The 72,089-nt window shown below is 40.4% G+C and overlaps 1 protein-coding gene and 4 pseudogenes across 1 annotated transcript; all 5 read right to left on the reverse strand.

The window, feature by feature from the left end:
* Positions 1–14,342: 14,342 nt before the first annotated feature.
* Positions 14,343–16,187, reverse strand: LOC141409568 (testis-specific Y-encoded protein 3-like). Its single transcript, XM_074030639.1, has 5 exons — positions 15,805–16,187; positions 15,121–15,198; positions 14,881–14,992; positions 14,640–14,782; positions 14,343–14,525 (listed from the first exon to the last, which is right to left on the reverse strand). Exons 1-5 carry the CDS (start codon positions 16,156–16,158, stop codon positions 14,343–14,345), a joined length of 870 nt encoding a protein of 289 aa, XP_073886740.1. The 5' UTR covers positions 16,159–16,187.
* Positions 16,188–21,607: 5,420 nt separating this feature from the next.
* On the reverse strand, positions 21,608–26,955 carry LOC141409569 (uncharacterized; annotated as a pseudogene).
* Positions 26,956–27,001: 46 nt separating this feature from the next.
* Positions 27,002–30,682, reverse strand: LOC141409570 (uncharacterized; annotated as a pseudogene).
* A 544-nt stretch (positions 30,683–31,226) lies between these two features.
* Positions 31,227–32,536, reverse strand: LOC141409571 (uncharacterized; annotated as a pseudogene).
* A 693-nt stretch (positions 32,537–33,229) lies between these two features.
* LOC141409572 (uncharacterized) lies at positions 33,230–53,578 on the reverse strand (annotated as a pseudogene).
* Positions 53,579–72,089: the final 18,511 nt, after the last annotated feature.

The following is a 72,089-nucleotide window of genomic DNA, read 5'->3' on the forward strand; positions in this document are numbered from 1 at the left end:
TTTTCAACCCATAATTTGATAGAAGGGAAATTGAATAGTTTTTAGTTAAACATGTACTTGCATTTGTTAGGTCATTGCTGCTGAAACAGATTCTTTAAAAAATAGTCATTAGCAAACAGCCCAGAAATAAATAGTTGTAGGTATACGAAAAATGACAAAATCACTGTGGCCAGACCAATTAATACTCTCTGTGTGCTCAGCTTCTATTTCCAGCACATAATTACATATATCTAGCATACTATTTCCTTCACTTTCCCCAAACCCGTCATATGATGATCTGGGAGTGTCATTAAGTGGACCACACAGGAAAAAAAAACAACAAAAAACGATGTCAAATACTTCTCCCATCACCAGGCAAGATTGGAAGAAACTACCCATCCCCAGCCACTACTGAGTCAGTGGATATTGATTATCACCCACTGTGCTGCATACTGTCCGTGAAGAAGTAGCAGAATCTATATTTTGTGTGAACTGCGTTAGGAAAATAAAGTTAAATTTTCAGATTTATCACCCTACTAAAGTCATCATTGTTAACATTTTATTTTTTCTCACGTACTGATAGAGGCCTGACAATAGCTATAATTATTAAACAAAATGAACATTTAACACACACATGCTGGTTCTAATCAATGTAACTTATAATAATACTTTATTAAAAATGAAAAAATCTAAGACAAGTGCTAAGCCAATTAGCATGGATCAACAATAGTAATAAAGTGGTAGTACAGGGAGCTAATGAGAATATTTCATCCCCTCAAAGTTAAAACTGTACACACACTGCAGTCCAGCCATTCTTTTAGTGTATTCATTAGAAACCCTCACACAAGTGTACCTAGAGGCATAGGGAAGGTTTTTCACTGTAGTATTCCAATAAAGACATCATGGAATGTGAGAATTCAGTAGACTGAGAACTATGCCATCAATAATGGCAGCTCTGAACAAGAATGTTAACAAAGAATATGTGAAATAATACAGACCTTAGAATATTCACATACACACTGAAAATTTAGAAAACACTAGTATTATTTACAAATAAATATTTTAATAAATTTAAAAAATATGAAGGTAATAGCAAGTTCATGATAATGGCACCTCCAGAAATGGAAGAAAGGAAATGAACCTGAGGGCGTATATTCCAATTACAACCAGAGGTAATGTAAATACAAAAAGGAATATATTAATAACTTATTTTTAAGTGGAGTTAGTTGGTATTTTTATATTATTTTGTATTTGTATACATTTTTAAAATTTTACTCAAAAACAAAATAATTTTATAATGAACAATATACTCTTTACATTGGAATCATCTTATGAAGTAATTGTTTTAAAACTTCCCTGTCCCCATTGCCACCTCCAAGGAACTAAAACAATTAAAAATTAAAAGGTGGTATTTTTAAAAGAAAAACATTTTACAAGTATTAAATAAAATATGTTACCAGCACATCACATTTTTTGACCGATTATCTATGTAAAATCATATAGTAGGAGAAGAGAGAAGGACATAGGCAGAATTTCACGTATGAGTAGAGGCAATAATTGTATGTTTATTTAAAATATCTTCTTAAGACATACTAGTGGCCAAGAATCATAACGAAAGTACTCAAGATCACTGATCATCAGAGAAATCCAAATCATAATCACAAGATACCGTCTCATACCCAGTCAGAATGACGATTACTATTAAAAAACCAAAATAATAATAACAATAATAATGTATGTGGGCAAGGCTTCAGGGGAAAAGGAACTCACATACTCGTGGTGAGAATGTTCAGTCACAGTAGAAAGCAGTTTGGGGATTTCTAAAATAACTAATAATAGAACTACCATTCCATCCAGCAATCCTATTACTGTGTATACGTTCAAAGGAAAATAAATCATTAAAGCTACCAAAAAGACATGCGAATTCTCACATTCATCACCATAGCGAAGACATTGAGTCAACCTAGGAGCCTGTCCATGGTGGATGGGATAAAGAAAATGTGGTATATATGAACTCTGGAATTGTACACAGTCATAAAAAGAACAAAATGATGTCCTTTGCAGAAACATGGGTGTAGCTGGAGGTCATTAATCTAAACAAATTGACAAGGAAACAGAAAATCAAATATAGAATATTCTCACTTACGAATAGGAACTAAAACTTGGGTGCACACAGAAATAAAGATAGGAACATTAGACACCGAGGACTCCAAAGTGAGGACAGAGGGAGAGGGGCATGGGCTGAAAACCTTCCTATTGGTTGCAAGGTTCCCTATCTAGGTGATGGGATCAATAGAAGACTAAACGTCGGCATCATGCAACATACCTTTGTAACAAGGCTGCACATGTACTCTCTGAATCTATAATAAAAATGAAAATAAAAATAAAATGAGATTTTTTTCTATAATGTAATGCCTTACATTATAGAATTAACATTATTGCAGTGATACATAACTGAAACATGGTAATAAAATCTATATAAGCTTTATGTAACAGTGGATAGTCTCCTGACTGTCTTTAAAATTATAAAAATGGGATGGTTACCTTTATGCAAATCAACTAGACTTCAGTTGCACTCATTAAGGGAGCAACAGCTGAGTTAATCAAGTGATCATAAACAAATTAAAATTTATGTGAAAATTCTACCTTATTATATTGCCTTCAAAATCATATCCCAAATTTTCTTCTATTTTGAGAAACATCACTCTACATGTATATAGCACAAAGATTGCTTTTGCAGATTAGCATGATTTTAATAGAGCAAATTTCATCTTCAAATTTCATAAGCACTTTCCAATACATAAAACCCTGTTAGAAAAAACTGTCGATCTGGCTAGACACACTTTCAAAGAGCCTATCAGGTTACAAATCACTTATGCCTCACTCTTATGTTACCATGATAGTGCATAGCACTTACATAGTGTTTCTTAGCTTGAAAGAGCCTAGGAACTTTAACTAATTAATCCCTTAAAGAGATCATTTAACTGTATAATTCATACTTGCTTAAATGTAATTCAGCATAAATGCCATGTTGTGTTTTCCTAGCTTTCTATTTTAGTCTTCAGATAAATATTTACGTGTGAATATATCATGCATAGGAATCTATTACAAATACAATTATGCAGACTGCACTCTGTCTGCCACTAAAAGTTAACAGATGCGTATACATCCAACACATAAAATACATGTGGTACATTCTGCTGTATTTTCTTTTCTTATTCATTTCATATCTCATTTTCAGGTATTTCAGAGTGGACTTCTCAGATTTGCATGGCTAAAACTTTTTAAATGAAGAATATACAATTCTCTCGTTAATTTTTATAATTACTTTAGTTTTCTGGAAAGTGTATTAAAACTAAATGTTTATAGTTATGCTGAATATAAAAGAATATCGTATGTGAATGTTTCACCCCAATGAAAGAATATTTATTCTATTTATTATATTCTAGTAGGATTTCCTTCTCTGCAGGTAGCTGGCTACAGAGGTCTACCAAAAGAAATCTATTTCTGCAGTAAATACCAACACTGGGTAACTCAGGAAAGCACTCCTTCAGTCTGTAAAGCACAATACATCTTTTCCCTGAGCAGAATAAATTCTTATTCAGTTTTACTCTTAAACTAAAATTCCAATAAAAGTTAATCATTTTCCTTTTTATTACAAAGAAAATCTGGTTACTTTCTAATTACTTGCCTGAAATCTATTCTCTATAACTATCTAAAATTACATAGACATAAACACATGCATACAAAAGAAACAGTACAACTGGAAGACCAACCAATGTGTACAAGTTTTCTGTTTTAAAAAACTTTCTACTGTACTATTTGCATTAAGATTATAGTTGTCATTCAATCAATGACCTATTTTAAATTAGTGCCTAGGACATCATGGAGAAAGTGTGTACAAGGCAAGAAACATTTCCCTATGTGTATACTTTATTTGTAAATACATTTATACTGTGTAGGTAAAATGGTTAACTTTGTTGCCAAAGACTGGTACTGGCTAAAGTTTTCTTAATATATTCTTCTTCAATTTTTTCCAGAATATTTTGAAATATTGTTCATAAATTTACTCTAATTTCATCTGGGAATAGATGGTCAAAGGAAAATGGAGAAAATTGTTTTTTTCCCTATAAGTTTATCATCCTCTGAGTATCAAACTTGTCATGAAAGGAGAGATGCATCCCCTGCTCTTACTTTAGGACCAGACTTTCCACCAATAGATTATAAATGTGAAAATACCAGCCTACTTAAAGCCACTGTTCTGCAGAAAATATTATTACAGTCTGAGATTGAACCCAAAGGATTGGCCTTGGGAACTTTGAGACTCTGGTCAACTAATTTCTAAGCTTATTTCCAGGGATGTTCTCTGTTGCAAGAGTTATTGACTCTTTAGTCAAACACTCTATCATGGAATATCTAACCTAGTGGGCCATTTGGTTATGAGATGGTAAAATATAATAAAAATATTCCTGGAATGCAGATAGCCAGAATTATAGGTCTTCAAGGAAAAGTACTCTCAGTAATAATGTGAAAGTTTGTCTGAATTCCCATTTCCACATTATGATAATTATGACACATTATGTAGAATTTCTGTAAATTACTTCTGGTTTGAAAATATTTACTCTTGAATGTGGATTTATCTTTAAAAATAATATTGTTTCATAGGACCATTTGCATGTATAAATTATGCAACATTTTATGGGAGCTCATACATGGACATCTCATACAAAGCAAATGATGAGACAGATGTTTGAGATGCATTAGGGTAGATGAAGAAGTACTGTTACTATTCTCTGGGTCTCTAATTTCCAATAAGACAAACCTCAAAATAATCACAAATAAGAGTCTAAAAAGAATCACTCAATCTCTTGTGTCCGATTGTTGTTTTGTATCCTGTAAACCCTTTATGCTATATCTGACTTAAAATGTATTAAAGATTAGATGTTGGTCTTTAGGACACCAAGTGGAGGCAGGGCGACACATGCAGTTGTTGCCTGGGGGATCTTATCTAAAGAAAGAAGTCAGCAACAGGCAGCTGAATGGGCAGTGGGCCAGTGCCAGGTGTTTAGCTGGGACTTGTTATAAGTTTCTCAGAAATTCTCACAAGTATTTGAGGGAAATGAAACTGGTTTACCAATGCTCTTTTAAAAAATCAGCTAAAGAACATCCTATAGTGTCCTGAGGAGAAAAACGAGCAAAGCACATAATTTGAGACAGCAAAGATACTAGGTGACTGCAGGAACATAGAAAATCTCAGGTAGCTATTTCACATGACTAGCAAAAATACACTATTAAAATGGCTGCATAAACTAGGAGTTGATAACACTGAAGAAAACCAGGGTGTGGGCAAAGGGGGCTGGGAACAACTGGACTCAACATGGTGTTGAATTCAGCTAGGTTTCACCTTGGAGAAGATAGCAAAAAAGTCACTGCTACTACCGTGTAGCAGAGCGATTGATCAAAGGCAAGCAACTGCTTAACTATGGCTGGTTCACATATGAAAAATAGAAATTCCTTACTTACTTTTTCTGTTATATGAAGTAAAAACATTCCTTACTGATACAACATTTCATTTTCTTCCTTATTCTCTACAATTTCTTTTCTTCTCACATTACTTATAGTTTGTAACTTATTTTGTCAAATATATGCAATGAGGTAACACTGCAGTATTATAGAAAGCACACTGCATGGGAAACAGACTCATTGAAATGGGAAAAGGACCCTAATCCCCTTCTCCGCTGGGCGTGCAATGAAGACCGGTTGTGGGGCTCCAATCCCAGGCAGCGTCTAAGGGTGAATATTTATAGCTCCTGAATTCCCAGCGGGCATGTGTTACATGGTCCATACGTAGGTGGCTTGTGTTAGTCAGCTCCATCAGACACTCTGCCTTACTGGAAAGAGAGGCTTTCTGGATCCCGGTATTTCTTGCCTTCGTGTACTTGAAGAATTGGCTCACACATGGGCTTGGGGAGTAAGTACAAGGTTTCATTAAGTAGAAGGTGTCAGCAAATAGATGGGGACCCAGAAGGCAGATGCAGTGGGAAGGTGGTTTTCCCTTGGAATGGGACAGGTCAGCATTCTCCTCCCACAGTCTCACGGAACTCCGTGTTCTTCTGCAGTGAATGGCCTGCCGCCTCCGTCCTTGTGCTCTCCTTCCTCTGGTGTCTTCTCAAGGTCCAGTTGCTGTTTCTATTCTGCTGATGGTTACTCTAGACATCCAGCTGCTGTGTCACTGCCTGCTAGGGCCTCGAGGTTTCTTATATCACAGGATGGAGGTGTGGCAGGCCAGGGTGGTCTTGAGAAATGCAACATTTGGGCAAGAAAACAGAAGTGCGTGTCCTCACCTAGGTCAGTAAGCACAGGCCTGACGGTGGAGCCCTTGCCAAGGACCATGCCCTGCTCTACCCAGCACTTCCCTGCCCCACTTCCACATCAGTTTTTTTTTTTTTTTTTTTTTTTTTTTTTTTTTTTTTGAGGCGGAGTCTCGCTCTGTTGCCCAGGCTGGAGTGCAGTGGCGCGATCTCGGCTCACTGCAAGCTCCGCCTCCCGGGTTCACGCCATTCTCCTGCCTCAGCCTCCCGAGTAGCTGGGACTACAGGCGCCCACCACCGCGCCCGGCTAATTTTTTGTATTTTTAGTAGAGACGGGGTTTCACCGTGGTCTCGATCTCCACATCAGTTTTTTTAATTTAAATCTCCAAAAATAGTACCCAAATCCTTTAGAGAAGACAACTGGAGAAAACGGCATTAGAAGAGCCAGTCTAGGATTAGGGTCATTACATGGAAAATGGAAACACAGACAGCATGTTCTGCTGGCCATGGAATCACTGAGGAAATATATCCCCTGCTGAGAAGGAGAGGGACACAAACTGGCTTCTCTCATCTTCTTGCTCTCTAATCTCTGCAGCATCATCCCTTGACAGAACTGAAACAGGAAGTAATTTTTATGGGAGCCTAGGAACCAGGCCTCGCAGTGACCAGGCCTCTGTATTACAGAAGAGGTGATTGATGTACCTGTTGGCATATAAACCCAGGAGCACAAACAAAGGAACATCAGAGAAAAATATAATATCAAAGGATCAAGAGAGGAGGAATCTCAGGAATGATTTATGCATGATATTTGTGAAAAAAACAAAAAAGTAAAACAGAGCTTATGAGGTAGTAAACAAAACAAGAATATAGCGAGCAACAGGCAAAATTGTAGTCAAGGGTATTTAGCTTTCCTTTATAGGATTTTGAAAATCCCTTCCAGAATCCTTTTCCAGTATCTTCTATTCATGAATTCATGCAAGAAATATTTATTGAGCTAGTATGGTCTAAGAATTGGGCAGATGGCATCATATGCACTGTAAGTAATTCTTTTCTTTTTCTTTCTTTCTTTTTTCTTTTGAGACAGAGTCTTACTCTGTTGCCCAGGCTGGAGTGCAGTGACACGATCTCAGCTCACTGCAAGCTCTACCTCCTGGGTTCATGTCATTCTCCTGCCTCAGCCTCCCAAGTAGCTGGGACTACAGGCACCTGCCATCACACCTGGCTAATTTTTGTATTTTTAGTAGAACGGGGTTTCACCACATTAGCAAGAATGGTCTTGATCTCCTGACCTTGTGATCCGCCCACCTTAGCCTCCCAAAGTACTGGGATTACAGGCATGAGACATCACAGCCCAGCCTATGCACTGTTAGTACTTCTGTTATTAATAGAAATAATGTTTCTTTTCTCCCACAATGTTTTTCCGTCAAATATTTTTTGAGGAAATTCATATTCTTACAGATCCAGTAGATTGTTCCTGCCCTAAGAAGGTTCCCAAAACCCATCTAAACCCAGTTAAGAACATCCTTCCTCTCCAACTAAGTTACTAAATTTTATATATTGTAACACTTGTCATGGTACATTGCAATTATTGTTCTTCTTTTCCTTCTCCAGTTAAGCTATGAATGTTTTGAAGGAAAACGCTATAAACACAATGGTTTGACATTTGTCAGTATTTATTTTACAAAAGATTATTAGATATTTATATATAATATTCTAACATATTTATCCTGATTTTTGGAAAACAATATAAACAATTATCTCTGTACATTCCCCATGAACTGCTCAATATTAAACAATGTCTATGCTTTTGTAGCAATTACAGAAACTCCCAGAAAACACCTCAAAGTGTTTTTCTTTTGTTTTGTTTTATTGTATTACTTTTTAGACACAAAATCTTGCCTGTGGGCCAGGGTGGAATGCAGTGTGCCATGACTGCTCACTCCAACCTTGAACTTCTGAGTAACTAGAACAACAGATGAGTGCCACCATGCCCTGTTTAATTAATTAATTACTTTTGTAGAGTTAGGTCTTGCTACCTTATCTGTGCTGGTCTCCAACTCTGGGCTTGAAGCAGTCTTCCCTTCTCAGCCTCCCAAAAAGCTGGGATTCCAGGCATGAACCACTGGACTTCAAAGAGGAAATTTTAGATTTTAGAATACTGCAATATGTTAGACTTAAATTATTTTTTGAGTTTGCAGTTGCAGTGGCATTTGAGAATAATTATTTCTTATGGTAAAAGTGTGATTTTTCATATCTCTTCATCTACTTCTGAAATCTTTATTTTGTTTACTTAAGTCTTAATAACTGGCAGCCAGCTCATCTGACAACTGAATACATGAGTGTTTTTGTGTTGAGGTTACAAAGACAAATGTAGAGAGATATTAAGGACCAAAGACATTTATTTTGTTTATAAAACACTTATCTTTGTATTATGGCCATATATTTGAAGAATTTTGATAGGTATTTCATATGAGAAGGATTATGTACTGCTTAGTACATCCCAGATGTTATCTAGGCAAATCTATGTTTCTTAAGTCATATTATCCCATATACAGTATTATGAGCTAAGTACAGTTACCTTCTCACTTTACAGATAAACTGAAAGTTATCTAAGCATTCACAGTTCACAGGAAGATTAAAACATCCGTGTGGGCAATGATGGTCTCAAAGTGACTGCAAGACCACAGTAAACACCATCAAAAATAGACAATGGGGTTATATCAAACTAAAGTGCTTTGGCACACCAAAGGAGACTAAACAGAGGGAAAGCACATCCTACAGGGTGGGAGTAGTTGTTGGATTACCATACAGATGTATGAATATTTACAGTACATACGGAACTCCAACAACTCAATAACATGAAAACAAATGGGCTAAGGAAGTGAATACTCAACTGTGAAATTAAGACATACAGTTGCCCAGAAGACACAGTAAAAAGCACTCATCATCCCTAATCCATCAGGAAAATCCAAAACAAAACCACAATGAGATTTCATCTCACTTCAGTCAGAATGCCTATTATTCAAAATATAAAAAAATAAAAACAAAAACAAAAACTCATGTCTGGTGAGGATGCAGAGAGAAGGAAATCCTTGCACACTTTTGGTGAGAATGTAATTAGTGCAGGCATTTTTGGCTTTTATTTAAGTATAAAGAGTCTTCAGAAATCTACAAGTAGGACCACCCACCATATGGTCCAGCAAATCAGTTTACTTGTGTATACACCCACAAGTAAACAAATCAGTATGTTGAAGTGGTGCATGCACTTATGCAATTATTGCTGCACTCTTCACATTTTTGCAATAGGCAAAATACAGAGGCAACTTGAGGTGTCCCTCAATTGATGAATGGATAAAAAAAATGGTGCACATATGCACAATGGAAAAATGTACTGCAATAACAAAGAAGGAAATCCTGCCAGTTATGATAATGCACGTGAATCTGGTGAATGTGTGCATGCCATTTTGTTAAGCGACATAAGCCAGGTATCAGAAAGGCAAATAGTACAAGACCTCATTCCTACATGAAATCTAATTTGCGGACCGCAGAGAGGTAGTGACTCAAATGGCTGGGGTGGTGTTTAGTGAAGAGACTGTACTGAGGAGATGTTGGATGAAGAATACATATTTCTAGTTAGAAAGATGAATAGGTTAAAAACCTTTTCTACAGTATGCTGACTATGACTAGTGATAACACATTCTTTCTTTAAAAACTTCTAAGACAATGCATGTCAAGTTTTATCACCACAAAAATGACAAGTATGTAAAGTCATGCATGTGTTGATTAGCTGGATATATCCAATGCATAATGTATATGACCTTTTGAACATCACCCCTTAAGTTATAAATATGTATCATTTCATATGACAATTTAAAAAATAAGCATGCAATTTTTAAAAAGCCTTAAGAAAATAAATGTCAATAAAGTATTTTATTATAAAAAAGTGCTTTTCTTTTCTACCTGTAACAATGTGTTTTTCATGACACAGGGAAGAATGCAATGTCATTTAGTAAGTTAAAAAATATATATATAAAAAAAATAAAAATAAATCCCAATGTAGATGATCAATTGAAAGCTAGAAATTACAGGTCCGGAGACTATAGTCTATGAATTGAAACTTTCACTGCATGTTTCAAAAGAAGATGTGAGGAGGCAGAAGAAAAAGCAAAAAACTCAAAAAGCCATTCCAGGGCCCTGGGTCACACCTGTAATCCTAGTACTTTGAGAGGCTGAGGTGGGAGGATTGCCTGCACTCAGGAGTTCCAGATCACACTGGGGCAACATGGGCCCACATCTAAAAAGTAATAAATTAGTTAATTAACACATAGGGTTGTCATGCACCTGTATTGCCAGAGTCTGAGTTGAGAGGATCACATGGGTGTGGGGTCTCCAGGCTGCAGTGGGCTGACATTGTGGTGCTGCTCTCCAACCTAGGAGACAGAGTAAGACCCATTCCCAGAAAACAAACAAACAAAAAAGGATCACATTAAGTAAATTAAAACTATGTAGTGTGAGGAGAATCAAATGAAATATCATTAGAGCCTATGCTATCCGATGAAAGAAACCAGCTTCCGCATAATAACAGCCCCAGATGGGGAGAACAATGAGAAAGGGCAGTGAGAACACTGTAAATAATAATACACCAAACTTCACAAATGAGTTAAAAGACACGAATATACAAGGAGTACTTCCTTTGTCCTCAAAGCCCTTAATAATGAGTGTCTTTTTCTGAATCCCTGACATGCATTCAGCTCGCCTGAACCTCTTGGTGAGGTTCTGAGACCATGATGTGCCCTTTCTGTATGTTCTCATTTTGTTATTTCACATCACTTACCTGTACCAGGTCATAACAAATCATGATTACTTGACATTGTTTGACACAATGAAGAACTCAGATATGAGTTCACTAAACAATAGTTTATGACATGTCCTGAAGAAATTCTGTATACGTGATGGTTGTCAAAAGGATAATACAAAATAAAAATGTAGAGAGAAGTACATTTTCTTCATTTCATCAATGAGCTCGTGTTCACACCACATGTATCTTTGAACTATATAGCTGCCTCCTACAAAATGATCTGACACAATCTCTTGAAAATTCTCATTCCATTGGAGATCATAAGTATAACACGTTTTCACTGTTCCACCTATTGGATATACTGAGTGGGGTGAGTAGGATCCATGTGACTTTTGGCTTTGCTGTAATGCCCAGTTTTTTGTTTTTGTTTTTGTTTTTTTCTTTTTCTTTTTTAACACTGTCATTGCTAGATAGGCCTGAAAGAAATGGTTCATTATGGCTCACAAAAATAACTCATCTCCTTCAGCTAAGATTCTTTATAAAATGAATTTCATCCAGACATGAAAGCAATAATCTGACGCCACTGCCAACAGATTCAGAATTACAAACTACATTCAGATAGAGGATAGGAAGATAGATGATGCAGATGAAGTTGGGGGGAAAGGAAAGGAAGGAAGAAAGGAGGGGTGTAAGGGAAGCAAAGGAAGAAAGGAAGGGAGAGAGAGTTATAGATGTTCAAAGACACAGTTACAAAGTCTAGCACCATTGTAGAGATCAGCATGTACAAATTAACACAGGCTGTGTGGAAACATATCAGACAGACAGATACATAGGTGGAGTTAGAGAAAGATACAAACCCACACAGAGAAATAAACATACACAAACACAGACACACACTTAGCAGCTTAAACATGAAAAAACACCAAGACCCTGACACTAGAAATAATAGAGGTGTTTTACAGTTACTGAGGCAGAATGTAAATCTGTCAGTGACCTTAGCATCTGTGGCCCATGTGCACAGATATTCAGTGGAAAAAATGTTAGACAGACTGTATAATTCAGCACAATCTCTGATAATACCTAAACATTTGGAGCTCATGTGAAATCACTAGACTGAATTGCATGTAGGATTTGAGGAAGAAGCCCAGGCAGCCACGTTCACTTGGTGGGGTGGCCAATATGGCTCAGCCACCAGCCAATGGCATGCCCATCCATTTTAGACAGTTTCTGGTTTGCTGCCTGCTTTGGGAAAAGCTCTTCCCCTATCACCATTTTAAAATAGGCTAGCTCCCAAACTAGCCCTGGCATCTACTTATGGTCTTTTTCTTATCTATTTACCTCCTAGAAAAATTATTGCAAGATCCTTTCCTCAACTTTCTCCTGTGCATTAACTTTGGGACAAGACCTTTTCAGATGACCTGATTACAGGCAAGTCCCCAGACATTTCCCAAACTGAGTTGCCCTGAGGGCACACACCAATCTGCTGCTCCACTCCCACTATAGGGTTACTGTACTGGACCACAGTGCCCTTTGACCAGCACACGGTAGGACAGAGGCCAGCTTGTTGGAGCCAAAGGGTTCCCACTGTTTTTGGAATAATTTACTGAGAAAACCTGTTTTGGCTTTGCATGTGTGTCATGGGGACAGTAGTCAGAGGAGGTCAAGACTCCCACTGGAGAGTCTCAGATGTCTGCATAGGAGCAGGGGTGAAACTAAGCTATAGATCTTCAAAGCTCAACTGCTGATACCGAGCAGGAGGTGTGGAATGCACATGGAAGGCAGCACAACAGATTCATAAACTTTGACTGTCAAACCCTCTCCCCTGAAACAACATAGCTCTTCTCAAGGAAGCTGTGCTGACCAGTCCATATACGACAGGAATTTTAGCACTCTATTAGTGTGTGGCTGACACGGATGCTCATGCTGGAACTGTTTTACCTGGGAACAGGGAAGAAAGTTCTGCACCCAACACTGAAATCCTCCTCCTCAATCCATGACAGAGGCAACCCCTTGTCCTGTGCACAGACACAGATGTTCCTGGGAAGCAATCAACCACTCATAAATGAACACTGTATGTTTTGTCCTCCTGTATGAGACTTGTAACATATGCTCTGCAACTACATTCTCTTTACATTTTTAACCTTATGCAAAGTACACTGAAAAGGCCACAGAAAATAGAAGAGGCCTGGGCTCTAGAAACAATGTGCAGTGCCAATCACTGGGGAGAACAGAGTCTCACTAGGGTTCATACGAGCACAAAATGCATTCATAATGCTGTTACGAGTGCTCCTCACCTAATAAGGATCTTGCAGAAAAGCTTAACCCAAATAAAGATGTAAACAGAAACAACAGTGTCCATATCCTGGGTCATCAAGTGACAGAGAGTCCATGTGTCAATCCCCCAGCAATCTTATATTCCACAAATCAAACCCTTTTCCCCTCACTTCTGCATGTTTGTGTTTTCCCTTAATCACCTATGCCAGAAAAAAAATTTGTATCCTGAACGCCTTCCCACATGCCACTGTAACATTTTGCACAGTACCACCATACCCCTTACATGCCCATTTCTTCTAATGTTGATGTGTAAGAAGACCTGAGAGGCTGATTGTCCCAGATGTCAGCTCTGATCACTCCATCATATTCAACTCAAAATCTGGGAGTCCCTAGAGAAACACAAACCCATGTCAAAATGCATTTCCTCTCAGCCATACTTTAAAATGTTTTAATGTTAGGGCCTGCCTAGAGGAGCCTACCTCTTCCCCATTTGTTATCTCTTAAACTTCTTCCTACTATGTGTTACAAACTGTTCTCCACAATACCTGCCCCATTCCCAGTGGTCTCTGTGACAGGAGTCAGCTAACAAGATGCATTGTACACTAAAAGCACACAGAAATCTGATGGTGCAATAGCTTAAGAAAACTCATTAAACTAAACAGTCTTTTGTGGTTTGTGGCAAGGATGAGAAGGAGGCACATTCAGGGAGCCCAATCTTAAGGGGTTGGTAGGATGACTCTCAGTGGGGTTGACAGCCATGGAATCAAGGGCCACAAATTGAAGTTAATGATTCAGCTTTACTTCTCAATGAGTCTGGACATGCACTATGCTTCTCTGGGCTTAAGACTCCACAGCTATAATCTGCTTTGCACTGCAGTCTGTAATGTGCCTTTTTCAGCCCAATAACCTGAATGCCCTGGATTCTGGCACTCTGTCTTCCTCTCAAGGAATTTCTATATGTATGAAAGCAGCCTCAATTTCTACATTTCTGAAATGAGCGTCCAGACTCCCTGAATAGGGAGGTATATCAACCCTCCCACAGTGGGCATCAAACAGCTCCAGTTCCTACTGAACAGCTCACCTGAAATCTCTGTTCCCTCTTCAGGCGGCTTCATCCTCATGTAGCATTGCATGGGATTGTGCCACAGGTCCTTACATAGGATCTGTCAGGGGAATCAATCGAGAGAGGCCTCATCAGGACTCAGGACTCAGACTGGTGACCCAAGCAGTTGGGAACACATCGGCATCATTCTTGATGTTTCCCAGTGAGGACCCACCTCAGCAATCCTATTACCTCTTGCAAAGTTGTGGTCAGAACACCAGTTGAAGAAGTTAAGTCTGCTGTTGTGTCTGTGGCGATAGGCCTCAACTTCATAATCCTGACACCACTGAATTGGAGTGGAATGAGAAGCCCTGTGTTCTACAGACAGAGGATTTTGTGGGAAGGCGGCTGGATCACCTTGGAATGATCCACCCACCATCTTCCTTCCACTACCTATCCTGAGAGCCACCTGTCACCTGTGACGTTCACGAGATATTCCTTGGTAATCACTTTATTCTGGAAGTAGGGGTTACTCCGAAAGAACAACATGATCTGGCAGAGATGAACGGGATGCTTCGCTTCTTTCACCTGTCCGGACAAGGTGGAGAAAGCTTAAACACCTTTTTGGCTGAGGTGCCCACTGTTGCCTGCAGGAATAAATTATGTCCCTTGCCCTCCCCCACTCAACCCTCCAGCCTTAGTCTTCCCGGCCTCACCTCCAAGTTGATCATGTAGCTCAGCATGTCTTCATCTTGGTCAGTGAGCAGGGCCGACATCTGAGGGTGGTTTGCAATCTGATTGAGGTCAAAGAGCCTTGAGATGCAACGGAAAGAAAAGCTAGAAGCAACGGGGAAGGCCTAAGAGCACCCAGAGGGGCGGCTAGGGGATTTTTTCAGATCTGCATCCATGAATGACCTCCCTTTCTCCTCTCCCTCCCCCTGAATTCAGACCTCTCGGGGTTCACCGAGGGTGTATCATTGTGAGGCTGACCGCACTGACACGGGGAGGGGCGATATGCAGAGAACTGCCGGTGTCTGAGGCCTGGCAGAATCTGCTCATACCCGAAGAAGCCCAGTCCCAGATCGGACTGGCAAGGCGGAGCAGTCACAGTCCCTTAACAATAGCTTGATTCACAGCAACACGTGTTCTGCTGAGAACTCGCTTCTGCTCTTCAGAAAGATGCCCCAAACGTCTGCTGCTTGGCACCATGAAGCGTTTCTCTCACGCACGCAGGAAAATAGTACCCGTGTCTGCTCTGGCTTTCTTCAGCCACATTTGTCTGTGGACACTCACCCGTGTTCCCCAAATGGTCACATCGACGCCGAGCCGCCCGTAAGTTCCTTACACTTCCCAAGAGCACCTCTCAACTGGAAAAGCAGAAGAAACACTGCAAAGGATACAACATTGGCCCAGAAGCCAGGCATGCTCTGGATGATGGCGCCTCTGCGGTCCAGGTGGGGCTTGCGCCTCCGCTCCATCTTTTCCCTCTGCTGAGAAAAGGCCTTCCTGGCTCGGGCATTAACCGGCTCCAGCTCCACCTGAACGGCCAGCAGCTCCTCCAGTGCAGACTCTGGGCTCATGGGCCCAGGGCCAGGCTGTGCCCGCTGGACCTGCTCCTGCCGCTTCTCGTCGGCTTCCTGGTGGGCCACCACCTCCACCTCCGCCATTATGTCATCCGCTCCCAGCACCGCCTCCTCCCCCAAAGCTACCTGCTCGCTCTGCGCCCCGGCCTCCCCCTCCTGTAGAGACTCCATCCTGAAGACGGTGCCCCCCTTCGGACTCCCACTGACCACCGCCTGTGCTGCCGGACCCTCACCGCAGGAACCCTGCCGCTGCCCTTCACCGCAGCCGGTGGGACGGCGGCCCCTCAGGGCGCATGTGCCTGGCTTCCAGGGGCTTCCCCTAAGGGACAGCGCACAAAGTGCGCCGGGAGCTGCGTCACTACCAGGTTTCCTCCCACTGCCAATAAACGCAAGGGCGGTGGGTGTCTCCCTGGGGGCATCGGCCCAGGCTGGCCTGCAGCACCAGTCTCCCGGGGTAAGCCTCTCTGAGAAGCCCTCGGAGCTTGTGCCAGGTAGCGCTGCGTCCAGGCAAACGCGGGCTGCGTGGCCTTTGGAATTGTGGGCATGAAAGCTCTGTGCCCTGACATCCTGAGTGTGGCAAGCCATTGACCCACAGGGAACACATGAAATAGCTCACTTCATTAGGCAAGCCAGGTCGATGTTACGGAATATTGCCGATCCAGAGGAGAACTCTCTCTGGCTGCTGGGACGAGGATGGCTGGGGTGGCCTCAGGAAAGTGGGTCGATGCGGGTGCATGGGAAGAAAGTCGCCGGTTTTGCTGAGGTGCAATTCGTCTGCTCCAGAGGCCACAACCCCGGCATGCACTCTCGCAGGTCTAGGCAAATACAGGTTCCGAGTACTTGAGGATGCTGTATACCAGGAGCATACCAAAGGGCCTCTAGTCCTATGCCCTGAGAACACCGTAGGCCAGCCGTCAGGGCTAGCCAGTGACGGCCTGCGTGCACGCTGTAGTGCACTGCTTTGCTGACCCAGAGGCTCCCGCACGCATAGCAGTGGCTGTGATGCCTGCTGGCGGGCCTCTGCAAGCCCAGGTCCTCTGCCTCCGTCTCCTGAGTTCCTTTGCACAGTTGACCCTGCCGTGGACCTCAACGCCATGGCGAGTGCGGCGATCTGCGGGCCCGGCGGGGCTCCTCAGGAAAATTGGATCCACGTAGGTGTGGGACTAGGCTCTCAGCCGGGTGAGACCCGAGGGCCTTTCGGGGAGTGAGCCTCCTGGGAAGAGGCCCGCAGAGCCTAGGGGCACCGGGGATGGACTAAGCTGCACAGGCCGGGGTCTGTGGGTGCACCCAGGAGGGCACCATGTTCAAGCTGGAGGCTCTGCTGGAGAGGACGGCCGGGGTACAGAGCAAGGAGGCGGCCTTGCAAGAGGAGGTGGTGCTGATGGTGGGAGACATAATGGCTGAGGTGAAGGTAGTGGTTGAGGAGGAGACCGACATGGAGTGCCAAAAGGAGGACCAGCAGGCAGAGCCAGGCCTTGGACCTATCACACCTGGGCCATCAATGGACTCGCTGGAGGACCTTCACTTGGAGCTGGACTCCGTGAATGCCCCAGGCCACAAGGCATCTCCGACCTCTGGGCCAGAGCCATAGCCTTGCAGCTGCTCATTCGGGATGGCTGGCATTAGGGGATGGCCATCAGGCTTGGGGGGTAGGGCATTGGGGCTGGGTGGGGGAAGGTGCCAGGAGGGATGCGAATGGAGTCAGCCAGAAGGCAGGGGATGGGGAACAGGGTGGGAGTCGAGGTCAGCCTCCTGCAGATAGGAGGGCAGCTTTCTTGTGGGAGACCTGGAAGAAGAGGTAGGGACTGGGAGCCAAGCACAGCAGCCACAAGGGAGAATGGCGGCTCCAACTACCCTTCACTCACAGCACAAAGTTGAAGGGCACGTTTTCTTGGGAAAGTCCCGGAGGAAGGAAGGGGAGTCTGTATGCTATTGTCAGCCATTGAACCATTCGCGCTCTCAGTGCCTATTTCCAACAAGCTCACCTAGAAACAGAAGGTGCTCAAAACTCGGGTTCATGGTGCATGGGGCTGCTGACCTCCACAAGACAGGAACCAGCTCCCCAGATAGGCTTTCTTCCCCCTGCCAGTGCTGCACCCAAAGCGGTGTAGAACCTGAGTATATGTAACCTTGTTTGCAACCATGCCAGCCCCATGGGGAGCGCCAGGCACAACTCTGCAGCCCTGTCTACCTACAGGGGTTCCCTCAAGTGGACAGGCCCACCCCTCAGGGAGACCAGGATAAGAGGACACCACACACCCTGACATCTGCAGAGTGTGTCTGGCACTCAGCACGCAAGGGCCTCCTGCAGCTCATGAATCCTGAGGCCTGAGGAATAATCCGCCTCACACCACTCCACCCCCTCCCCCTCACACCACTCCACCCCCTCCCCCTCAGCCACAACCACCTGCCCACTTCTGCCTCCTGCCCCTGGTCAGCGCAGGATATCTTGGACTGGCTTCACCCATCCAAAGACTACCACAGGTGTGACGTTGCCTCCTCCCTAGACAGAGATAGAGGATTAACAGGGGAGGGTGACAAGCCAAATGTCTAGGAGATAACCCTGATCCACATTCTCTGCACTCTTGCAAAGTTACAGGGTGTTACAAGGCATGCCCACCCAATCATTTGGAGGCTCCTTGACCCGAAGTAGATTGTTTGGCACACCCAGATGTCGTCCTGAGTCAGATACCATGATGAAGTCTTGCTTTTTTACATGATAGATTTGCAGGTCAGGCTGGGGAACTGGGGTCTGTGGGAGGGGTCCAGTGTCTGAGTCAGTTTGAGGTCCCTCTGGGGCCCAGTGTTTGTCTCAGTGGGAGAGCTGGGAATGGGAAACTCATGCTTCACTCCAGCTATCAGGCCACCTCAGCCCAGCTAGATGAAATGGTTGCATTGAGTCCATTCTCTTTCTCTTTCTTGGTCAGGTGGTGGAGGAGCTCAGCCATCCTGGTTCCTGGCAGTAGGCTGAAGATTTCCTTTTGTCACAACCTTTGCTTATGCTAATGATAGTGAAGTGATCATTAAGGAGTATTGCCTTGGCAACCTCGGTAAGTAGTGCCTCCTAGCATGGTAGAGGAGCTGGTGTGTGGGAGGGTAGGCCTGGCTTGAACCTTCCTGGCTCCTTTCCCTCCAGGGTACAGGGTTTATGTATCATTTCACTGCAGTCCAGTGGTTCTGGGATCATGAAGGTCAAGTCTCCAGCTGCAGGCAAGACATTGCCTGCCTGAGCTTGTTCAGCTGGCTGAACACGACTGCCCTCATGATTGCTGAGGTGGGGGCCGTGATGGGGCATCATGGGAAAGGACCTCGCTGGTCATTCCTTGGCCTCTGGGGAATTGGCTTTACACCATGACCTGACCTGTCATGGACCCATCCTGCAGTCACCCAGATCATCAGTCAGGGCCTATGGCTCAATCCCTTGTAGTTCTACCCCAGGGAGGGAGGGACAGCATTAGAGAGGGAACAGAGAGGAGGACAGGCGAGCCCCTCTGTCCTAGGGCTGGGAACTGAGAGGCCTTTAAATCCTGGATCTGTGCCCCACATGGAGAACTGAAGGATCATGAAGGAGACTGCAGTGAGCAATCCCAGGCCATTCATGGATTGGGGGTGAAAGGCCCATCAGGGAACTAACTGTAACACCCACATTTCAAGATTGGGTAACCATAAGCCACCTATGATGCATATGTGGCTAAGGTCAGTGGGTGAGAAGCAAGGCTTAAGGAAGACCTGTCTCATCATCACTTGCCAGCTCCCTCCCCTGCCCTGAGGCTTGCTACCACCTGGGGCTCAGTTTGAGATCAACCAGGGCCCCCTCCCTCTCCATGCAGATGTCCACTGAGGCCTATCTAGGTGTCTGTCCTTTCAGCATGGTTCTCCCAGGCCTGTCATGTTCTGTTTTGATGACCACAGGCCCCCCCGACATGCGTTCTCCTCTCTGCCATCCTGATTCCCACTGCCCTGCCTTCCCAGATAATGCAGGACACTGCACAGGGAATCTGGAGGACCACACTGGGCTCCAGTGTGAGGAAATGTTCTACTTTCTTCATGTATACATATTTTAGAGTTTCCTCCAGGGGAGGAAATGTGAAGAGATTGCAAAATGGCTGGAGACCTTCAGTGTGTGACCATGGAGGGAACCTGGCTGGGAACTAAGGCCCACCTGAGTGATGGCGTGGACACCCAGTGTCAGTTATCTTGATAAAGAGCTGCTTTGTTACATCACCTACTATTAATATAAAACTTAATTTCTTAGAATATTGAAAAAATGAATTTAAGTACAAAGAATGACAATTTGTTCATAATTGTATGGAAAAACTGCAGACATATCCATTTTCCATTGGAATTCTTACGTGAGACTTGAAGTGTTTACCAAGTTTTAAGATACATTTTTATTGTTCTACTCCTGGCAATTTTTATGATCATTTTTTCAAAACAGGGACATGGATTCTAGAAAGTTGTTGATGGAGATTCAGCTTCCTTTAGAGTACTTACCTGTAAATTTTGATTTTTTTTTCTCTTGTGGTTCTTTTCCATTTACTGTTTGTACTATATATGCGAGGTGTTAAGTTTGTGTTTTATTTGCACCTTCTGGAACTTTTGTTTTAAAGAATTTTTTTTTCCTGTTCAATATGTACGTTTGCCTATGAGCTCTTTTTCTAGGACAGATTGTTTTTTGTTGTTGTTCATTAGTTTTTGGTGTATATGTGTGTGTGTGTGTGTTTGTTTGTTTTGAGATGGAGTCTTGCTCTGTCACCCAGGCTGAAGTGAAATGGCATGCTCTCAGTTTACTGCAACCTCTCCCTCCCAGCTTCAAGCAATTCCCCTGACTCAGCCTTCCAAGGAGCTGGGATTACAGGTGCACGCCACCATGTCCAGCTAATTTTTGTATTTTTAGTTGAGACTGGGTTTCACCATATTTGCCAGACTGGTCTCGTACTCCTGACTTCAAGTGATTTCACCACATTGGCCTCCCAAAATGCGGGGCTTACAGGTGTGAGGTATCATTTTATTGTTTATGTATTTTAATCCTTGTTGTCTTTTCTTTATGTACATGTATTTTACAGTTATTGAAATAATATATTTTCTTTGTTTACTCACTACTTCAGTACGATTTTAAAAATAATGTTTTCATTCACGAAATACAGTATTGTGAATAGGTTAAACCTTGTGTAGTATTGTCATTCTGTCTTTCATAAATTCTTCAAGAACGCCGACACTGTATTTCCCCCACCTGAGGAGAACATGCAGATAGTTATAAAAAATTATTTGAATGAGTAGGTATGAAAATATAATTTTAAAGACAATAAAGTTTAAAAATACAATTTCACTTTTGTATTTTGCATCATTTTGAACATTTTATTTGCTGACACATGAAATTCTGTACTCATGCTTATGTTAAATATACACTTTTGAATCATTTTCAAGAATGAAAACAGTCCAAGGCCAAGCGTTAGTTCAGGAAGTAAGTAGAAAGCCGTTGTTATACAGAAAAACTATATTTATTGAAGGTATATTTAGAGAAATTTTAGAAGGCTTAAGTCAATATTTTTGTTTTGGTTCCTCTGGTGTTTTATCATACTGTGGCCAGACTATAGCATCACTAGTTATAGTCACTAGGCTACCAAAGTCTCAGTGCTGCAGTAATTATTATTGAAATTGTTATTGCAGTAATGATTATTGCAAGTGGCAGTGTGGTTGGCTGTTTAAGGAGACTACAGGACTTAGGAGTTTCCACCCAAAGCATAAGGCCCTGGTTTAGTGTGTGGCCTTTTTTTGCCGAAGTAGATAAGATCCAGAAGGGCAGACTCACTGTACTAGCCAGGGTTTTGAGACTGGGGAAACCTATTTGTCTCCAACTGCCATTGCCAGATATTGGTCTGCACATAACTGCACTCCCTGGACTCACTGACTCCTGTAAATTCAAACACAGAATTTGGATTTAAATCCCTATCCCCACTTCTTAAACTTAGATCTAATAAGTGGATAATAAAATATGTATTCAGAAGAAAAGGAGACATCAGATAAGTACATAAGCAAATCATCCTGATCAAATACCTTCAAAAATGTTAGTACAAAGAATCACTGAAGATTAAAACTTAAAAAAAAGTTTTAATTTGGGGAAGTAGAAAAAGATTGGACTCGTTTTCAACTCTGAGGTATAAAGATACAATTATTAGAATATGGGAATTAAATAGAATGTCCAATTTGTTTGAAAAGCAGCATACTAGCTATTTAGTATCACTAGAGATTAATTATACCACATAAGAAAAGTCAGAGACTAACAAAAAAATTTTTTCAGAGATTTTGTTCTGCAATTAAAGACTTTCAAAATGGTTTCCTACTGATCAATGATTCACTTATATTTATCATTTAGGCATACTCTGTACACCCTTTTATATAGAGACAAAGTTAGTTTCTGTCATGTAGAAAGAAAAAAACATTGACCGTGTACCACATTTGCATTAGAGTCTTTGGCCTCAGTAATGAAGCAAACAATGGAACTGCCTATGCCAGGGACAAGGTGGGCACAGCTGGAAGCTTCCATCACTTGCATCTTTAACATTTTGGAATTCTTATCAATCTCTCCTAGAAAGACAAATTAACTATAACTATCCTAAAGAACACTGTTACATTTAAACACTAAGTATTGAGAGAAGACCATGATCTGTCTTATCACTGTCTCATCATTACTTTAAACTTCTAGGTATAACTTATACAAAGAAATTCAGTTTATTTTATCTCCATTAACATTTTACATCACACATTTATATATTTCATTCTGTTTCTAGTGATTTTTTTTTTCTGTTGAGATCAAGTTTCGCTCTGTCACTCAGTCTGGAATGCAGTGGCCTGATCTCAGCTAGCTGCAACCTCCACCTCTTGGGTTTAAGCAATTCTCCCGCCTCAGCCTTCTGAGTAGCTGGAATTACAGGCACACACCACCACTCCTGGCTAATTTTTATTTTTAGTAGGGATAGGATTCCCCATGTTGGTCAGCCTGGTCTCAAACTTCTGACTTTACGTGATTCACTGGCCTCAACCTCCCAAAGTACTGGGATTATAGGCATGAGCCATCACACCAACCCCCACCCTTTATTTGAGACAAGTTCTTGCTTGGTCACCCAGGCTGGAGTGCATTGGAACAATCTTCACACGCTGTAGCCTCAACCTCCTGGGCTCAAGCTATTTTCCTGTCTCAGCCTCCCACATAGCTGGGACTATATATGTGCAACACTACACCAGACTATCTGTTGTTGTTGTTTAATGATGAAGTATTGCTATATTGCCCAAGCATGTATCGAATTTCTGGGTGCAAAGGGTTCTCCTAGTTCAAGCCCCCAAAGTGCTAGAATTACAGGAGTGAGCCACTGCGTATAGCCTCGTCACTCTTTAATCGCTTTTTAAATGCCACTCTTCAAAATTAATAAATAAATTTTTACTTATGAAATTCCAAATTCCAAGTCAAGTTCAGCTTCATTTTCATAAAGAGGTAAAAACAAAACAAAACAAAACAAAACCCTTCTTTTTTCTTTATTTTGAAATTAGGAAAGAGTTGGAAAGCAAATCATCTCTACTTTGGTTTGCAAAATTGACTGTACAGAGAAAGAGCCTCATATAATTTTTTTCAGATCTAAAATCATGTGAAGTTATCAGAATCATCATCACATAAAACAAAACCAAATCTCCTAGTGAGTCTCTTACGTGGATTAAATATCTTACAATTAGTAATGTATACAATTGTGATTATAGTTATTCCTTGAACCATAATATTAAAAATATGAACCTCATATTTTTAGAACTGCTACCCTAACGAGAAAAGTAACCACTGACCTGGTGTAATAATTTGTGGCCCAGTGAGTCAGCAGTCTGAACTATTCAGGTTCTTTAGATAGCCCAAGGGTGCTAAGAGCCAAATGGGAGTCTGGACATCTTGGAGGAGTAGCAATGCTGGGTCATTCCTTGCTGCCCTACTCACTAAGCAGAACCTCTAATGCTGTAGAATGGTAAACACTTTCACAACTCTCAGTGGTGCCCCAGAGTGCCTCAGGCCCAGAATCACAGCAGTGTCTTCAGGATTCCTGTGTGTAGAGGCAAAGACTTATTATAGTACATTCATTAGAAAACCTGAATCTTAAACTACATCAGGCTTTCCAGCATATTGCTTTAGTCATGATACACAAGATCCCTAGTTCATCTTCAGAGAAGTAAGAAATTTAGGAATAAAAGAGTCCACAGACAAAGGGATTGTAGAGGAATTAATTAACAGAGGTACTCATAAACCAAACACAGGGAGACAATTTCTTTTTAGTCTAAAAAAAATATTATCTGTATAAGTGAGAAGTGAATTTGGACAGAGACACCTTCAGCAATGTTATTATAGGATAATGAATTATAGGGTATGGGAAGAGGCAGGCACAAACTTACATGTTCCTGATGCAGTGGGCAGCTGTGAGAACCCAAGAGCTGCTAACTATGGAACTACTGCAGACCTAACTACCACAGCTGATGATCACAGCCTGTCAAGGCATGGCATATCGCAGAGAAATCTGATCTGCTGAAGCTGAGGAGAAAAATAAGCTAATTGTGCTCATTTGAATAGAATTGCCAATGGTAGACCATTTTTTTAAAGTTTTAAATCCCTCCTATTTCTGGTGAGTCAGCATTGTTAAATATAACTAGCAAAGACAAACCACTATCTCTTTTGTGCTTATTCATTTTTCTTGAAAAGAAGTGTTCCTCTTATTATCTTTCCAAATTCATAGTTTCTTTATGTCCTAGCTTAAGCTTATTTAATCAAAATATTGGTAGCCATTCCAGCTTTCTCCCCATTGCAACATTTTTATAGTTATGATTTTAGCTACTTAGAAGCCATTGAAATAGATAGGGAACAACAAATGCAATGATTTGAAGATATTAGATAATGAAAAATTTGGAGATAAGGCACCTGTCACTAAATTAGAGGGGGCTTATCTTTCTAAACTTATCATCTTAGTGAGATAGCAAACAAATAATTTAAAAATAAAATTCAAGTTTGAGGTCCAAGAAAGAGCTCATATTTTAAAAATAATTTTAGAGTTCTTCAGAAAACTGAGTTGAAGCAATACTCGTTAGTATACATACAGAGAGATAAAAATGGTGAAGAGAACCTGTCTCTAGAAGGTGTAAGGAAGTGTAGATGAAATTAGAAGTGTAACTAAGATCTTAAGTGTAGTTGACTTTGGACAATGTGAGGAAATAATTATGGCCTCCTTTATGTTTTAAATATATTATTTACTGTAGCTATGTCAATAGGTGGTAGCTATAAAATAGCTGCAGTTAAGTGCACATTTAATATGTGAGACCAAAAGAGATCCTTCAGTTTCCAAGGAAATAAGTGGAAGAAAGTAACGTGAAGTAGCCATTGCTAATATTGTGATAGATTTTCTGATAGGGAAGGGGAAAATTGATAATCTCAATGTAATACAGTCTAGTACACCAGCACCTAAAACACATTGCTTACAAACTACTGTGTTGTTTTCAAACATCATAATATCTTTAAGTTAAAATATACTTAATTTAAAATAACTCTGTTACAAATGTAAGGCACTGTGTGGTAGTAAAAAAAATGTCTTTATGTTCGGAGAGTGTATCTTAATGTTAGCCCTATTCATCTTTTGCCGTGAGAACTTGATCAATCCATTCTACTTATCTAGTATCAGAATATGCACTTAAGGTAACTATAATAATCATGCTATGTGATCTACATTATAGAGTAATCTATAGTGACACGATGGAAATTTAATCATATATCAAGTATGAAATGCTTTTGTAAGCCAAAAGGAAAATAATTCTTATGATTTGGTAAATAAAAAACTCATGATTTTTGCAGAAAGAGCTTTCTCTCCTCTCTCCTACCTTCTGTTCTTTTCTATTTCCATTCTCTTCTTCCTTTACTTCTACCAAGTTTTTGAGCCTTACTCTGAGGCTGTGGCAGAGAGATGAAGTGTGGCTGAATAGATTTGGGAGTGTAGGTAAAAACCGAGGCATTTGTAGACGAAGAGACTGAAAGAGACATGAAAGCAAGGTAGTCATGGGTCGTTGCTGGTGCCAGGGTGCATGGCTAAGCTGTGTCACTCCCTGGAGCCTGAAAACGAAAGCATGCACTTGACTGACATAGGGCTTTGTGGAACTCTCCTCAAAGTTACTCAATATTCCCTCCTGCACCCAAGTGTCCTTTTGCTGTAGATGGCACACCAAAGGTGCTCCCAGGTCACCCTGCAAGAAACAAGAGATATGATATCAATCCATATTTTGAAGGATGGCCAGAAGTAACGTCAGATGTTGATGATATTACTCTTTCTCCCTGGCATTCATGCCCCCTGAATTTGCACCTTACAGCCATCTTCCTGCATAGCTTTCTTGACCTCCACAAATAAAGGAATTCATTCAGCTTGGGGCAAAATTGGGCACAAGTGCTGACTTGTAGGATGCTCAGGTGCTTTTTTGTAGAATTCCAGGACTTTCTGATGGAAAACAGAGAAGAGGTGTTTGTGTTTGTTTTCAAATTTAGCCTAGATCAGAGACAGAAGTATGGTGAAGAGAAAGACAATTTTATTATTATTATTATTCAAGAGAGGATAATATTCTCTTTCCAAACATGCTTCTCTTGCATTCCATTGTCTTCTTCATTATCACTCTTCATAAGGGACTAACTAACTAGCCAATAGTCACATAGTAGTATAAATTAGCCAGATGCAGTGGTGTGTGCCTGTGGTCCCATTTACTCAGGAGGCAGCTGTGGGAGAATCCTTTATTCTTGAGAATTTGAGGCTACTGTGAATCAGTACTGGAGTGCCACTGCACTCCAGCCTGGGCAACAGAGCAAGACACTGTCTCTATCTGTGTTTCTCTCTGACACACAGAAACACACATGCATACACACAAATACACACACACAAAGAGAAAGATACTCATGAACAATTTCATTGTTGTAATTGTTTTATAATGATATTTTAATCTTGAAATGAATTATTCAGACTTTCATAAAATTGGCACATATAGCTGTGGTAAGGAACCACTGTTCATTTAGTATGGAGCCAGCACAGAAATGGGAGAAAGACAGTTGCACAGAGACTATCCAAGGGAGTTTACCAACTTCTGCCTCCCAGCGGTTGGGACAGAGGGGGACATGGCCAGGGTGTAATCCACAATCTGCGGAAGGAATATACCTGTGCAATAGAGTGAGATTACTGTTACTGCTCTCCCATTTCTGAAATCTAATTTTAGGTTTTTAGGAATATGCTTGGAAATTCAGTATCTTCAATTCTAAGAAAATACTTGGAAAAATGCACTATTCATCCTATAATTTTAGATACACTAGAGAGGTTATCTACATACTTTCCCTTCAAATAATAAGGTATACAATACATGTAATGTATCTTATTATTTATATACAAGATATTATACTATTATCCAACAGTGTGTGTATATATGTATATACCTCAAGTAGAAATAATACAGCATTTCTGTGAAATAAGCCTATCTTTAAAATACTGTTCTCTGAATAGAATTGTATTCATAAAACATAGCTCATAAATCCTGTTTGGCAAAAATAATATATTCTCTCAATATTTAGACATCTCTGCTGATTCATACAACAATCTAAATTTTGGTTTTGCAAAGGTCTGAGAACGTAACCTCTGATCTTATAAACTCTGGTTTTAAGGTTCAACAAGAGTCTTCATACCAAGTATATTAACTCAAACATATGACTAGATTAAAAGTGTCTGCGGTTTCATGGGAAATGACACCTGTCTTGAAGAGCCAGAAAACCTGGAAACTTTCTTTCCAGATTACAGCTAGTTGACGCTCAACCAGGGAAACATTGAGATCTGAATGCCTAAGAAGTTGTCATTCAGGCTTGGGTCCAGATTGAGATCCAGGCATCCGGAGAGGTTGTTTTGTTAAAAGTGTGGCTGTGGCAGCATGCAAGGATGAAAAAGAATGAGAAAGAATGGACTCTTCAGTAAATGTTGAGGAACATATTTTCTGAAGAGGATTAGCAGAAGAGCGTATGGATAGGAGAATAGGAGAGGAGACTAGAGGAGAAACAACTGAGCAAGCTGGGAAAATGCAGAATAAAGGAAATGAACAAGAACAAAAGACTGAATAAGAAGAACACAGTGTACATGCAGATGGAAGAGAATAAGAAAGAACAAAGAAAAAGGAAGAAGAAAGAGAGACAAGAGAGGTATAGGAGATATCAGGGTTCTCTTTAACCTTGATAATTTTTAATTTCCCACCATAATGCTGGTAAACAACTCTTCCAGGAAACCAATTGCTTGTAAGCTGGCTTGGTTGGAGAGAATTGATTTTATCTTGGCTTTCTGTGACAGTTATCTCACTTAACAAAGCTATAAAATACTGATCTGGGAAAGGCACAGTTTTTACTGGCAAAAATGGTACATGTTTAAACAAGAAGCCAAAATGATCGTTAATAGTGTTTCTCCATTTGGCTCAATTTCAGGAGGAGAAAATGATGCAATTATGTCTGCCTTATAATGGGTTCTGGGTTTTAGTATTTCTGTTTCAGGCTGGATCCAGGTTCTTACTTTGCAGCTTTAAAAATAGCAAAGGATTCAATAATATCAACTTCAGACTGCATCCAGTGTCTCTTTGCTTGGGTTACAGGTAGTATCCAAGATAGGAGTGTTCTTCCTGTAAGTGAGGTCTATGGTTTGACTACTGGAGGTAGAATCTTGGGCCAGAAACTTAGAAGGAAGGTTTCAGACTGGATAAAAGGGTGAATTATATTTACTTCAGGCTGGATTGAGGTACTGACAATTGGAGATTTTGAATAAGCCCATGAGCTGCCTTTATTCATTTGAATGTAAAATGAAGATCTGACGATATCAGTTTCCTGTTTGATCCAGTGTCTCACTGCTTGGGTTAAGGGTGGGTCCAGGTTGGATATGTAGCAGCTCTTTGCTGAGTCCAGGGCAAAAATATACCAACTTCAGTCTGGGGCCAGGGATAAGAGCGACTGACTTTCAGGATGAATCCTGGGTCTAACTATATAACATTGAGTCTGTAAGCAAGATATAACTGTATCAATTTCAGTCACATTTCAGGGTTTTATTTCAGGGTAGTTCCGGGGACGAATTTCAGAGTAAGTCCATGGTCTGATTGTAGCAGGTCCATGCTGAATACAAGAGTAATTTATGCTAACTTGATTCTGGGTCCAGGAATGTATCATTTGAGATTCAAGTTGGGTCCAGGACCAAACTGCATCATTTTGGGTATGAATGTGTCAACCTGGCCTCAGGCCAGGTCCTAATTACTGGAGATTCAGGCTTAGTCCATTGTTTTACTTTATCAGTTTCAGAATGGGTCCAGTGTCTGACTGTATTGGTTTCAGCATAGATCCAAGGTTGGATAACATCACTTTGAGATTGGGTCCAGGGTCTGACTTCATTCTTTTCAGATTGGTTCCATGGCTGGATTTTTTGGCATTCTGGCTGCATCCAGGTAGTAACTGACGATAAGGTAGAGTAGTATTTCTTCTTATATAGTTTTGGGTCTGAAACCAAGCACTCAGAGTATTAATGTCATGCATGGTCAGACATTTTGCTGCCTGCATTTCAGCCTGATACAATAGTGTATCAGATAAGGACAGGGCCCGGGTTCTGACTGCTTGAAATTCAGTATGAGTCAAAGGACTGATTGTAATAGTTTTAGCTTGAGTCTAGCGGTGGATTTTGCCTGCTTCAGTCCAGATCCATAGTTTTACTGTATCAGCTTCAGAAATGGTCTGAGATATCATTGCACCTTCATCAGATTGGTTACATGGGAAGAAGGCATCAGTTTTGGATTTGATCCATGATATAAATGTTGTAGTTCTATGTTTGGCCCAGGATTCTATTTTACCAGGTCCAAAGGGAGTAAATGTGCTCAGTGTTTGAAATTCTGGCTGAGTCCAAGGTTTTACTTTTTCTGTTCCAGTTTTAAACGAAGTTCTGCCAACTAGAGTTTCAGGTTGGGACCATAGTTTTGCTGCTCGAGGCATAGGAACTATCCAGGATATAAGTGTTCCAAATTCAGGCAAGGTCCATTCATTGATATTTTCAATTTCATGATGTGTCCATAAATTAGATGCTTGATTTTCATGTCAGATCAAAGGTTTTCAGGTTGAGGCAGTAATGAAACTCTATAAATATTTCAGCTTCAGGCAGTTAGCTTCAGTTTTAAGTATTGTCCAAAATGAGCCCATTTCGCTCTGTGTATAAGAATTTACATCTGGAAAATCATCATGAGTCCACTTTGTGTCTGTGGAAGCTGCATTCTCTGTCCATGTGTTTACCACCAGAGACTCAGACCGGGATCACGGGTGATTGATTCAGACAGAGGTAGTGTCCAGGTTTTTCCTTTTGTAGGGATAATCTTGGTCCATGGTAACACTGAGAAAACTATAGCCTATGCCCCTGAATTTTCTGCTGAAGATTCATCATAGGTCCATAATATAAGTATATCATATACAGTCTGTGTCCAGGTAATTCCTATGGGAGACTGGGCCTGCAGTCACAGTATAATTTTTTCAGATACGGGCTGTGTGGAGGTAATGACTACAGAAGATTCAGCCTGGGTCCACAGTGCAACTATATCAGATACAGGAGTTGTCCAGATATTTGTTACCAGAAATAAAACTTTGGTCCATGGTGTGACTATGGAAGCTATTAAATCTATCCATGGACTGACTGCTAGAGATACAGGCTGTCCACAATGATAATGTATTAGATATAGGCAATATCCAGGGATTTACTGCTGAAGATTCAGATTGGATCAATCCTATGTATATGTCAGACAGGCTGTATCTAAGTAATTAATGCTGCAGATTCAGATTGGGACCATAATGTGGTTGTATTAGATGAAGGCTGTGCCCAGTCTACTGTTGGAGATATAGCCTGTGCCCAAATTGTAGCTGTATAAAAAATAGACCGTGTCCAGGGATTTATTGGTGGAAATACAGCCCGGGTCCAGGGTATAACTTTGGAAGCTACAGCCTCTGTCCAGGTATTTACTAGTAGATATTCAGTTTGAGTCCATGCTTTCAGTGTACCATGAAAACTTTGTGAAAAGAAGATTAATGTTAGAGTTACAGGCTGTGTATACAGTGTGAGTGAATCAGCAACAGGCTTTACCCAGGGATTTACTGCCAAAGATTCAGTCTGGGTCCATGGGATGACTATATCAATCTTGGCTTATAACAGAGGACTTGGGGCTGGAGATTCAGACTCTGTACAGATATTTACAATTGGGTACTTAGACTGCATCATGGAATTTACAGCTGGAAATTCAGCCTTGTTCCAAGTGTTTACTGATGGATGTTTCATTTGGATCCATAGTTTGACTCCATCAGGTAGTAACCAGAAAGTGGTTGCTGGAGATTTTGTCTTGGTCCATATTATGACTGTATCAGCTACAGCCTCTCTCCTGGGAATTATTAGGAGAGATACAGCCATGCACTTCAGTGTGACTATATCAGTTACAGCCACTGTTAAGGGATTTATTGCTGGCAACAGATCCTGCGTCTATGATGTGACTATTTTACTTTTAGACTATCTCCATGGATGTACTGCTACACAAACATTCTTAGCCAATGGTGTCACTCTATCAAGTAGAGTATATAGGCAGAGACTGTTGATTTAAAATGAGCCTGGGTCCACAGTAAGACAAATTCTATTTCAAGTTTTGTGGAGGGATTTACACCTACAGTTTCATGTTGGTTCAGTGGTATAACTGTAGCAAGTATAGGCTATGTCCACCCATTTACTTTTGGAGATTCAGCCTCGGTCCACCATGTGAACATACTGGTTTTATATTGTTTCCAGAGATTTATGGCAGGTGATTTGACTTGGTTCCATAGTTTGACTGTATAAGCTATTGCCTGTGTCAAATGCTTTACTGCTGAAGACTCAGCCTGGGTCCATGGTACGAGTGTATCAGATACAGATTGGATCCAAGGCTTTACTATTAAAAATTCCAACTGAGTCCATGGTGTGTGTATATCAGCTACAGGTTCTGTTCAGTAAACTACTGCTGGAGATTCAGCATGAGGCCATGGTGTATCTGTGTCATACACAGGCTGTGTCCAAAGATTTCCTGCTGGAGATTCAGACCGTGCCCATAGTGTGATAGTAGCAGCCTAAGGCAGTATCCATGGATATCCTGCAGTTTTTTCAGCCCCTTTCCATAGTGTGATGGTATCGGCTGTGGACATTGTCCAAGTATTTACTGATGGACGTTCAACCTGGGTCCAAGGTATGATTATGGAAGGTATAGACTGTGTCCATGGAATTACTGCTGGAGATACAGCCTGGGCCCATGGTGTGACTATGGAATTAACAGCCTCTGTGCATGGATTTACTGTTGGAGACTCTGCTTGTGTCCACAGAATAATGTTATCAGATTCAGGGAGTGTACAGAGATTTACTAATGAAGATTCATCTTGGGCCCAGGTTTGATTGTATAAGACACATACTGTGTCCATGGATTTATTGCTAGAACTCATCCTGAATCCATTGTATAGTACTATCAACTACAGACTTTGTCCAAGGATGTATTGCTAGAAATTCAGGCTTGGTCCACAGCTTGTCTGCATCAGCTATTTTCTGTGTCTATGAATCTTGTGCTGGAGAATCATTCAGGATCCCCTGTGTGATTGAATAAGTTTCATACTGTGTCCAGGCATTTCCTTCTATAAATTCAGCCTGATTCCTTGGTAGGACCGTATCAGCTGTAGCCTCTCTCCAATGATTCATTGCTGGAGTTTCACCTGGAATCCATGGTTGAGTCCAAGATACTGGTGGATGTTCAGTGTGGGTCCATGGTAGGAATATATCATGTGCTCAGTGACTTACTCCTAGAGCTGCAGCCAGAATCCCTGTTGTGAGTATATCAGTTTCAGACTGTGTACAAGGATGTAATAATAGTGATTCAGCCTGGATACACATTGTGACCGTATCCGATGTAGGAGAATATATCCATGAATTCATCACGAGTGATTCAGCATAGGTCCCTAGTATAATTATATCAGTTTCCAACTGTTTCCAGGAAGGTATTGCTGGGGACTCTACCTGGGTTCACAGTGTTACTGTTTTAGTATCAAACTATATCCAGTAATTTACTGCTGGCAAATAAGCCATAGTCCATGGCTTATTTGATGAGACTGCATTAAATTCAGTTGGGAGCCAGGTATTTTCTTTTAGATATTCAGGCTGAAATTTTGTTCAAGGATTTCTTCACCTTGATTCCAACGTGTGACTTTATCAGATACAGAATGTGTCCAGAGATTCACTGCTGGAAATTTGGCAATAGTCCACAGCATGACTGGATCAGTTTCAGACTGTCTCCAGGATGTTAATCCTTGAAATTCAGACTTTGTCGAGGTGGTGACTATATCTGCTAACATCTTGGTCCAATAGTTTACTGTTGGAGTTTCAGTCTGGCTCCACAGTGGGACTGTGTGAGTCTCAGATTGTGTCCAGGAATTTAATTACTGAGACTCTCCCTGCATCCATGCTGTTAATATAGTAGTTTCATTTTGTACCCAGGGGTTTATTATACCATTGTCTTTCTGAATCCAGGGTCTCAGAGTGTCATCTTCAGCTTGGGTCCATGATCTAACTTTATCGCTTTCAACCTCACTCCAGTGTCTAAATGCATAAGCTTCATGACGTATGCAGTCTCTCGACTTATCTGGCACAGGTTGGTTCCAAAACCTCACGATTTCAGTTTCAGACTGTATTCAGTGGTGATCTGTCAGAGTTACTGGTTCTCTCCACTGTGTGAGTGTCTCTGCTTGAGACTTGAAACAAAAGTTTGATGATACCAGCTTCAGTGTGATTCCAGGGTCTGCATCTATCACCTTCAGATTGGGGCTCAGGTACCACTGTTCCCATTCCAGTTTCAGCCCAGTACTTAACTAGATCTGTTTCTGGTTGGGGCCAGTGTTTTTCTTTCCATTCTTCAGTCTGGGTTCTGGTCCTCAATATTTTAAATTTAATATTTAAATTGAATCCAGGGTCTCATTCTTTCAGTTTCAGTTTGTAACGATGGTTTTATTGCATCAGCTTTCAGGCGACTCAAGAGTTTTCCTGATTGCATTTCTGGCTGGGTCTAGGTTTAGACTATGGCTGTTTCAAGCTGATTCCAAGGTCTGATCATGTCAATGTTAGAGTGAATTAAGGGCTTAATTATGTTCATAATAGGATGTATTAAGATCCATGTCTGCATCAGTGGTTTGAGTGTAATAACCTCATGTTTATTCAATGTACTAAATCATCCATTTGATTTGAGGGCCTGATCATACTGGTTTTATGTTGTGTCCAAGACCTAATATTGTCACCTTTTGACTTAGCACATGAATGTGGAGTATGCAGTATAGAAGAAATCCAGAACTAAGTTGACTCGGGTTCAGTGAGAGTCCAGTATTTATCTGTCCTTTCTATAGTTTCTTGGGATCCAAATACATTCAGAACTGGCTGACACCATGATTCAAAGATATGTGTTACAATAGGATAGTGAGATCATTCTTCACGAAGGTGAATGAGCCCATAGTTCAATTTTATTAATTATGAAAGGTATGGGTGAAATCTAGTTGTAAGCTACTGGTTTAACACCAGAGTTAACTCTAGGAGCTACAGAATACATTTGGTTTCTAATATACACTTCACTGAATCTGCATCACTGTCCCTGTTTTATAAGACACAAATTGTTTCCAAGTTTCAACTTCCGGAGTAATTTCTAGTCAATGTCTAGCTACAAGTTGTCTATGAGATGGAACATTAGTAGACTGAACTTGAGATTGACCAGTATCTGTCTTAGAAGGAACTTGAGATCCACCTATGCCATTTAAAAAGAGAAACCAGGATCCACCAGCATTAACTGATGGTAGAGTATGAAGCCTAATTATACTAGATAATGTATTAATCCAGGATCTTACTGAATCAGTCACAGTTTGATATTTATAACTCATTGCATTTTTCTGTGGATGATTCCGGGGTATAGGTATAATAGCTGTTTGGGAGTTCTGGGGTCCAGAAAAAAAAAGAAACATAGAGAAGTGTCAATTTCTGGGGTACCCCAGGGTTCAGATGTATCAGGATGATCCCATGGTTTGGCAACAGGAGAAATCCTGGATTGTACCATTGGGAATTTGCTAGCTGAAGAGAGGTGAGCACTTTGAAAGTGTAATAGCCTATTGGCATAAAAAAGGTCTCTATTATTTGAACTAAAAAACATTGAATGAGGATTCCAGTGCTTTTTGTTCACTGGGGAAGTGCTTAATCTTCTTCTCCATGTTAGTACTGAAAATCCATGGAAGACCAAAGTGGCAGAAACTGTGTTAGAGCTAAGTGTGTTTTGTGGACTATCTTCTACTCCAGGAGGAAAACTGCAGAGTAGAGAAAAAATAGGACCCAGTGGTTTCCGGGATGCCTTGATATAAGTAAGCCATCTCATCTGAGATACGTATGAAGCTGTCCTGATGACAAGAATAGGGTCATAACAGGCCTCTGAGGTATTGCTGAGCAGGCCTACAAATCCCCAGTGACTGCCAAAGAGGCAAAGAACAGGACTACCTTGCTATACCTGAATGGGTGGAAACAAAGATAATCATATATATTAGAAATACATGTAGATATAAAGCATACATCTATTAAAATATAATATAATATAATACATAAGTTACATATATATGCAACACATATATATTAATCATAAAATACACAGATACATATATTTTATATGTTATGAATACTTAAATTATAAGATATCAAATTATAAGTATAAATTATACTTTTCTATGACATATAAATTTCATATTACTTAATGGACAGTAATAAATATTACATGGTACATACTTCAACATTTCCATATAACACTTAGGCATAAATAATTCTAACTCTGGTTAAAAGGGTAAAATCAAATACTAGAGGGAAATTAGAGGAAAATTCTAAACAATAAAAAATCACCTACATAATCAACATGATTATCTGAATTATTATTTATGCCCTGAGTCAAGAACTTTTAGGCAAAGCACAAATTATACAGTCATATGAAATGACTGTTTGTATCATCTCCTCTGCCATTAGGTTTGTTGAAGCCATTATCATTCGTTTAGTCTCTCTGCTTGATTCTGTTACCCATTTGTAGCTTACATTTTGTTTTCCCCATAGTGAGAATTATGCTCAGAGTAAAAGCACTTATTCTGAAACTGACTACATAACTGGAAGTACAACACTCCTCAGCAAATACAAGATAACAGAAATCATAAAAAACAGTCTCTCAGGCCACAGTACAATCAAATTAGAACTCAGGATTTAAAAACTCACTCAAAACTGAACAACTACATGGAAACTGACCAACTTGCTCCTGAATGACTCCTGGGTAAATAACGAAATTAAGGCAGAAATAAAGATGTTCTTTGAGACCAGCGAGAACAAAGACACAACATACCAGAATCTCTGGGAAACATTTAAAGCGATGTGTAGAGGGAAATTTATAGCACCTAATGTCCACAACAGAAGGTAAGAAGGAGCTAAAATCAACACGCTAACATCAAAACTAAAAGAACTAGAGAACAAGAAAAGCAAAAGCAAACAAATTCAAAAGCTAACAGAAGACAAGAAATAACTAAGATCAGAGCACAACAGAAGATGATAGAGACACAAAAACCCTTCAAAAAGTCAATAAATCCAGGAGCTGGTTTTTTTGGAAAAGATTGACAAAATAGATAAACCACTAGCCAGACTAATAAAGAAGAAAAGAGAGAAGAATCGAATAGACACAACAAAAAATAATAAAGGGGATACCACCACTGATCCCACAGAAATACAAACTAACATCAGAGAAAACTATAAATACCTCTACACAAATAAACTAGAAAATCTAGAAGAAATGGATAAATTCCTGGAGGCACACATCCTCCCAAGTCATATCCCTAAATAGAACAATGACAACTTCTGAAATTAACACAGTAATTAATAGCCTACCAACCAAAAAAAAAAAAAAAAAAAAAAAGGAAGAAGGAAAAGAAAAGAAAAAGAAAAAAAGAAAAATTCAAGCCAAGATCAGTGATGAACATGGATGCAAAAATCCTCAGTGAAATACTGGCTAACCAAATCCAGCAGCACATCAAAAAATGTATCCACCACAATCATGTCGGTTTCATACCTGGGATGCCAGGCTTATTTGACATATGCAAATCAATAAATATAATCCATCACGATAAACAGAACCAATGACAAAACACATGTGATTATCTCAATAGATCCAGAAAAGCCCTTCGACAGAATTCAACACCCCATCATGACAAAAACTCTCAATAAACTACATATTGATGGAATGTATTTCAAAATAATAAAAGTTACTTATGACACACCCACAGCCAATATCATACTGAATTGCAGAACCTGGAAGCTTCTCCTTTGAAAACCTGCACAGGACAAGGATGCCCTCTCTTTCTCCACCCCTATTCACCATAGTATTAGAACTTATGACTAGGGCAATCAGGCAAGAGAAAGAAATAAAGGGTATCAAACAGGAAAAGAGGAGGTCAAATTGCCTCTTTTTGCAGATTACAAGATTGTATATTTACAAAATCCCACTGTCTCAGCTCAAAATCTCCTTACACTGATAAGAAACTTCAGGAAAGTCTCACGATACAAAATTGATGTGCAAAAATCACAAGCATTCCTATACACCAACAGCAAACAGAGAGCTAAATCATGAGTGAACTCACATACACAGTTGCTACAAAGAGAATAAAATACATAGGAATTCAACTTGCAAGGGATGTGAAGGACCTCTTCAAGGAGAACTACAAACCACTGCTCAAGGAAATAAGAGAGGACACAAATAAAGGGAAAAACATTCCATGCTCATTATAGGAACAATCAATATAGTGAAAATGGCCATAGTGCCCAAAGTAATTTATAGGTTCAATGCTATCCCCATCAAGCTACTGTTCAATTTCTTCACAAAATTGTTAAAAACTGTTTTAAATTTCATATGGAACCAAAAAAGACCCTGCATAGCCAAGACAATCCTAAGCAAAAAGAACAAAGCTGGAGGCATCATGCTAACTGATTTCAAACTATAATACAAGGCTACGGTAACCAAAACGGCATGGTACTGGTATCAAAACAGATATATAGAACAATGAAACAGAATAGAGGCCTCAGAAATAACACCGCACCTCTACAACCATCTGATCTTTGACAAACCTGAAAAAAACAAGCAATGGGGAAATGATTCCCTATTTAATAAATAGTATTGGGAAAAATGGCTAGCTATATGCATAAAACTGAAATTGGACCCCTTCCTTACTTATACAAAAATTAACTCAAGATGAATTAAAGACTTAAACATAAGACCTAAAACCATAAAAACCCTAGAAGAAAACTTAGACAATACCATTTAGGACATAGGCATAAGCAAACACCTCATGTCTAAAACATCAAAAGCAACGGCAACAAAAGCAAAAATTGACAAATGGAATCTAAGCAAACTAAAGAGCTTCTAACAGCAAAATAAATGATCATTAGAGTGAACAGGCAACCTACAGAATGGGAGAACATTTTTGCAATCAATCTATCTGACAAAGGCCCAATATCCACAATCTACAAAGAACTTAAACAAATTTACAAGAAAAAAAAAATAAGCCAACCCATCAAAAAGTGAGAGAAGGATATGAACAGACACTTCTCAAAACAAGACATTCATGCAGCTAATAAACACAGGAAAAAAAGCTCATCATCACTGGTCATTATAGAAATGCAAATTAAAATCACAGTGAGATACCATCTCATGCCAGTTAGAATGGCGATCATTAAAAAATCAGGCAACATCAGATGCTGGAGAGGACATAGAGAAAAAGAATGCTTTTATACTGTTGATGGCAGTGTAAATTAGTTCAACCATCGTGGAGTACAGGCTGGTGATTCCTTAAGAATCTAAAACTAGAAATACCATTTGACCCAGCAATTTCATTACAGGTTATGTATCTAAAGGATTATAAATCATGCTACTATAAAGACACATGCACACTTATGTTTATTGAGGCATTGTTCACAATATCAAAGACTTGAAACCAACCCAAATGTCCATCAATGATAAACTGGATAAAGACAATGTGACACATATACACCATGGAATTATAAGCAGACATAAAAAAGTATGAGTTCATGTCCTTTGCAGGGACATGGGTGAATCTGGAAAGCATCATTCTCAACAAACTAACACATAGTATCAACAAACTAACACATTCTCAACAAACTAACACATTGTATACTTTTGTAACAAAATTGCACGTTCTGCACATGTACCCCAGAGATTAAAGTATATGAAAATGAAGTACATATAGACATATACTATACCTGTATTCAAATATATATAATGCATAAATTTCATCTATATGCAATACATATATAAAAATTATAAAATATACAAATATATATTGTTTATTTAGGAATACTTACGTTTAAAAATTAGTTATATAGCTTATATAGTTTATACATATATTTAATTATAAGATATTAACTGAAAAGTAAAAATTATACTTTCTATCACATGTAAATTCCATATTACTTGATGGACAGTAAGAAATATTACATGGTACATACTTCATGTGTTCCATATAACATTTAGGCATAAATAATTGTGACTCTGGTAAAGAGTGAAATAAAATACTAGAGGGAGTTTAGAGGCAAGTTCTAAAGGATAAAAAATCACCTACATACTCAACATCATTATCTGAATATTACTTATACCCTCAACCAAGTAACTTTAAGAAAAGCACAACTTATACAGTCACATGAAATGACTGCATGTATCATCTCCTCTGCCATTACGTTTGTTGAAGCATCATCATTTGTTTGGTCTCTCTGCTTGATTCTGATACTCACTTGCAGCTTACAGTTTGTCCCCCCAGTAGCCAGAATTATACTCAGAATAAAACCAAAACAATTTGTCTTTGATCTCACTTAACCTTTTTCCTTTGTTCATCTTGCATCATACATGATGGGAGTATGACTGCTTGCTTAATTCTAGTATCAGAATTATTTCAATAGTTATTTTCTCTGCCTGGAATTATTTTCCTCCAAATATCTTCCTAGGTTCCTTCCTGAAGTGTTTAGTCTTTGCTCAAGTAAAACATCTTTAAAGGCATGGGATTTCAAAAATGTTTTTTACATCTTCCTATCACCTAATTAACTATGAACTATAGGTGATGTACAAATATTTGTAAAATGTGCTTGGGTTAAATGTGCCAATGTTATTGATACTTAATACTTAATACTTAATGTTATTGATACTTAATACTTTGAGTCTTTAGATGGAAAAACAATAAAAATAGAACAAGTCAAGAAACCGTCTTTTCAAAGTGGTGGTAGACAGAGTTCACCACTGTCTTCAAGGAACAGAAGCCCTTTACGAAGTCTGAGATCTGCAAGAGGAAGCAGTGGACGAACAAGAGGGTGGCTTCCCTCATATGAAGGACACTTGGGTAATGTTTTAAAATATAAAGATAGAACCATAGGACTGAAAGAAAATAAGTCTGAAGACATCAAAGTTTCTTAATTTTATTTATTTCCTTTATGAACAGAAAATTAACTTGCTGATAAAATTATTTCTAAGTACTAAAGGTGTATTTTAAGAATGATTGAATGAATATCTAAAAATAGTTTTAAAATTGTAATAAGTTTGCCTTGAAAAAACACAAATTTCAAACTGAATTGAGCTTATGAATGCTGACTGCCTGTACACAATAGGTCTTCCGTAGAACGGATTTATATCCACTATAGTTTAGAGTTTTCTACTTTGGGGCCCAGAACTTCATATCAGTTGTATTATCAAAATATGATAGAATATTTAAAACTTTCCAACAGTAAAAAGTAACTCAGTACTTAAGATTGATTTTGCAATATTTGTTTTGTGTGTGTGTGTGTGTGTGTGTGTATACATGTGCTAACATCTATGCAAATCTATTACCTCATAATTTTGATAGAGAGTTTGTACCTTGGCCTGCCACAAAGCATTTTCAATTTAAGAAATGTAGAACTTTAATTTCTGAAGAGTCTGTAACTCTAAAAAGGTCTAAGAACCATCGCTTCACACATATGTATGAAGTATCTGCAGCCTGTCAAACACTTGCTATTTCCTGCTTTTTAAAATTTATTGCCATTCCAGAGTGTGTGTGAAAAATGGTATCTCATTTTGGATTACAAATGCATTTTCTGAATCACTGATAATGAATATCTTTTCAATGTGCTTTTTGGGTATTTGCCTATTTTATTTGGAGAAGTATCTATGTAGATATGTGGCCTTTTAATTGTGTTTAAGTTGTAATTTACTTATGTTTTGGATACTAGAAGTTGAAAAGATAAAATTTCTTGCTTAAACTTATGCCCACAGAAATCATACAAGTTCCTGAGAAACCAGGGATTATGCTCCACCATCTAGAGACTATGCATACTGTGATTACGGTAATTCTAATTGGGATGAACATTCCACTAGAGGATATAGGTAGTATAACTTTTTATGGATTTGTCAAACTGATTTCTTAAATTATTCATTCCAACTAACATTGTATCAGGGTTCCAATTCATACACATCTCCTCAAACGATTGCTATTTCCTGCTTTCTGTTATTCTAGTTGGGATGAACATTCCTCTAGAGGGTGTAAGTACTAAAATGTTATCTGGATTTATCTAATAGATTTCTTAAATTGTTCATTCTGACATTAAGAAAACTTTTTATTTTTTTTCCACATTAGTGATCGTGTTGGCTGTGGTGAGACCCACGGTAGAGATCATTCTGAAGGTCCAAGTGGAAGTTCTTACAGAGATGCATTTCAGGGATATGGTGAGGGTCCAAGATGGATTTGTAAATTATAGAATTGTATTTAATAGAACAGAACATTATAAAGGACAAATATAACATGTTTAAATATTGAGTATTCTTAGCAGTATAAAACATATGAATTCTATGAAGGTGAGAACTTCAGTTCATGTTCAGAAAATGTCATTCAACATGTACTTTAGAATTAAACTTGTTAAGCCTCAAAATACTACTCTTATACACTTCTTACAAATAAAACCTTCTGACTATTACAGGATTAATTAATATCCTGTCAACAAAGGTAGAGGAAAGCAGATATTTACAAATAGCATTTTAACATATTCATGCTTTAGTGATAGCAGTAAAAATGTTTAAATGTAGTCCAACATATTATTTTATCAACCCTGCAGAGACCTCTCATGGTACACCACTTGCATGAGGATCTCGGATGTCTTATGGTAGAAGCAGCCGCCATGATTATAACAATACACAAGATAGATATGGTAGAAGTTGAGAGAGTTACATAAGGAGCTGTGGTCATTTTTATTCCTGTGGCAGAAAAGACCTTAAAAGGAATCTACCTTCTCCGGATAGGGTGACACCCTGTTCCTCTTCAAGCATATGGTAGTTAAAGTTATGTGGCATCTACAGGGATGGTGGGGAAAGTTGATCTGAGAAAGGAGACTGAAGCAGATATTAAAGCAAGTATTCAAAATAATAATTATTGCATATCAAACTTTGTTTGCAAATCTAAAATTGACATGTTGTTTCTGCATTGTTACCTGCGTCTTACTAAAAGAAACATGTTGGTTTTGTGGAGAGAGGTAGATACTAACTGCCTCTATTAAGGTTTTGAGGTACTCAAAGGAAAATGATTTTTTTCAAAGTCATTTCATACTTGTTAATGCTATTTGAAAATTATCTGTTTAGATGTTGTATTTACATTAAAATTTTCAGAATAAAATTTTACATGTAATGCAAAATGCCTGATGTTATTGCTTAGCAGCATAAGCTTAAAAGCAAATTCAGTAGGATAGTAAATTGTGTTGTTTGTTGGACATTTTCCTTTGTTTCTTTCAACATAAATAGATACAAAATTAGGCATATGTTATATCTCCCTTGCAAGCTGCACAAGTTTTCTAATTATGCTGTTTCTCTTTAAAAACTTACAAGCTTAAAATGTTTGAGAAGTCTTCAGAAAGACTACAAAACTGTCTCCTCACCATAAAACATTTATTTCTTAGAGGAATAGTACAAGTGAAAGGAAATAATTAGATGTGGTTGATACTAAAGTTTAAGACATCTGGAACATTCTAATTGAAGCATTCTGTGACTGAAGGGGGATAATGGTAATGAAATTTTTCTTTTTACCTAAATCAAAAAAGTGAACCAGCTAAGTTTCTCAAGTGCATAGCATAATGAAATTAAATGTTCCTAGTTTAAATAGGGGAAAGTAAGTGTTTTGCCTTGGGCAGTACTCGTGTTAATTTTTTCTTGAAAGTTGTGACAATGGTTATCGTAAGTAATGATTTAGTAATAAGTTCTTAAAAATAGAAATAATTTAGAATGGTTGGGATTTTATCAATTTTTTTTTTGAGATGGAGTCTAGCTTTGTCGTCCAAACTGGGGAACAGTGACTCCATATTGGCTTACTGCAACTCCATATTGGCTTCTGGGTCCAAGCTATTCTCCTGCCTCAGCATCCTGAGTAACTGGTGTTAGAGATATGCGCACCACAGCTGGCTCCTTTTTTTTTTTTTTTTTTTTTTTGTATTTTTAGTACAGACAGCATTTCATCATGTTTGCCAGGCTGTTCTTAAAATCCTGATCCCTCTCCTTGTACTCCGAAAGTGCTAAGATTACAGGCATGAGCCACTGCTCTCAGCCTATCAGATTTAATTGACGATATGAATGGAAATGCTTTAAACCTCACACTTTTGGGAAAGTGAAGTGTATAAAACACAAACAACAGCATAAAGTTACAGATGGGATTGCTTAAAGGTTTAATAAATCATTGAATGATAAAAATAAAAAGATTTGGACCTAAATAACTAAATCAATTAATTTTCCTGATTATACAACCTAAAGAAATGAAATACATGAAGTTCCAGAAGTTTTACAGTCTATAAATCTTACAATTAAGAGACTAATCTACAAGGAGGAAGTATTTTCTTGAGAAAATTTTGACAAGATCATCGCTTTTTATAGGGTAAGTGTGCAAATAATTGTAAAGGGAGAAGTTACCAACTTTGATTTTCAGGTGAGTTATTCATGTTATGAAATTGTGTTTTCATTCACCTGTAACACAGGATTGTGAGGATGAAGTGGAAAGATAAAACTCCCTAATCTTGTGTATCTTACTGTCCAGGTGTGATAGCTCAGGTCTTTAATTCCAACACTAGGGGAGGCCAAGGTTTGCACATCACTTTAGGTCAAGTGTTGAAAACCAGGCTGGCCAACACCATGAAACCCAAGTCTACCAAAAATGCAAAAATTAGACAGGTGTGGTGGTGCCTGCTCGTAGTATGTTACAGTTAAATGGGAGGCTCAGGCAGGAGAATCATTTGAACCTGGGAACCTGAGGCTGCAGTGAGTTGATATTGCACCATGCACTTTAGCCTGGGTGACACAGCAAGACTCTAACTCAAAAATAATTATATAAATCAACAAATATATAAATAATAAATAGGGTATCATTCAGTTCAAGAACTTATCACTTATTTTTTCTTTTTCAGAGACCGAGTCTCACTCTGTTGTCCAACCTGGACTGCAGTGGCACCATCGTAGTTCACTGCAGCCTTGAACTCCTGGGTTCATTTGTGTGACCCTTCCATTTCAGCCTCCCAAGTAGCTGGAATTACAGACACACACCACTGTACCCAACTTTTGTGTTTGTGTGTGTGTGGTAGGGACAATGCTTTGGATATATTGTTCAGGCTGGTCTCAAACTTCCAGGCTTAAGTGATCCTCCTTCCTTGGCCTCCCAAACTGTTGTGATTATACCTGTGAGACACTGAGTCTGGAATATCATCTCTTGGTATGAGTGACATTACACCCGCGCTCTATTAATTCTTTTGAGATATACAATAAATCATTATTAAGTGTAGTCATCCTGTACTACAGAACACTAGATCTTATTCCTCCTAAGAAACTATAATTTAACCCCCCCATTCCCTCTTTGATCTCTTCCTTACCAGTACACATTGCTTGTATCAAAATATTGCATGTATGCCAAAAGTATCTAAAACTGTTATGTACAATTTTTTAAATAAGTAAAAAATTAATAAAAAGAATATCTCCAACAAGGTGATAAAATAAGAGACCCTATTCTGTTCCTCCATCCACCAATGCAACAAATAAAAAGTCACACTGACATCAATTTCTTATGCGATAAACTCAGAAACTAGTTGAAATACTCTTGCACATAGGATTATGAAAATACTCACTTAAAAAGAGGTAAGAAAAACTGAATCATGATCTTGTTCTAGAGTTTATGTCTGACACAGTGCCCTAGAATCAATAGGGAACTATTATTTCACAGCTTCTCTCAGAGGACTGAAGTATTAAACCACATATGTAATGCCACAACTGTTACAGCTGCTTCTCAATGAAATGATTCAAAACTTGCCTATCTCTGGATTCTAACACAGACTGGCATTCACAACTCTCCTAGGACCTCCAAGATAAAAGATGGATTTAAATAGATATTCAAGCACTTCCGAAACTGTTTCCTCCTGGCTTACTGGATCTCAAGCAGTCAAGAAAGATCAGCTCTCATTTTGTACCTCGAATAACTTAGATTGTATATTAAATACCTTGACTTTCCTTTTTCCTTTTTCTTTTGAGATGGAGTCTTGCTCTATTGCACAGGCTGGAGTGCAATGGCACAACCTTGGCTCACTGCGACCTCTATCTCCCAGGGCTCAGGGATTCCCCTGTCTCAGCCTCCTGCACAGCTGGGATTACAGGCACCTGCCACCATGCCAGGCTAACTTTTGTATTTTTTTGTAGAGACAAGGTTTCACCATGTTGATCAGGCTGGTCTTGAACTCCTGACCTCCGGTTGTCCACCCTTCTTAGCCTCCCAAACTGCTAGGATTACAGGTATGAGCCACCGCACCCAGCCATATCTTGACTTTTATAGCTTCATCCCAGATATCTTGCTTCTAATTCTCCTGACTTTTGAATCTGTCAGGGTCCTCTGAGAGCAGACACATAGACATTTCTCATCAGTCTTCATCATCACTCACTCTAGCAATATACTGAGCTTCTAAATTTTCCTTCCCACGGGTCAAACTACCCAACTATGGCCTTGACTTCTCAAGTTGCTGCCTAAGAGTTTGAATATTAACTTGAATATTAATATTATAATTAATAATATTAATCTCTGGAAGCTAATGAATCCCAGCATTTTGTAGTTCCAGGATTCTAAAGAGGAAAAAAGATTATTTTACAATAACTCTGCATGATTTTTAAACTTGCCTGTTGATATAGTTTGGACATTTGTCCCTCCAAGCCTCAGTTTGAAATGTGTGGTCCTCTACACTGTAAATGGCACCTGGTGGGAGGTGTTTGTTTGTGTCATGGGGCTGGATCCCACATAAATGACTTGGTGCCCTCGCCATGGTTAATAAGTGAGTTTTTCACTGTATTAGTTCCCACAGTGTAGATTACTTCCAAATACGTTGTTGAAAACAGCCTGATACCTTCTCCCTTTCTCTCTCTTGCTATCTACACATGTGATATGCCCATTTTCCTTTTACCTTCTGTCATGAGTGAAAGCCTTGTGAGGTTCTCACCAGATGCAGATGCTGACACCACACATCTTTTACAGTCTGCAGAACTGGGAGCCAATGAAAGCTCTTTTCTTTATAAATTTTTCAGTCTCATATTCTTTCATAGGAACACAAACAGACTAAGACACGTATCTCAGGCTGATAACTGGCCTATATCAGTAAGCAGTGGAGGTCAGCATTCACTATTTCCTATGTTTCATAGAGGACAAAGAGGTGGCTTTCAATGGTCCAATGAGCTCATCCTTAAATCCAACCCTTGGCTTGCTCTAACTTTCAGCTTCTCAATGGAAGAATCCCAGGCTTTTAAACTCCAACCTTAGGACCAATTTTTTTTTTTTGAGATAGAGTCTTACTCTGTCACCCAAGACCCAGGATAGAGTAATGTGGCATGATCTCAACTCACTTCCACCTCCACCAATAGGGTTAAAGAGGTATTCCTGCCTCAACCTTCCTAGCTGGTACTACAAGCACGTGACACCAGGCCTGGCCAATTTTTGCTATTGTTGTTGTTGTTATGTTTAGTAGAGTGGGGTTTCACCATGTTAGCCAGAATGGTCTCGACTTCCTGACCTCATGATATGCCCACCTTGGCCTCCCAAAGTGTCGGAGTTACAGGCATGAGCCACTGTGCTCATCCTAGACCAGTCTTTTAACTTGCCTGTTTCTAGGGTCTGATGTGACAGAATAGGCATTCTGTGATTCTGCTAATTCCCACCCTCTCTGCAAAAAAACAAAACAAAACAGAAAACTCAACTCACAACTATCCTTAGATAAGGACACTTTAGTGAATGATTCTATAACTTGGGATTGAATCTATGACACATTTTTGACTGTAGATCTGAGCATAGCCACAAACATAGGTTAATGAACAGTTTTAATTTGATCCTTTTTCTCCCACCCAATCCAGCACAGTGTTGCATACAAAAAAATTTCCCTGGACTCACAGTTTCTTCAGAGAGGAGAGAGTTGAAGGTGTACATTCAGCCTTTTCCTTTCCATTTTGCAATTTTTCACAGGTGTTATCTTTAGTCTTGCCCTTGGGGGAAACATTGGACATATCAGACAACTGGGGTCAATTAGAAATGAAGTACATGGATGGGGCTCACAGTGACCATAACAGTAATCTTACTGATGGCTATGCATTCCAGCCAGCAGAGTTACACCATCAGAGTAACTAGGCAACAGCATCATTCTGCAGCAACAACCATGGTTGATGAGTCTGCCAGGCTCAAATCACTGGCCAACTGCCAAATCCCAACCTGGCTTTTCTTTGCAAAACTTCCAGTACTGTGACCAAGAGGCAGCTTGGTGATTAACCACAGAAGGGACATGTTACCCCACCCAATTCCAGCTGCCATACTTTTTACTATCCTAGCCCTACGTGCTCCACCCATCCCCAGGCTGAAAAGCAGAGGCAATTTAGTAGTTAAGGATGAAGTTTCTTGCCCTACCTGGACCCAGTGGGCAAGTAGCTGATTAATAAGCCTTGGTACCTCGGGAAGGAAGTTCACTTCTGATATAGCTAATGGAAGTCACTGGGGTGTTAGAATCTCTAGAGCATATGGCATAATAGAGAAACAGAGAATCCCAGCCTCATCTCCAGACACTCCCACTGCTGCTGGAAAACAACTACCCTGCTTCGGAATGTGCCTATCTCAGCCAATGAATGTAGTCTATCCAGGCTCTGTCCAGCAGAAAAATGGATCTAGACTCTCCAACCTCTGTTGTCCATGGGGAAGACCCACTCTCAGCTCTGGCTCTTCCACTTTAGTCAGGGAATTATATAATCTTTGAGAAACTTTCTGGGCAATATGTAACTTTCTTAGCAGACAACAGGCTCTAAATGATCTGTTCAACAGCAGGTGTCAAGGGACCTGAATGTCAATCCCAGGTCCTCCTGCTGCAGGCAGAAAACTAGCCCATCTGTGCAGAGACCTTCCAGTAACCATCACAGCCAGAATTGTAGGCATGCCATTCTCTGTTCCACAACAGAATCTAAGTGGACCCAGTCTCAGCTCCAGCCTGTCCAATTTCAATTTCCGAAATGGAATCATTTGTAATAAGTAACTACCAGCCAAAAAAAAAAAAAAGAAAAAAAAAAGAAAAAAAAAAAAAAGCCCAAGAAACAATAGATTCAGAATGAATTCTACCAGATCTACAGAAAGCTGTCTCATATTGCATTGTGTGGATGATCCTAGTTTGTTCAACTGGTTATGTAGGTATGCTTACACACAAAGAAAGAGAGAGAGAGAGAGGAAGGAAGGAAGGAAGGAAAGAAGGAAGGAAGGAAGGAAGGAAGGAAGGAAGGAAGGAAGGAAGGAAGGAAGGAAGGAAGGAAGGGAGAGAGAAAGAAAGAAAAAAAAAGAAAGAAGGAAAGAGAAAAAAAGGAAGGAAGGAAGGAAGGAAGGAAGGAAGGAAGGAAGGAAGGAAGGAAGGAAGGAAGGGAGGAAGGGAGGGAGGGAGGGAGGAAACCACACACACATATGTTTCATGTTCACTCAAAAAAACTGCATTGGAAATGCCAAGCTGGCCTTTGGTGTCCTCTGAAGGCTCAGCAGGGAAGCACCCACTCCTTCCTGAAATTATGTTTATTTATATGGTTTACAATATATTTGTTAGTCTTTATCTCCAAACTTGAGCCTGGGTACAATGGCTCAGGTCTGTAAGTTCAGTAGTTTGGGAGGCTGATGTTTGAGGATCCTCTGAGCCCAAAAGTCTGAGACTGCAGTGATGTATGATTCAGCCTGGTGACAAAACAAGACCCTGTCTCGAAGTAAATAAATAAAAATACAACTGATAGTAATATTTTTGTTTTACAGTTTGGAAACACAAATTTCCTTGATCAAATATATGAATATTTGATAGTCACTAACACAGCACATTTGCTTGTGCATGGGAACCAATGCAGGAAAGCAGTGGGATTGGATGCTCTTTCCACTTAATGTCTGAACATGTATATACTGTGATGATAACGGGTAAGTTTGGACCGGGAAGACTTTCTGCCAGAGCCATCAAAACTGTGGAAATAAAACCCTCCACAAGTCAAGAAACGAAGCAATCTTTACTGACGACAGTAACTGTAAAATACTTGCAGATTTGATTTCATTTTTAATCTAGTGTAGATTAGGCAGCATAACACAAACTACCCTGCCCCTAGTAGTATGCAATTTGATGGCAAATGTCAATTAGATTTGGTTGTTGAAGACTACAAGAATCTTAGTTAATACCATGATTACATGAGTAATTTTCACAATATATACCACCTTATTTTAAAGTTTCAGTTAGTCCACTAGAGACTTAAATATTATTTTACACTTAGTTCCAAATTCATGTGGATAAGGGGCAAAATGGCAAGGTTTTATTTTTATTCATTTCTTTTTGGTTTCATGCCTCTCAGTCTCTCCTTCCTTCCTCTCTCCCTCCCTCCCTTGCTTCCTTCCTTCTTCCTTCTTTCCATGTTTCCTTCCATCCTTCCTTCTTTTCCTCCGTCTTCCCTCCCTCCCTCGCTCCTTCCTTCTGTCCCTCCCTTCTCCCTGTCTCTCTCTTTCTCCCTTCCTCCCTTCCTTCCTTCCTTCCTTCCTTCCTTCCTTCCTTCCTTCCTTCCTTCCTTCCTTTCTTCTTTTCTTTCTCTCTTTCTCTCTTTCTTTCTTTCTTTCTTTCTTTCTTTCTTTCTTTCTTTCTTTCTTTCTTTCTTTCTTTCTTTTCTTTCTTTCTTTTCTTTCTTTTCTTTCTTTCTTTCTTTCTTTCTTTCTTTCTTTCTCTTTCTTTCTTTCTCTTTCTTTTCTTTCCTTTCTTTTTTCTTTCTTTCTCTCTTTCTTTCCATTCCTTCCTTCCTTCCTTCCTTCCTTCCTTCCTTCCTTCCTTCCTTCCTTCCTTCCTTCCTTCCTTCCTTCCTTCCTTCCTTCCTCCTTTCTTTCTTTCTTTCTTTCTTTCTTTCTTTCTTTCTTTCTTTCTTTCTTTCTTTCTTTCTTTCTTTCTTTCTTTTTCTTTCTTTTTTTCTTTCTCTCTCTCTCTCTCTCTCTCTCTTTCCTCTATCTCTGTTTCTCGCTTTGATTTTTTTTTTTTTTTTTTTTTTTAGAAGGAATCCTTCTCTGTTGCCCAGGATGGAGTGCAGTGGCATGATCTTGGCTCACTGCAACCTCCCCATCCTGGGTTCAAGCAATTCTCCAGTCACACCCTCCCAAGTAGCTGCAACTGTAGGCATATGACATGAATCCTGGCTATTTTTTGGTGTGTATATTTTTTGTAGAGACCAGGTTTCACAATGTTTGCTTAGACTAGTCTCAAACTCCTGTCCTCAAACAGCCTCTCAAAATGCTGGGATTCCAGGCGTGAGCCACAGTGCCCACCCAGTTTTATGCATTTTTCTCCTCAGTGATCTCTCCTAACTATTTTATTATTTTATTTTATTTTATTTTTATTTCTGAGACAGAGTCTCACTTCGGTGCCCAGACTGGAATGCAGTGGTGTCATCTTACTTTACTGCAAACTCCATCACCGAGTTTCATTGGATTCTCCTGCATCAGTCTCCCCAAAAGCTGGGATAAAATCCATGAGCAACCAATCCCAGCTAGCTTCGTTATGATATTGGACATGGGATCTTGCCATGTTGGCCAGGCTTGCCTCAAACTCCCGACGTCAAGAGATCTGCCCACCTTGGCCTGCCAAACTGCTGGGAGTGCAGGTGTGAGCATCTGTGCCCTGCTTCATATCTGTTCTAAAGCTCAGTTGATAAGCAATATTGTCCTCCTGGAATGCTTTATGTTTACATAACAGCTATAGCACTATTATTTATCCCCTTCGGATAAAATATGATAACACACAAAACATACATACACTTACACAGACAAAGTCAGTGATCAAAAGATGAGTGTAGGCCAGGGCCTAAAATGAAAGATGAGTTGTGCAGTTGCCTAGAATTAAATCAGACCAGAGGATTTGACCCATATGAAACCAAGAGATTTGTGAACAGAGGCTTTCAAAAATCTCCATCAGATACATGTTAGATTATTCTCCAGCCATAGCAAGGGGACAGTAAAGATCTCTTATGTTTAGAAGAGCCTTGATGGTTTGACTTTTCCAGCGTATTAACATTCGTGACATTGGCCTTTAAAGATCTCCGCAATTACTAAAATCAGCAGACAACTCAGTTTTTCTAGGAGTCTAAAGTGCTTTTCCAAATTATCTAAAACTTAGTGGCTTATAACAATAATTACAATTTACTAACTCTCAGTCTCTGCAGTCTTCCACAGTCTCTCAGCCAAATGATTGGGTTCAGTGGCACTCAGGAGGATGAAATCCAGTGATGGCTCGGGGTAGGGACATTGGCAGGTGTCTTCTTTTCTCCCTGCTGCCATGGCTAGTATGATTCAAATAGTGGGGGCTGGACTGCTGAGATCTTCAGTCATCTCCTATTTCTTTTTCTTCTCTTTTCTTTTTTTTTTTTTTGTTTGAAATGGAGTCTTGCACTGTTTCCCAGGCTGGAGTGCAGTAGCGCAATCTTGATTCACTGCAAGTTCTGCCTCCTGGGTTCACACCATTCTCCTGCCTCAGCCTCCTGAGTAGCTGGCCTACAGGCGCCCACCACCACGCCTAGCTAATTTTTTTTTTACTTTTAGTAGAGATGGGGTTTCACTGTGCTAGCCAGGATGGTCTTGATCTCCTGATCTCGTGATCTGCCCACCTCGGCCTCCCAGAGTGCTGGGATTACAGGTGTAAACGACCGTGCCTGGCCCTCCTTCTATTTCTAAGAGTCTCTCCATGGAATGTCCCTTCTGCATAGTGTTATCAAGGTGTTAGAGTTCGTGATGTACTGGTTGGGGTCTTCTGAGGGGTTTGCCCCATGAGCAAGAGACTAAGGCAGAGCTGTGTCACTTCTTCTAACCTAGGCCAGAGGTGGCCCAGTATCCAGAAAATGCTTGCACTGTTTTCTATTCATGAGAAGCAAGTACTGTGTTCAGTCCCACCAGGAATATTTTCAAAAGGGTTTGTGGAGAATTTCAGTGTTTCAGACCAATACAGTGGCCATGCCTAATAATTACGTATTTTTTTAAGCGCTGGATAGGTTTTACCCAACGTAATAGCAGATACAGACTTTTGAGCTTAAAACCTAAATGTCATAGCTCTGAACATTTGGTTATATGTTAAAATAATTCTCAAGCAAAAATTGATTTTGAAATGAAAGCTATAAATAAATAAATGAGATAAATTCATAAATATCTGGATGAAATGCTTATAAATATGGTCAGCCTTATATAAATATGGTCAGCCTTAAAAATGTCATGAGGTCTAATGTGCCACTATTTTACTATTTCTATGGCTATCACTTGGACAGGAGACAAGGACTCAGGGCTGGGGCACCAGGAGTAACACTTCTGGCCAACACCATGTGGTGAGGACAAGGAGTCCATCCAGGTTAAGGAGAGTATCAGCATAATGTGACCTGGAGGAGAGGTATTCCTTGTAGGGTGACCAGGATCAAGGTCTCCAGCACACATTGAAATCTCCCATGCCCAGCTGTGGTGGAGTGAATCCCTCAGCTGGTGCTGGGCTTCTAGGTATATTTGGGAAGAAGCTCCCTGGGCTGGTAGGATTCCCGCATTCCTTTACCATGAGGGAAAGTGAGGCTTGTGGCCTCTGCTCTGTTTGTTGCAGCTCTTTCCCTTCCCATTATCCCACTGCTGGGTAAGGCAGCAGGATCCCAGAATGTAGAAGGGACCTGTGTTGTTGACAGTGCCTGTGGGTGGCCATGTACTAGGAGGAGAGTCCCCACTGAGCCTCCTGTGAGCTTGGAAGCTGGGAAGGAACACCTGTGGGTCAATGGCTGTTCTGGAGTCCAGGGGCCCATCTAAGAGAAGGCCGGGGGGAGTGGTAAGCCTGTGGATCTGCAATGTAGGTGGAAGAGCTGTATCTGCCATGGCTGACATCATCAGGACAAGACACCCACCAGGCGGAGAGCTGGGCTTATGCATTTTACCCCTGTCCTGAGGAGACCCTGCATGCGTGCATCTACTGGGACCAGTGATAATGGAGACTCTCCTCTGTGTCCACACATGACCATAAGCTTAGGATCTTGTATGCCTTTCTTCCTCTCCACCCAGGTGAGGTACCTTGGAGAGGATACACAGAGTGAAGCTCTTGTGTGCACACATGCAGCACTGGAACGGGGTGTCACCAGCCAGTTAAGCCACTACTCACTAGGCCCTCTCCTGAGCTCCCACATGGCTTAGTGGTTAAGTGTCCCATCTACATGACCCTGCAGTCCAGGTTTCTCCTCCATCTATCGACCCGTGCCCTCTTGGTGAGAATGCCAGCCTCCCTGGAGACTCAGACCCTGCCGGACCCACATGCTGTCCTATGTCTCATGGGTTAGACACTCTCTGGTGCACAAGGATTCTCGGAGAGTGAATCCCAAAGCCTCACAGGTTCTATTGCTTCTTTCCTGAATGCCCACCTTCCCTGACCAAACACACAGGAAGACACAGTCAGTTGGTAGGTTTTATTTCCCTCCGGGTGTCATTTCAGGTCCATAACATCTCCTTTAGGTAGCTCATGCCAGCCATCCTTTTCCTCCTCCCTCTGCCATTTGTGAGAACCATGAGGATTCTTTGTGTCTCCCTAGCGTGCAGGCTTCATGGGTCCTGAATTTGGATTGCCAAACCCAGTGGTGCCCTGTTTGCCAACTCAAGAACTAGGTTGAGGCACATCAGTGGGCAGGAGTGGGGGCCCCCCTAAACCAATGTACACAAAGGTACACAGGCACAGGTGTGCACACACTAACACAGCTCAGACACGCAGGCTGGAACGTGCCCACACTCACGCTGGTACAAGGAAAACTGGATGTCTACACCAATACTCAGATGGGCCTTAATGCTCAGCCACATTCCCTCACTGGACACACACAGAAGGTCCCCTGCCATTTAATTGATCATTTACAATGGGATTTATTTTTACTTTTATACTTTATTTAACTTACTAAAGTATATTGCATTCTTTACCCCATCATGAAAAAGACTTTGACACAAGTAAGGAGGAAGGGCATTTTTGTAATAAAATACTTTATCTGCATTTATACTATTAAGGCATTTTACAAATTTTATGTCTGTTTTTTTAATGTCATAGGAAATGTCTCCAGGCCAGGGCAGCATGAGTGAGGATGGCAGAGAGGAGAAACCATGTCAGGGGAGCCTGGAGTCATTGAAACAGAATATGATAGGATTGGCCATTCTAGAAGGACCTAGACCTAGGTGCATCTTGTGTGTACCTCTGCGTGGAGGTTAAGAGGGCCCTAGTTGAGCCCAAACTGAGCCCCAGGTGTTAGCAGGCCTCAAGACGCAGAAGGGAGCCAGAGAAGGATGATGAGGCAACTATCCATTGAGACTTGCTTCTCACCCATTGATCTTTGCCACTGCTGCATCTTAGGTGACTTCAGGTTTCCCAATCCTGAAATATGAGTGTTACAGTTCCCTGATGGGCCTTTCTCCCCCAGCCCAGGGATGACCTGAGATTTCTCAACACAGGCTCCTCCCTGAGCCTTGAGTTCTCATGTGTGTCCCAGCTCGAGGACCCACAGGGCTCTGAGCCCCCAGCCCTGGGCTGCTTACCTGGCCTCCTCTCTGTTCCCTCTCTGCGGGCCTAACTCCTTCCAGTAGTGCCGCAGGAGATTGAGATAGAGGCCTGACTGATGATCTGGGGGACTAGGGAAAGGTGTCTGTGATTGGCCAGGTCATGGTTCAGAGACAATTCCCCAGATGCCAAGGAAAGACCAGCAAGGTCCTTTACCCCGACACCCCTCAGTGGCACCCACCTCAGCAATCCTGGCTGACCCTAAGTGGTTATGGTCAGTCAACTAGCTGAAGAAGCTCAGTTAGGCTGTGTCCTGCATGAAGATGGGGGCTACTCCCGTATGACTCTAGAACCATTGAACTACGGTAGAACCAGAGGCCCTGTATTGTGGAGCAAGAGGAGTCGGGAAGGCTCATGCCAGGCCTAGCCTCCCACACTCCACCCCCTCTACCATGCCAGGAGGCACTCCTTACTGAGGATGCCAACACAATACTCCTTAATGATCACTTCATTGAGCAAATAAAGTTTGTGACAAAAGGAAAACTTCATCCTGCTGCCATTACCTGGGATGGCTGAGTTCCTCTACTTGCCAGCCTAAGAAGAAGACAGACTCAAAGGGACCATTTTATCTAGCTGGGTTGAGGGCCTGCTGGCTGGGGTGAAGCATGTGTTTCCCCTTCCAGCTCTCCTGCTGAGGCACCCCTGGTCTCCAGGAGGACCTCAACATGAGCAGAACCCTCGACCCCTCCCCCAGGCCCCGGGTCCTCAGCAGGATCTGCAAATCCATCCTGTAGCTTACTTAGCAGGACTTCCTCTTGGTTTCTGAACCCAGCCAATATCTAGGTGTGCAGCACACTCTGAGCCTCTGGTCAAGGAGCCTCCAGATGATTGGGAGGGCATGCCAGGAAACACCCTGCAAATTTGCAAGAGCTGGGAGACTGTTGGGCAGGACTATCCCCCAGATCTTTTTCCTGGCACCCTGCACTGGTAGTCGTGTCTGTGTCTGGCATGGGGGGCATGGTAGTGGGTGTGGTGGTCTTGTGGCAGGGTGGAGGGAGGCCCAAAAGCCTCTACCGACAAGGAGCGGGGAGCACAAGCAGGCAGGGGATTTTGGTGTGGGATGTTGTGGTGTGAGGTGGCTATTTCCTCAGAGTTCCTGAGCTGCATGTAGCCCTTGTGGGCTGGGTGCTCGACAGGCTCTGCTGAGGGTGTCCAGGTGTGCGGTTCCCTCTTCTCCTGGTCTCCCTGAGGGGTGGGCATGTTCACTTGAGGGAACTGCTGTGGGTAGAAGAGACTACAGTACTGTGCCTGGTGCTCCCCATGGGGCTCAGCATGTGTGCAACAGAGGAGTGTGTGCAATGGAGGTTATATATGCTCAGGACCTACAGCTCTTTGGGTGCAGCGCAGGCAGAAGGAAGAAAGCCCGTCTGGGGAGCTGGTGCCTTCCTTACAAAGGACAGCAGCCCTGTGCACCAATAACCCATCTTGAGCACCTTGTGTTTCTGGTGTGAGGCCTCTGGACACAGACACGGGGAGTGGAAGTGGTTTCTATGGATTGCATGGTCATGCAGACTCCCTTTCTCCAAGGTCTTTCCCAGGGAAACGTGCCGTTCAACTTTCTGCTGTGTCTGAAGGGTCCTTGGTGCTGCTATTCTCTCTTGTGAGGGCTGAGCTTGGCTCCCAGTCCCTACCACATGCTCTCAGGGCACACCTAAGCAAGCAGCCCTCCTATCTGCAGGAGCGTAGCCTCGGCTCCCCTCATTGTTCCCCATCCCCTGCCTCCTGGCTGGCCCCATGTGCCTCTGGCCTGGATCCCATGCTTCCCTCCACCAGAAGCCCGACGCCTACCCCCTGCTGCCAATCATCCCGAATGGGCAGCTGCAAGGATATGGCTCTGGCCAGAAGCCACAGATGCCCTGGCTGATTGTCCCGTGCCCTCCATGCCTGGAAGGCAACTCTGCCAAAGCTTCTGCCTCGGCCACTGGCAGGTCATGCGGCCTGAGGCATTCACGGAGCCCAGGTCCAAGTGAAGGACCTTGACTGTCAACAAGTCTGTTGCCAGCTGAGGCGTGCCAGCACCAGGGCCAGGTTGTGCCCGCTGGTCCTCCTCTTGCCTCTCCATGTCGCCCTTCTCCTCGACCACCACCTGGACCACCACTATTATGTCACCCACCACCTGCTCCTTCTCCTCCCCCAAGGGCGCCTCTGCCTCCATACCCTGGCTGCCCTCTCCTACAGAGTCTCCAATTAGAACCGGGTGCACTGTCCACTCCACGTCCGTATAAGTATATCGTTTAAATACACTTAAAAAAAAATCTTAAAAGCGTTCCCATTTCTCCACATCCTCTCCAACATCTGTTGTTTCCTGACATTTTAATGATCATCACTCTAACTGGCATGTTATCTCATTGTGGTTGCAGGGTCACAGATGAAGGTGGAAACCATCATACTAAGCAAATTGTCACAAGGACAGAAAACCAAACACCGCATGTTCTCATTGGTAAGTGGGAGCTGAACAATGAGAACACATGGACACAGTGCTGGGAACATCACATACCAGGCCAGTAGGGGCTGAGGGGATGGGGGGTGGGGGCAGGGATACCATTAGGAGAAATATCTAATGTCAATGACGAGTTAATGGGGGCAGCAAACCAACATGGCACATGTATCCCTATGTTACAAACCTGCACGTTGTGCACATGTACCCTAGAACTTAACGTATGATAAAACAAAAAAGAAAACAAAAACTTAAAAGGAAAAAATAGCTCTCCAAACCCAAATACTACATAGAAAATCAGTATCAAGTGGCCTAGAAGGTAACTTAAATAAAAATGTCACAAACATTCAGCAGATAATATCTAAATGTCACAGTAAGCCTGGCAGTCTGCAAGAAGCTCAGAAAAACATGGTTTCCTTGCTCTTCTGAGTGTGCGGTAGCAACAGGCACAGAGATAAATGAGGAATAATAAGTGTGGTAACTGCTGCAATAGGCAAATACGGGAAATATAACTGAAATAAGGGCAATGATTTTGATAGGTAAAACATTAATACATGATGAAACGTTTAAAAAAAAAAGAGTTATGATTTTAATACACGTTGATGTCTTCTTCCCTCCAGAAGAAAACTCATGCCTCTGCTTTCTTGGTTGACATGTTCCTAAAGAGATGTAATAGCTTTGATTTTTTTACTAAATCACATTTTCCTCACTTATGAAACCCAGGTTTAAAAACCCTTTTGTCATCCCATTACTGGGTATATACCCAAAGGATTATAAATCATGCTGCTATAAAGACACATGCACACGTATGTTTATTGCGGCACTATTCACAATAGCAAAGACTTGGAATCAACCCAAATGTCCATCAGTGACAGACTGGATTAAGAAAATGTGGCACATATACACCATGGAATACTATGCAGCCTTAAAAAAGGATGAGTATGTGTCCTTTGTAGGGACATGGATACAGCTGGAAACCATCATTCTTAGCAAACTATCACAAGAACAGAAAACCAAACACCGCATGTTCTCACTCATAGGTGGGAACTGAACAATGAGATCACTTGGGCTCGGGAGGGGGAACATCACACACCGGGGCCTATCATGGGGAGGGGAGGGGGGAGGGATTGCATTGGGAGTTATACCTGATGTAAATGACGAGTTGATGGGTGCTGACAAGTTGATGGGTGCAGCACAGCAACATGGCACAAATATACATATGTAACAAACCTGCACATTATGCACATGTACCCTAGAACTTAAAGTATAATAAAAAAAAATCCTTTTGAAGGTCAAATGAGAATATTTGCTGTTACTGGATAAACTGTCAAGTCCCACCCAAATATTGTTTTCTTACGGTAATTTATACCATGTGTGTATCACCTGGTTAATGTAGCATTCTCATAAAGGAAACCTTGAAATGTCTCTGCTGCTTAGTTTTTATTTTTCAGCTGTTTCAGTCATTATTATTTATCATATGCTCCCTAGGGGCTTTTGAATTTTAAAGATAATTTGTAAAAACTGAAAAGAGAAGGACAATGAAATTGTGAGGCTACAGTCATAATAATTTTATGGATTAATTCAATTGTTCATAGAGCTAGATGAGATTATATTTCTCCCAAAAGATTCTTGGAGAAATTCTAAGATGACGTACCCACTGTTTGAAATGGCTGTAAAGTTGTTGCTTAAGCTAGAGTTAACTCTCTGTAAAGCCTGAAGATACAGTAATAGTTTCATGTATTAAAACAGGGAAATAGGATTTTTAGTGTTACTTGTTCTCACCAGAAATAACCATAAGTTTTAAACTGTTCTTTATGTCAAATTAAATTTTTCATTTTCCTACCTCATGTTCTGGATGAGGCATGTATTTTTAAATGTATTTTCACCCTTATTGTACTTCTGTGATAAACTGTGTACTTAAATTCATGTCATAATTATCTTTCAGTTTTACTTGTCTGTTCCTAAAGATTCACAGAAATAAAGAATTCCATTTATGCTTGTATGTTTCAGCAACCTCATTTCAGGTAATGATGCACATTACTGCAGGTATCACATGTACAGGTCCAAAGGGAGAAGACAAAGAAGGAGAAAGGAGGCTTTTAAGTCTATACATTTGTAACACTATATCAGAAATTCAGTAGTCATAGTGAAATAAAAAAATGAGTTTGTGTCCTTTGTAGGGACATGGATGCAGCTGGAAACCATCATTCTTAGCAAACTATCACAAGAACAGAAAACCAAACACCACATGTTCTCACTCATAGTGAGAACTGAACAATGAGATCACTTGGACTCAGGAAGGGGAACATCACACACAGGGGCCTATCATGGGGAGGGGGGAGGGATTGCATTGGGAGTTATACCTGATGTAAATGACCAGTTGATGGGTGCAGCACACCAACATGGCACAAGTATACATATGTAACAAACCTGCACGTTATGCACATGTACCCTAGAACTTAAAGTATATATATAAAAAAGAAAAGAATGGAAAAAAAAATGATCACAGTCAATTCCTTCTTATACCTAGACTGAAGTATGAAACTTCAAAAGATAAGAAAGTTAAGAACTTTAGGCTTGTCAGAATTTTCCTATATAAATAAAATTATTGGTGACTTTCTCTCACTAGAAAACATAAACAAAAATCCATGCTTTATATATGTGTAAATAAAAATATTTCTATTTCTATCGGTTATGACATGCAAGCAAGTAATAAACTGAAAGTACAATAATAAAATGATATAAGGGAATTTCTGTGTGTAAAATATTTTACAAAATTTACAATATTTTACAAAAACGATAGAGAATTCTTCATGAAACTATATTATACAGTTTTTCATTATTTTACTTACATTTTAAATAATCAACAAATCAAAGGAAATTCTTAATCATTATTTATTACCAATAACATTATTCTACTAGTGTAACTCTTTTGAGATTATTTTAAATAAAACATTACAACAAATTGTATTGACTGATTTCAGCTTTTGATGAAATAATACTTCTGTATTTGTAGTCATGTGAAGTGTAACTTTCTCCTCACAATGGATCTTATATAAAACCAGTGTTACTGTTTTCTCTGATACAAACCCTGTAATATCTCATGGCTTTCCTATATGCACACAGTACATGACTCCAAAGAGTAGAATTCAGATAGATGGAAAAATTACATTTCTGACAAAATTCTAGGAAAAGGAAGGGTAAAATGAGAGAATAATTTCTAAATTTCTAACTGTTCATCCTTGGATTTGGATATATTTAGATATAAACAAATATTTGCACACTGCAAGTTTGCACATGTGTATATAAATTTAAATGAGATACCCGTATGTATGGGTTGTGTAATCTTTTAATTAATCCTCAATTTTACATGTGGGAAATTTGATAAGAGTTTACCCTTATCAAATACTCAATTTCAAGTACTATAGTCTATTTGATGTAAAGCCAACAAAATCTCTGTCAACATTCATTTCAATTAATCCAATAATGTTAACTACTGAAAACTTCATTCTCCTTGTCCCTTGTTGGCAGCCTGAAAATTGATTCTCACTCTAATTCAGCACTCAGGGTGCTGTCCACAAGAGACTATCACCTTGCTGTGGATTGTGACCTCTCACTCCACCACTTTCATCCTATAACAGTCCTACCTTTGCATATTTAATGAACTTTGTACATGGTCAAAAAGATAAAAGTGCAGTGAAATGTCAGGCCATGATGTGAAATGTTGCATTGTTTCTATATCTCTAATTGACCTTTCATGTTGTAGAGGACAAGAAAAATAACTAAATACGTTTATTAGTATCCAGTCCAATGCACTCTTTCTTATTAATATGCCAAACCTCACCCTTCAAGGCACTGACATCTAAACACAGTGAGATTTATCAAAATCTCTTCTTATTAATAACCTTTATGTTAATCACTGTTGCCCAGATCTGGACTCTGACTGAAATCCTAGGGTGGAAATTGCTATAATGACTCAAACTACGGAATTACTATCTTTTGGCATAATTACTGCTGCCACCTTACTGAAAAATATCACATTAGATGGCAGCTAATCCTATTGATTAATTTTTAATGTCCAGCATTTATGATATTGCACAAGTAAAGATCTCTGATAACTTAAATGGTTAGCAGAGGAATGACTAAAATAACTCACAGCAATTCAAACACTTACTTACCAGAACTGCCATACATCAACTCCTGATGAAAACAATGTTGGGAAATTGCAAGTGCTGAACTGGTTACTAAAGCATGTATTTCAGGGTATTTTATAAAACTATCCATGCCGTGTATGATGCCTCACCTGCAAGGATAAAGCTTTAGCATATATAAAAATAGTCTTGGGTTCTTAATATCTTTCGACATTTGTCCTCATAGCCTCAATACAAAAACACCCATGTACTCGACTGTCAGCTGACTTGACTACGAGTTATTAAGGTTTAGGTAAACAGAATAAAGATTTCAAAATTTGGTGACCAAATATGAGAAATCACACTCTCACTGTAAGAAATATTCTCAAGTACCACTGCAAATGCAAAATTGCAAGAAGAAATTAGCTCTGACCTATTGCAATATTCTAAAATCTAAAAGTTTCTCTTTGAGGTCTGCTGGTTCATGCCTGGAATCGCAGCTCTTTGGGAGGATGTGAAGGAAGGATTGCTTCAAGCCCAGAGTTCAAGACCAGCACAGGCAACACAGCAAGACCTTTCTCTACAAATATCACCAATTAATTAATTAATTACATTGGGCATGATGGCATACATCCCTTGTTCTGTTTACTCAGGAGTTCATGGTTGTGGTGAGCTGTGATCGCACACTGCATTTCAGTCTGGGCCACAGGGCAAGACTTTCTCTACAAAATAATTCAATATAACAACAACAACAAAAAAATTAAAATAAAACTATTTCAGGTGTCTTTTGGAAGTTTGTATAATTGCTCCAAAAACACAGACATTGTTTAAAGTTGAGAATTTCATGGGGAATGAGCAGTTAACATTGTTTATATTGTTTTCCAAAAATTAAGATAAATCTGTTAGATTGTTATATATGAATATCTAATAAACATTTATACAATGAATATTGACAATTGTCAAACCATTGTGTTTATAGACTTTTCCTGCAAAATATTCATAGTTTCATTGGAGAATGAAGAGCAATAATTGCAATGTACTCTGACAAGTGTTACAATAGATACAATTTAGTAACTTAACTGGAGAGGAAGGAAGTTCTTAACTGGTTTTACAGGGGTTTGGGGAACCTTCTTAGGGCAGAAACAATTGACCACATCTGTAAGGATACAAATTTGCATGAAGAATGTTTGGGAGAAAAACACTGTAGAAAAAAAGAAACAATCTTTCTATCAATGATAGAAGTACTAACAGTGCATATGATGCCATCTGTCCGATTCTTAGACTGTACTAGCTCAATACATGTTTCTTTTATGAATCCATGAACGGAAGATATTGGGAAAGGATTCTGGAAGGGATTTTCAAAACCCTATAAAGGAAAGGTAAATACCCTTAACTTTACAATTTTGCCTGCTTTTCTTTATGTTCTTGTCATGTTAACTACCTCATAAGCTCTGCCCTACTTGTTGGTCTTTTCACAAACATCATGCATGAATCGTTCCTGAGACTACTTCTCTCTTGATCCCTTGATACTATATTTGTCTCTGATACACGTTTGTGTGAGATACTTGGTTTGTATGCCCCCGGATACATCAATCACCTCTCCCTGGCACTGTTCTGTAATAGAGAAGCCTGGCCCCTGGGAGGCATGGTTCGTAGGTGCTCATAAAAATTACTTCCTGTTTCAGCTTAGTCAAGGGGTGACATTACAGATTAGAGAACAAGAAGACGAGAGAAGCCACTTTGTTTCCCTTTCCTTCTCAGCAGGGGATTTGTTTCCGTAGTGATTCCAGGACCTGCAGGACATGCTCTCTGTGTTTCCAATTTCCATGTAGTGACCCTAATCCTAGACTGGCTTTTCTAATGCCATTTTCTCCAACTGTCTTCTCTAAAGGAATTGGGTGTGATTTGGGGAGTTTTAAATTCAAAAAAAAAAAAAAGATATGGAATGGGGGCAGGGAAGTACTTGCTAGAGGAGAGTGTGGTTCTTGGCTAGGACTCCACCCTCAGGCTTGTGCTCACTGACCTAGGTGAGGACATGCACTTCTGTTTTCTTGACCAAATTGGTGAAGACATGTGCTTCTGGTTTTTTTGCCCAAGTGTTGAATTTCCCAAGACCACCCTGGCCTGCCATATCCCCATTGTGTGCTATAAGAAACCCCAAGAGCCTAGCAGGCAGAGACAAAGCAGCTGGACCTCGAGAGGAATCATCAGCAGAAGACACAGCAACCGGACCTTGAGAGTACACCAGAGAAAGGAGAGCACAGAGTCGGAAGCAGCGGGCCATCCACCGCAGAAGAACACAGAGCTCTGCAGTGCTGTGGGAGGAGAGCGCTTACCCTATCCCATTCCAAGGGAAAACCACCTTCCGGCTCCATCTCCCTTCTGGCTCCCCATTCATCTGCTGAGAACTTCCACTCAATGAAACCTTGAACTTCTTCTCCAAGCCCACGTGTGAGTCAGTTCTTCAGATACCCCGGGATCCAGGAAGCCCACTGTCTTTGCAGTAAGGTAGGGTGTCTAATTGAGCTAACACAAGCTGCCTACAGACGAAAAAACTAAATTATCACTGTTTAACACCTGCCCGCTGGGGATTCAGGAGCTGAAAAGATTCACCCCTAGATGCTGCCTGGGGTCAGAGCCCCACAACCTGTCCTCATTGCTTGCTTGGCGGCGGGGGATAAGGGACATATTTCCGTTTCAGTATGAGTCTGTTTCCAATGCAGTGTGCTTTCTACAATACTGCACTGTTACCTCGTTGCATATATTTGACAAAATAAGTTACGAACTATAACTAATGTGAGAAGAAAATAAATGGTGGAGAATAAGGAAGAAAAATGAAACACTGCGTCAGTAAGGAGTATTTTTGACTTCATATAACAGAAAAAGTAAACACGATTTAAATAAACAGGGATTTCTAGTTTTCACATGTGAGCCAGCCATAGTTAGGCAGTTGCTGCCTTTGATCAGTGGCTCTGCTGCATGGTAATGGTAGACCTGCATGGTAGTAGCAGTAAGTCCAACACCATTCTGGGTCCATTTGTGGCTAGCCAACTTTGCCCACACTCTGGTTTTTTTGGAGTCTATCAGCTTCTGGTTTATGCAGCTACTTTAATGGTGTATTTTTGCTAGTCATGTGAAACTGCTGCTTGAGATTTTCTATTCTCCTGCAATCACCTAGTATGTTTCCTGTCTGAAATTACGTGCCTTGCTCATTTTTTCACCTCAGGACCCCATAGGATGTTCTTTAACTTATTTTTTTAAAAGAGCATTGGTAAAACAGTTTCATTTCCCTCAAATACTTCTGAGAATTCCTGAGAAACATATATGTCTCACTGGACTGGACCACTGCCCACTCAGCTACCTGTTATTGACTTCTTTCTTTAGGTAAGATTCCCTAGACAGTAACTGCATGGGTTCCCCCTACCCGACTTCCACTAAAGACTAACATGCAGTATTTAAAATATTTTAAATCTTAGATATAGCATAAAGGGTTTATAGGATACAAAACAACAAATCATATACATATATTAAGAAACAAAACTTTAGACAGTATCAGTCTTTGACAAAAAAATTAACCATTTTAACTCTATAGTATAAACGTATTTACAAATAAAGTGTATGCATAGGGAAATGTTTCTTGCATTGAACACACTTCCTCCAGTGATATCTTTTTTTTTGTTTTGTTTTGAAACATAGGTTTTATTTTTGTACTTTTTTCCAGACAAAACTAATGTATTCAAAATTACTTCAAAAATGTTTAGGAATATTTATTTTGTACAATATAACTGCACATGTGAATATAATATACATGTACACATATATTGTATACTACACATATACAATATAAATGTAAATGTGAATGTTGACCTAGATATGAAATCAACCATTGTCTGTGGTGCTCTAGTATCTCTTTTATTTTTTTATTTTTATTTTTTATTTTAATTTTATTATTATTATACTTCAAGTTCTAGGGTACATGTGCATAATGTGCAGGTTTGTTACATATGTATACTTGTCCATGTTGCTGTGCTGCACCCATCAACTCGTCAGCACCCATCAACTCGTCATTTACATCAGGTATAACTCCCAATGCAATCCCTCCCCCCTTCCCCCTCCCCATGATAGGCCCTGGTGTGAGATGTTCCCCTTCCCGAGTCCAAGTGATCTCATTGTTCAGTTCCCACCTATGAGTGAGAACATGCGGTGTTTGGTTTTCTGTTCTTGTGATAGTTTGCTAAGAATGATGGTTTCCAGCTGCATCCATGTTCCTACAAAGGACGCAAACTCATCCTTTGTTATGGCTGCATAGTATTCCATGGTGTATATGTGCCACATTTTCTTAATCCAGTCTGTCACTGATGGACATTTGGGTTGATTCCAAGTCTTTGCTATTGTGAATACTGCTGCAATAAACATACGTGTGCATGTGTCTTTATAGCAGCATGATTTATAATCCTTTGGGTATATGCCCAGTAATGGGATGGCTGGGTCATATGGTACATCTAGTTCTAGATCCTTGAGGAATCGCCATACTGTTTTCCATAATGGTTGAACTAGTTTACAATCCCACCAACAGTGTAAAAGTGTTCCTATTTCTCCACATCCTCTCCGGCACCTGTTGTTTCCTGACTTTTTAATGATCGCCATTCTAACTGGTGTGAGATGGTATCTCATTGTGGTTTTGATTTGCATTTCTCTGATGGCCAGTGATGATGAGCATTTTTTCATGTGTCTGTTGGCTGTATGAATGTCTTCTTTTGAGAAATGTCTGTTCATATCCTTTGCCCACTTTTTGATGGGGTTGTTTGTATTTTTCTTGTAAATTTGTTTGAGTTCTTTGTAGGTTCTGGATATTAGCCCTTTGTCAGATGAGTAGATTGCAAAAATTTTCTCCCATTCTGTAGGTTGCCTGTTCACTCTGATGGTAGCTTCTTTTGCTGTGCAGAAGCTCTTTAGTTTAATGAGATCCCATTTGTCAATTTTGGCTTTTGCTGCCGTTGCTTTTGGTGTTTTAGACATGAAGTCTTTGCCCATGCCTATGTCCTGAATGGTACTACCTAGGTTTTCCTCTAGAGTTTTTACAGTATTAGGTCTAACATTTAAGTCTCTAATCCATCTTGAATTAATTTTCGTATAAGGAGTAAGGAAAGGATTCAGTTTCAGCTTTCTACTTATGGCTAGCCAATTTTCCCAGCACCATTTATTAAATAGGGAATCCTTTCCCCGTTTCTTGTGTTTGTCAGGTTTGTCAAAGATCAGATGGCTGTAGATGTGTGGTATTATTTCTGAGGGCTCTGTTCTGTTCCATTGGTCTATATCTTTGTTTTGGTACCAGTACCATGCTGTTTTGGTTACTGTAGCCTTGTAGTATAGTTTGAAGTCAGGTAGCGTGATGCCTCCAGCTTTGTTCTTTTGACTTAGGATTGGCTTGGAGATGCGGGCTCTTTTTTGGTTCCATATGAACTTTAAAGCAGTTTTTCCCAATTCTGTGAAGAAATTCGTTGGTAGCTTGATGGAGACGGCATTGAATCTATAAATAACCTTGGGCAGTATGGCCATTTTCACGATATTGATTCTTCCTGTCTATGAGCATGGTATGTTCTTCCATTTGTTTGTGTCCTCTTTTATTTCACTGAGCAGTGGTTTGTAGTTCTCCTTGAAGAGGTCCTTTACATCCCTTGTAAGCTGGATTCCTACGTATTTTATTCTCTTTGAAGCAATTGTGAATGGAAGTTCATTCATGATTTGGCTCTCTGTTTGTGTGTTACTAATGTATAAGAATGCTTGTGATTTTTGCACATTAATTTTGTATCCTGAGACTTCGCTGAAGTTTCTTATCAGCTTAAGGAGATTTTGTGCTGAGACAATGGGGTTTTCTAAATATACAATCATGTCATCTGCAAACAGGGACAATTTGACTTCTTCTTTTCCTAACGGAATACCCTTGATTTCTTTCTCTTGCCTGATTGCTGTAGCCAGAACTTCCAACACTATGTTGAATAGGAGTAGTGAGAGAGGGCATCCCTGTCTTATGCCAGTTTTCAAAGGGAATTTTTCCAGTTTTTGCCCATTCAGTATGATATTGGCTGTGGGTTTGTCATAAATAGCTCTTATGATTTTGAGGTACGTTCCATCAATACCGAATTTATTGAGCGTTTTTAGCAGGAAGGGCTGTTGAATTTTGTCAAAAGCCTTTTCTGCATCTATTGAGATAATCATGTGGTTCTTGTCTGTGGTTCTGTTTATATGCTAGGTTATGTTTATTGATTTGTGAATGTTGAACCAGCCTTGCATCCCAGGGATGAAGCCCACTTGATCATGGTGGATAAGCTTTTTGATGTGCTGCTGAATCCGGTTTGCCAGTATTTTATTGAGGATTTTTGCATCGATGTTCATCAGGGATATTGGTCTAAAATTCTCTTTTTTTGTTGTGTCTCTGCCAGGCTTTGGTATCAGGATGATGTTGGCCTCATAAAATGAGTTAGGGAGGATTTTCTCTTTTTCTATTGATTGGAATAGTTTCCGAAGGAATGGTACCAGCTCCTCCTTGTACCTCTGGTAGAATTCAGCTGTGAATCCATCTGGTCCTGGACTTTTTTTGTTTGATAGGCTATTAATTATTACCTCAATTTCAGAGCCTGCTATTGGTCTATTCAGGGATTCAACTTCTTCCTGTTTTAGTCTTGGAAGAGTGTAAGTGTCCAGGAAATTATCCATTTCTTCTAGATTTTCTAGTTTATTTGCGTAGAGGTGTTTATAGTATTCTCTGATGGTAGTTTGTATTTCTGTGGGGTTGGTGGTGATATCCCCTTTATCATTTTTTATTGCGTCTATTTGATTCTTCTCTCTTTGCTTCTTTATTAGTCTGGCTAGTGGTCTGTCAATTTTGTTGATCTTTTCACAAAACCAACTCCTGGATTCATTGATTTTTTGGAGGGTTTTTTGTGTCTCTATCTCCTTCAGTTCTGCTCTGATCTTAGTTATTTCTTGCCGTCTGCTAGCTTTTGAATGTGTTTGCTCTTGCTTCTCTAGTTCTTTTAATTGTGATGTTAGAGTGTCAATTTTAGATCTTTCCTGGTTTCTCTTGTGGGCATTTAGTGCTATAAATTTCTCTCTACACACTGCTTTAAATGTGTCCCAGAAATTCTGGTATGTTGTATCTTTGTTCTGATTGGTTTCAAAGAACATCTTTATTTCTGCCTTCATTTCGTTATGTACCCAGTAATCATTCAGGAGCAGGTTGTTCAGTTTCCATGTAGTTGAGCGGTTTTGATTGAGTTTCTTAGTCCTGAGTTCTAGTTTGATTGCACTGTGGTCTGAGACACAGTTTGTTATAATTTCTGTTCTTGTACATTTGCTGAGGAGTGCTTTACTTCCAATTATGTGGTCAATTTTGGAATAAGTGCGATGTGGTGCTGAGAAGAATGTATATTCTGTTGATTTGGGGTGGAGAGTTCTATAGATGTCTATTAGGTCTGCTTGCTGCAGAGATGAGTTCAATTCCTGGATATCCTTGTTAACTTTCTGTCTCGTTGATCTGTCTAATGTTGACAGTGGAGTGTTGAAGTCTGCCATTATTATTGTATGGGAGTCTAAGCCTCCTTTTAAGTCTCTAAGGGCTTGCTTTATGAATCTGGGTGCTCCTGTATTGGGTGCATATATATTTAGGATAGTTTGCTCTTCTTGTTGAATTGAACCCTTTACCATTATGTAATGGCCTTCTTTGTCTCTTTTGATCTTTGATGGTTTAAAGTCTGTTTTATCAGAGACTAGTATTGCAACCCCTTCTTTTTTTGTTGTTCTCCAATTGCTTGGTAGATCTTCCTCCATCCGTTTATTTTGAGTCTATGTATGTCTCTGCATGTGAGATGGGTCTCCTGAATACAGCAAACTGATGGGTCTTGACTCTTTACCCAGTTTGCCAGTCTGTGTCTTTTAATTGGAGCATTTAGTCCATTTACATTTAAGGTTAAGATTGTTATGTGTGAACTTGATCCTGCCATTATGATATTAACTGGTTATTTTGCTCGTTAGCTGATGAAGTTTCTTCCTAGCCTCGATGGCCTTTACATTTTGGCATGTTTTTGCAGTGGCTGGTACCGGTTGTTCCTTTCCATGTTCAGTGCTTCCTTCACGGTCTCTTGTAAGGCAGGTCTGGTGGTGACAAAATCTCTAAGCATTTGCTTTTCTGTAAAGATAAGCTTAGTTTATGAACTAATGAAGCTTAGTTTGTCTGGATATGAAATTCTGGGTTTAAAATTCTTTTCTTTAAGAATGTTGAATATTGGCCCCCACTCTCTTCTGGCTTGGAGAGTTTCTGCCGAGAGATCTGCTGTCAGTCTGATGGGCTTCCCTTTGAGGGTAACCCAACCTTTCTCTCTGGCTGCCCTTAAGATTTTTTCCTTCATTTCAACTTTGGTGAATCTGGCAATTGTGTGTCTTGGAGTTGCTCTTCTCGAGGAGTATCTTTGTGGCATTCCCTGTATTTCCTGGATTTGAATGTTGGCCTGCCCTACTAGATTGGGGAAGTTCTCCTGGATGATATCCTGAAGAGTGTTTTTCAACTTGGTTCCATTTTCCCCCTCACTTTCAGGCACCCCAGTCAGACGTAGATTTGGTCTTTTTACATAATCCCATACTTCTTGCAGGCTTTGTTCATTTCTTTTTCTTCTTTTTTCTTTTGGTTTCTCTTCTCACTTCATTTCGTTCATTTGATCCTCAATCGCTGATACTCTTTCTTCCAGTTGATCGAGTCAGTTACTGAAGCTTGTGCATTTGTCACGTATTTCTCGTGTCATGGTTTTCATCTCTTTCATTTCGTTTATGATCTTCTCTGCATTAATTACTCTAGCCATCAATTCTTCCACTTTTTTTTCAAGATTTTTAGTTTCTTTACGCTGGGTACGTAATTCCTCCTTTAGCTCTGAGAAGTTTGATGGACTGAAGCCTTCTTCTCTCATCTCGTCAAAGTCATTCTCCTTCAAGCTTTGATCCGTTGCTGGTGATGAGCTGTGCTTCTTTGCTGGGGGAGATGCGCTCTTATTTTTTGAATTTCCAGCTTTTCTGCCCTGCTTTTCCCCCAAATTTGTGGTTTTATCTGCCTCTCTCTTTGATGATGATGGTGACGTACTGATGGGGTTTTGGTGTAGGTGTCCTTCCTGTTTGATAGTTTTCCTTCTAACAGTCAGGACCCTCAGCTGTAGGTCTGTTGGAGATTGCTTGAGGTCCACTCCAGACGCTGTTTGCCTGGGTATCAGCAGCAGAGGCTGCAGAAGATAGAATATTTCTGAACAGCGAGTGTACCTGTCTGATTCTTGCTTTGGAGGCTTCCTCTCAGGGGTGTACTCCACCCTGTGAGGTGTGGGGTGTCAGACTGCCCCTAGTGGGGGATGTCTCCCAGTTAGGCTACTCAGGGGTCAGGGACCCACTTGAGCAGGCAGTCTGTCCCTTCTCAGATCTCAACCTCCGTGTTGGGAGATCCACTGCTCTCTTCAAAGCTGTCAGACAGAGTCCTTTGCATCTGCAGAGGTTTCTGCTGCTTTTGTTGTTGTTTACTGTGCCCTATCCCCAGAGGTGGAGTCTACAGAGACAGGGAGGTTTCCTTGAGCTGCCGTGAGCTCCACCCAGTTCGAGCTTCCCAGCGGCTTTGTTTACCTACTTAAGCCTCAGCAATGGTGGGTGCCCCTCCCCCAGCCTCGCTGCTGCCTTGGGGTTAGATCACAGACTGCTGTGCTAGCAATGAGGGAGGCTCCGTGGGCATGGGACCCTCCCGGCCAGGTGTGGGATATAATCTCCTAGTGTGCCTGTTTGCTTAAAGCGCAGTATTGGGGTGTGAGTTACCCGATTTTCCAGGTGTTGTGTGTCTCAGTTCCCCTGGCTAGGAAAAGGGATTCCCTTTCCCCTTGCACTTCCCAGGTGAGGCGATGCCTCGCCCTGCTTCAGCTCTTGCTGGTCGGGCTGCAGCAGCTGACCAGCACAGATTGTCTGGCAATCCCTAGTGAGATGAACTCAGTACCTCAGTTGAAAACGCAGAAATCACCGGTCTTCTGTGTCGCTCGCGCTGGGAGTTGGAGACTGGAGCTGTTCCTATTCGGCCATCTTAGAAATGATTTTTTTATAAATGACTCTTAATATAGTACTTCATATTATTTCTCATAAATGCTTAAATGTCCTAATTAATTTCATAATAACTTTCTTCAGTTTAATCTTTTCTACAGACAAAGGTGATTTTCGAAA

The sequence above is a fragment of the Macaca fascicularis genome, chromosome Y (assembly GCF_037993035.2).
Source record: "Macaca fascicularis isolate 582-1 chromosome Y, T2T-MFA8v1.1".
Lineage (NCBI taxonomy): Eukaryota > Metazoa > Chordata > Mammalia > Primates > Cercopithecidae > Macaca > Macaca fascicularis.

Bases quoted from the DNA above. Each gene is read 5' to 3' on its own strand.
- LOC141409568 (XM_074030639.1), bottom strand. From the start codon at position 16,158: ATGGAGTCTCTACAGGAGGGGGAGGCCGGGGCGCAGAGCGAGCAGGTA. The intron at 15,199-15,804 runs GTATCCTTTGCA...GACCTCAATCAG, and splicing joins CTGGCTTCTGGGCCAATGTT to ATTGCAAACCACCCTCAGAT. The intron at 14,783-14,880 runs GTGACAGGTGGC...CTCTGTCTGTAG, and splicing joins ATATCTCGTGAACGTCACAG to AACACAGGGCTTCTCATTCC.